This window comes from Mauremys reevesii, linkage group 17, assembly GCF_016161935.1.
Source record: "Mauremys reevesii isolate NIE-2019 linkage group 17, ASM1616193v1, whole genome shotgun sequence".
NCBI classification, from domain to species: Eukaryota; Metazoa; Chordata; order Testudines; family Geoemydidae; genus Mauremys; species Mauremys reevesii.
In genome coordinates this window covers 12,177,211-12,247,645 of record NC_052639.1, presented here as the reverse complement: position 1 = coordinate 12,247,645, position 70,435 = coordinate 12,177,211, and the positions used below count along the sequence as shown (strand labels likewise).

Here is a 70,435-nt window from a genome sequence, read left to right as displayed (position 1 = left end):
TTTACTCACCAAGTTGGCCTGCAGCAGTTTGCTGCAGCTCCCAGAGGCCTTTCTTAAACCAGACTGAGAGGCCAGTGGGCATGTGAGGAAGTTGCCCCTTCAGTCCCAGGCAGTACATGGCCCTTCCTAGGAAAGAACAAGTCCTGGGGGAAAAGGTGATGTCAAATAACAACTTGGAGAGATGCCTTCTTTCCTTCTGTGGGGAACTGTTCCCTTTTTACCTGACCAGGAACTTGAACCCTGGACTCTCAGATTAAAAGTCTGATGCTCTGCCAGCTGAGCTAGCCAGGCTTACACATAAATGAAGCAAATTTCATGAAGAAGAGAAACTAGTCATGAAAATGAAGGCAGGAAACAATACAGAAAACCTGCTACTCTCACTCTCTTAGCAGTCATCGCCCCAGCCTGCTCCTCCATCCGGCGCCCTGAGGTCTTATTCTTTTTTCAGTTAAATATCAAATCCAGGAGAAAACACAGTTATACAAAGCAAAATGAAATCACAAACAGAAATGTCATTGGAAATACAGAAATAAAAAAGGAAAATGCAATCCCCATCACTTTATCGTGTCAGGGCCATTCCTGTATCGAGAGCACCCGCGAAGGTCCCTGTAAGAAGGCTTACAAGAAACCTGGAGGAACTCATACCACAGCCTGAACATGAAACTCAACTGCTCCCAGGTGCTGCAGTAAAACCCTTTCCCTGCTGTGACGTTGCACTCCATAGGATTTTATGAAAATATGCTAATGAGTGTGAATATAATGTAACTGGAACATTCTTCATGCAAAAGTTCTCTTGTAAGGTATCATTACACAGCTTATAATCTACTGTGTGTGTTCATCCTATTTGTATGAACCGATCATTCCTGTATCTGAAACTAGAAATATGAACTATAACTCTGAGGTCCTGTTGTAATGATGCAAAGTGTGGGCCATTAATAGTGGTTTGGACTCTTGATGGCTCCGATCAACCAGGACAATTGACTGGAGATGGCTCTGTCCTGCACCATCTGTGAGTCAGGCCAGGAAGAATGAAGGCTTGGGGGTCTCACAGGACATGTGACCATGTCACCTGGTACAGGAATCCATCTTAAACCTGGGGCTCTTCCCCAAGAGAGAGACAAGAATTCCTGCCTTGTACCAAAGCTGTATAAGGGGGTGGAACTGAACAAACATGGCTGCAGTCATGAGACATCCCCTAGCTACCACCTGAGCTGGAACACGGACTATACGAGGTGAAAAGATTGGGCCCAGACATAAAATAAGTCTAGTCTGCAAAAGAAGCTTATTGGAAGATCTCTGAGGGTGAGATTTGATCTGTATTGAGTTTCATACTGTATTAGGCTTGGGCTTGCATGTTTTTGTTTTATTTTGCTCTGTGAAAATACAAGGTCCATAGAGAAGGAAAAGAAAATGCCCTAGAAAAGTCTGTGTGTGTGTGTGTGTGTGTGAGATGGGTGGGAGGGTGTCTAGAAACCACTTTCCTCTAGTTTCTTTTCTCTGATTTCCTGTAGAAAATCTGAAGCAGGAGCAAAGCCATTGCCTTCTCTGAGGCTTGAACTCAGGACCTTCAGATTATGAGACTGACACGCTGCCAACTGCGCTAAGAAGGCTTGGAAAAGTTTTAGGCTCAGTGTTTATAGGACCCTCCTACAGCAGTGACTGGGGCAGGGAAGGAGCCAGAGATGTGCTGGAAGAAGCAGGGAGCTCTGGTGACCAGAGACTTTTCATGGCAGCTTTCACAGCAGCAAAGAAATCAATTCAGGCTGCCAGTGAACAATCTACTGGAACTAATGGCAGCACAGGGGGGATGTTTCAAGCTATGCACCTACTGCCACATTTTAGAACTTACTCTCCTTTTCCTAGTAGGGCACTTTCCATGCAAATTAAGCAAAGCAAGTTGGGGAAACTACACAGGTAATAAAACCAGTGCTCTAAATAAGGCTTGAATTCATAATCCCAGCAGTAGCCCCTCTGCGCTCACCAGTTGCACCACTGCAGGTGCCTCTTAGGCAAAGCTGGGAAGCAGGCAGTTATCAGTCTCTGTGATTCAGACCTTTGCCTGGTAATTGAAAGGTTGATGCATCAAACCTAACTCAAGATGCGGCTTTTCAGCCATGAGACTCCAGGACATTTTGACAGAAAGAAAATCTCCTCTGTTTTGGTTTAGCCCCATTTGACTCCTTCTGCTCGTCTTCTCCCCTCCTCCAGTCTCTTTCCTTCCCATTGGGGCCATGCAGAGAGGAGCCCCAGTCCGTCTCTGTCACAGAGTCTGGTTCCCATAGAGGGAGGGAGGGAGGGGTTGCTCCAAATCACTGAGCATGGTGTGGGGAGGTGGGCATGGTTAGGGGAGAAAGGATGGAGAATTAACAGTGGGGCCCAGAGAGATTCCCCAGATTGGGAGATCCTGCTGCCCCCCATCAGCCAGCTCTGGGAAGAACAACTTGGGATTGCTTGGGGAAGCCACCTTTAAAAACACAAGTGTAACATTCTAGTTACATTTTAATAACACCAAAGCCTCCTCAATCCCAGGGTCACGATCACTGGAATGATTTTGCCTTGATATTTTACCAGCCGCAGACACAAAGCGAGTCAAATTACAGTTTCCGGTCGGAGTCAGTGCACACACAAGAATCCGGAGGCTTTTAATTCCTTAGGTTCTGCTGCCATTTCATTTCTGTCCTGTTCCAAGATTTATCATTGTGCAAAGCAACGTTAGGCCCTTGGGAGTGTCCCCCTCAGTGCTGCCTGCCACCCCTGGGCAATTTAAAAGGGCCCAGGGACCCCCGCCACCACCGCCAGCAGCACAAGGGGACTAAGGCGGTTTCTTGCCCGCCCTCACTCCATGTGGCTCACCACTCCCGGGAGTGGCTGGCACGTCCCTGGTGTGGGGGAGGTCTCCGTACGCTGCCCCGCCCTGAGTGCCAACTCTGCCAGCTGTGGCAATGGGAGCTGCGGGGGTGAAGTCTGCGGGCAGCCATGCACAGAGACACCCCTGGCCCTCCCGCTTAGGGGCTGCTGCCAGAGGAGGGTGCAGGTTGCTTTTGGGAGATGCCCGAGGTAAATGCTGCACCCCTCACCCTCTCCTGCACCCCCAACCCCAACGCAGACCCCACACCTGCACCCAAACTCCCTCCAAGAGCTTGCCCCCTGCACACCCTCCTGCAGCACAACCCCTTGACTGAGCCCAGACCCTGCACCCAAACTCTCCCAGAGCCCAGCCCCTCTCCCTCCCTCACCCAAACTCCCTCCCAGAGCCTTAGGCAGGTGTGTGTGGGGGGGGTGGGGCAGGACTTGGTCCCATTCTGGGCACCACCAAAAATTGTACAAACCTGCCGCCCCTGTCCAGCCCAACCTTCTGCTGATGCACCTCAGCCCACACCCCTGCAGGGTTTGAAGCTTCCATTGCTTAAATTCCAGGACACTGAGGGATTTCAGCTCCCCTTTGCCCAGAGGGAACTTCACCCCACTCCCAGCCAGGTTCTTGTCCATGGGATCACTGTAGGGGGGCTGGGTCCCGCTGGGTCTTTTCTCTCTCTGTGACAGGCCAGGGTGCAATAACTGGGGCATCTGAGCACCCAGGACCTTCTGTGGGGCTGCCATTCCCCTTCCCCTTCTGTGGTCTCATCAGTCATTGACTCCAGCCTTTTTTCTATCCATCATCAGCACCATCCCAAGCAAACTGCACTCGCCTCAAAAAGACAGTGTCCCCTGGTGGGTGTAAATCACTGACCTCTCTCCTCTCTGAGCACTGACTGCCCCTGTGTTTCCTTGCCTCTCAGTCTGTGCAGATGGGACCTTTCCCTCCAGTGCTGGAGGATCTGCCCTTCTCATCTACCCTTGTCCCAAGCAGCACAGCAGGTGGGAATCTTAAATGTACCAAGGTGACTTAGGAGCAGAAACCACCCCCCAGACCTTCCATGCAATTGGCACTTGCCCCTTACTGAGCAGGATTGAAACTGGTGCAGGGAGACTGCTGGGCCACATCCTCTGGGCATGAGCAAAGCAGCAGGGTGAAAACTGAACTTGGAGATGCTGGGGATTGAACCCAGGGCCTCATACATGCAAAGCATGTGCTCTACCACTGAGCTACATCCCCAGATGGTTTAGGTGGGCTATGGGTTACACTCAGAGCCCTCCTGTTTCCACTGCATCCAGTGACCTATAAGCCTCATGAGAAGCCCATTCCCCTCTCTGAGGGCCAATCCTGCTCTCCTGGAGGTTAATTGTTCATAGGGGTCACTTTGCAGCAGGGCCAGATTCTATGTGTGGGGCAGAGAGAGTTTGTGCCCTGGACTCAGGGTGCAGAGATACGCTCAGCCCTCTCCCCTGCATTGGGTGGGGGGGTGCTGCCACCCCGTGCTGCAAGGTCATGGTGGGGGACGCTGTGAGCAGCTCAACACCTACCCTGGCGGCAGAAGCGGGGTGGGGAGCTCCAGATGTTTCCACCTGCCTGTGAAGTCCAGCTTTCCCCAGCACATTCACTGTGGTGCAATTGGGTCACTGTTTCCATGGCTGAACAGCAAAGAATCATTCCCAGTTTCCTTCTATCGACAGCAGGATTAGCCTGTGTCAGTGGTTAATGAGGTGGATCTTGTGGTAGATTGTTATTCATTCCCACCTTGACAATTCACACCGTCCCTTTCCTACTCAAATCCCCAGCACCTCGGTGATCCTGGTAGCAGGGGTTGGGTCCTGAGATTTTCAGGGTCCTTTTTCCTCCACCTGGAGTGAACTCAGCTTTTCCCCATCCCAGACAATCCATGAAATAACAACAGGGGCATAAAGAAAGAGGAGGGAACATCTCACAGCCAGGGCTGGATGTGCCCAGGGCCCCCTGCTTGTCCATTGTTTCCATGGAATTTGGCCCCCTGCTTTGCACAAGGGACAGAGAAAGATCTTGCTGTTCCTGTGTCTGTGCAAGGAAAATTGTGCTTCCCTAGGAAAGAGAGGCGGGAAATGGCCCCATGGTGGGACAATATCCTCAGGATTAAGACCTAAGGACTCAGGCTGAGACCTGATAGAACTGCACGCATCTGGGATTTAACAAATTGTCTTCCCTGGAGCAGGGCCAGATCCAGCGTTTTTGCCGCCCCAAGCAGAGGGGGGAAAAAGCTGCAATCAGCAGCAAGTCCTTCCTCCAAGAGGGCCAAACTGCTGCTGAAGCCTCCTTTCCTTTGGTCGCCCCAGGCACCTGCTTGCTGCTGTGGTGCCTGAAGTCAGCCCTGCCATGGAGACAGTGGGAAGATGGGGGCATCAGGAAAATACCATGGATTCGTTTACATTGCAAGTGAAGAATAACTGAAGCATTTCTGGTTTAAAGTCACTTTTCCCTGACTGGGAATTGAACCCAGGCCTTGGCAGTGAGAGTGCCAAATCCTAACCACTAGACCACCAGGAGCTGATGTTATTTTTTTGCTCTCTTATGCTACACTTTCTTAGGCTACTTTCTATCCACTTTCTGAAACTGCTCCATTGTCCATTCCCTGAGGGGCTGGGAGCAGAAAGTGCAGGAATCCCTGTACTCAGGGTCACAACCTGAGCCCAACCCAAGCCACTGAAACAAACTCAAATCATGCTTCCTCCAGCAGGATCACAGAGCCACACAAAAACCCCATGAGGAACAATCCTCCTCTGTCTTCATTTACCCCATCACAACCCTCTCAGCAGCCCGCTCTTGCAGGAAGGACACTGATTTGATAGGAGCTCTGGCATAGAGACCAAGGGAGGGGTGTTGCTCCCCCTGGGTGTGAGCTGATCACATTCTGATTCCATGTAACGGGCCTCTGAGCTTTGCCATCTTGTGAGTTCTGAGTGCTGAGACCCCTGGACCCTTCTGCTGGGAGCATGGTGATTGCACAACAGCTGCAAGCCCTTTTCCCGTCTCCTTGTCCTCCTCGGCTTCCCAGATCTTCCCCACAAATGGTTCTATCAGGCGCTGGAGGAGCTAAGGACCTGCAGGTTTCCTCACCTACCTCTTAAGGCAAACAGTGATTCCCTTCTCTGACACTCCTGGGTCAGGCTTCTTTGAGTTTTTCCTCAGGGACCTGATTCCTGTGAAAATGTGTGTGTGGGGAACTGGCTTGTCTACCCTCTCTGGGAGCTGAGAAGCTTTTTCAGACTCTCCCCCACTAGATGAGTCCAACAGCACCTCCCACTGGTGGGAGAATCCTAAATGCCACCCTCCCCTCTGGTTACTCTGACCAGATGATGGCGACAGCATGTTAAATCAACCCCAGCTCTCTGGGCTAGAGAGCAGCATCTAACCAGCCTTGTGACAGCTCCGGTTTGCTCGCTGGAGCCATAATGAACCAGGAAAGAAGGCAAATGTCAGACAGGGAACCTCAGCTCCGCAAATAAATGCCCTCAGGGCTCCTTCTACACTGCGACTGGGCACTTGACTGACTTCAAATCCGGCCAGCCCAGTTGATAGAGCATGAGACTCTTAATCCTGCCAGCATGAGTTTAAGCCCCATATTGGGCAGCAGCAACAGCTCTTAGGTGTCACTCTTATGCTTATAGTCACAGCCCAAAATGAAATAAATTCTCTGTCCGCTCTACAATCTAAGGCAGATCAGGTTCCTTCCTCTCTGAGCTTCAGTAAAACATGAAGAGAGAACAAATAGAATTTCCTCCTCTTCCATTCTACCCCAGGCAAGAAGAGGGGATAATAACCATTTAACAGATGACTGCAGAGAGAAAAGTTTGGTCTTTATAAATAGGATGATGATCAATTGGTCTCCATGTCCACTGACGGTAGGACAAGAAGTAATGGGCTTAATCTGCAGCCAGGGAGATTTACGTTAGATGCTGGGAACAGCTTTCTAACTCTGAGGGTACGTCTACACTACGGGACTATTCCGAATTTGCATAAACCGGTTTTGTAAAACAGATTTTATAAAATCGAGTGCGCGCGGCCACACTAAACACATTAAATCGGTGTTGTGCGTCCATGGTCCGAGGCTAGCGTCGATTTCTGGAGCGTTGCACTGTGGGTAGCTATCCCGTAGCTATCCCATAGTTCCCGCAGCCTCCCCCGCCCCTTGGCATTTCCGGGTTGAGATCCCAGTGCCTGATGGGGCAAAAATCATTGTCGCGGGTGGTTCTGGGTACAGCCTCACCCCTCCCTCCCTGAAAGCAGCAGACAACCGTTTCGCGCCTTTTTTGCTTGGTGAACTGTGCAGATGCCATAGCACAGCAAGCATGGACCCTGCTCAGCTCCATACCGCAATCGTGAATGTTTTAAACACCTCGCGCACTCTCGTGCAGTATATGCTGAACCAGGACCTTCGAACCGAGGCGAGTAAGAGGCGGATACGGCAGCGGCGATGACAGTGATGAGGATGTAGACACAGAATTCTCTCAAACTGCAGGCCCCTGCGCTTTGGAGATCCTGATGGTAATGGGGCAGATTCTATCCATTGAACGCCGATTTTGGGCCCGGGAAACAAGCACTGACTGGTGGGACCGCATTGTGTTGCAGGTGTGGGACGATTCCCAGTGGCTGCAAAACTTTCGCATGCGTAAGGGCACTTTCATGGAACTTTGTGACTTGCTTGCCCCTGCCCTGAAACGCCATAATACCAAGATGAGAGCAGCCCTCACAGTAGAGAAGCGAGTGGCGATAGCCCTGTGGAAGCTTGCAACGCCAGACAGCTACCGGTCAGTCGGGAATCAATTTGGAGTTGGAAAATCTACTGTGGGGCTGCTGTGATGCAAGTAGCCAAAGCAATCACTAAGCTGCTGCTACGAAAGGTTGTGACTTGGGAAACGTGCAGGCCATAGTGGATGGCTTTGCTGCAATGGGATTCCCTAACTGTGGGGGGGCGATAGATGGAACCCATATCCCTATCTTGGCACCGCAGCACCAGGGCACCCAGTACGTAAACCGGAAGGGGTACTTTTCAATGGTGCTGCAAGCACTGGTGGATCACAAGGACGTTTCACAAACATCCACGTGGGATGGCCAGTGAGGGTTCATGACGCTCGCTTATTCAGAAGCACTACTCTGTTTAAACGTCTGCAGCAAGGGATTTACTTCCCAGACCAGAAAATAACGGTTGGGGATGTTGTAATGCCTTTCGTTATCCTGGGGACCCAGCCTACCCCTTTGATGCCATGGCTCATGAAGCCATACACAGGCAGCCTGGACAGTGGTCAGGATCTGTTCAATTACAGGCTGAGCAAGTGCAGAATGGTGGTGGAATGTGCATTTGGCCGTTTAAAGGCTCGCTGGCGCACATTACTGACTCGCTCAGACCTCAGCCAAACCAATGTCCCCTATGTTATTGCTGCTTGCTGTATTCTCCACAATCTCTGTGAGAGTAATGGGGAGACCTTTATGGCGGGGTGGGAGGCTGAGGCAAATCACCTGGCCGCTGATTACGCGCAGCCAGACACCAGGGAGATTAGAAGAGCACACCAGGAAGCGGTGCGCATCAGAGAAGCTTTGAAAACGAGCTTCATCAATGGCCAGGGTACAGTGTGACTGCTGTGTTTGTTGATGAACACCCAACCCCCTTGATTGACTCAGTCCCTGTAAGCAACTCCCCCTCCCCCTTCGAGTACAGCTTACTTATGCAAATAAAGTCACTCTCATTTAAAAAGCATGAATTATTTATTGATTCATTATAAAAAGAGGGAGAGAAGTAAGGGTGTGCTTTGGGAGGAGGAAAGGAGGGATGGAGAAGGCCATTAAAAAAAAATTCAGAGTAACGACATCCTTCTGGTTGGGCTGTCCACGGGGGTGGAGTGGGCGGGTGCACGGAGCCTCCCCCCACGCGTTCTTACACGTCTGGGTGAGGAGGCTAAGGAACATGGTGAGGGGGGAGGGTGGTTATACAGGGGCTGCAGCGGCACTCTGTGATCCTGCAGCCGTTCCTGAAGCTCCACAAGACGCCGGAGCATGTCAGTTTGATCACGCAGCAGCCCCAGAGTTGCATCCCGCCACCGCTGATCTTCCTGCCGCAACCGCTGATTTTCCTGCCGGTCTTCCTGCCGCCACCTCTCATCTCGGTTGTCCCTCCTGTCCTCACGTTCACTGGCCTCTTTCCTGTAATTTGAAACCACGTCCTTCCACTCATTCAGATGAGCTCTTTCATTGCGTGTAACTTCCATAATATCCGAGAACATCTCATCTCGCGTCTTCTTTTTCTCCGCCTTATCTGTGCTAGCCTGTGGGATGGAGGAGGGATGGTTGAAAACTTGCAGCTGCATGAGGGAGATAAATATTTAGAAAGATACATTTTACAGAACAATGGTTATACTGTTTCACAGTGAACATCACTATTCACCTAGCACATGTGATTTCCCTACAAGGTCGCATTTTTCATCTTAATAGTGACTGCTTGCAGCTCTGGGGTTACAGATCTCACAGACACATCAGGTCCAGGCATCAGAATTCAGCTTGCATGCGGCCATGGTAAGCCACTGTCTCAGTGATTTACCCTCCCCCAACGCATGGCTAATACCACGCTAGCTCCTGCTAATCAACAACCTTCCTCCCCACCCACTGCTTGTCCGGTAGCTTGGGGAAGATCGCCTCGCCGGTGACCAAACAGAAAAGATCATTGGCATTTCACTCCTCCCCCCGCTTCGCTACGTGCAGGAAAGTGTTTTTTTTAAGCTGCTGCATTCCACGAACCCAGTAGAGAAATGGCCAACCCCCTTACTTAAATTCCTGATTTTTAACCAGGTTATCCTGAATGATATCACTTTGCTGAGGATAACACAACAAGATAAAGAGCGGATGCTTCTTGAATGCCAGCAGTCACCGGGACCATACGCTGCGATGCTTTGCCACGCAATGATCCCTGATTACTTGCTACATGCATGGCATGGTAAAGTGTCCTACCATGGTGGGCGGAACAAGGCTGCCTTGCCCAGAAACCTTCTGCAAAGGCTTCTGGAGTACCTACAGGAGCGCTTCATCGAGATGTCCCTGGAGGATTTCCTCTCAATCCCCGGACATGTTAACAAACTTTTCTAAGTAACTATACTGTCTGCGAATGCATCCCAAGTCCTCAGGGCAAATCAATCATTAAAAAAGGCTTGCTTAAAAAACACTGTTTGCTATTTGCAAAGGTACACTCACCAGAGCTCCCTTCCATGGCGTCATTCTCTGGAATAGTTGCTTGTGAGGGCTGGGAGCAGGGTAATTCCGTCAGGGTGATAAAAAGCTCCTGGCTGCTGGGGGTCACGGAGTGCTGTGTGCTCTCTGCTAGGTCTTCCTCTTCTTCTTCCTCTTCATCTTCCCCGTCTGCATAATCCTCAGACATGGCAGAGATTACAACCCCCACCTCGGAATCCACGGTCAGGGGTGGGGTACTTGTGGCGCAGCCCCCTAAAATTGCATGCAGCTCAGCATAGAAGCGGCATGTTTTCGACCTGCCCGGACCTTCCGGTTGCTTCTTTGGTTTTCTAGTAGGCTTGTCTGAGCTCCTTAACTTTCACTCTGCACTGCACTGAGTCCCTGCTGTGGCCTTTATCCGTCATAGCCTTAGAAATTCTTTCAAATACTTTTTCATTTCGTCTTTTGGAACGCAGTTCTGTTAGCACTGAATCCTCTCCCCATATAGCGATCAGATCCAGTACCTCCCGAGCGGTCCATGCTGGGGCTCTTTTTCGATTCTCAGGAGACTGCATTGTTAACTGTGCTGATGAGCTCTCCACGCTGGGGAAGCAGGAAATGAATTTCAAAAGTTCGCGGGGCTTTTCCTGTATACCTGGCCAGTGCATCCGAGTTGAGAATGCTGTCCAGAGCGGTCAGTGGTGCACTGTGATACCGCCGGAGGCCAATACCGTCGATTGCGCCACACTAACCCTATTCCGATATGTTAATACCGATATTAGCGCTACTCCTCTCGTCGGGCAGGAGTACAGAAACCGATTTAAAGAGCCATTAAAATCGATATAAGGTGCCTCCTAGTGTGGACGGTTGTGGCGTTAAATTGGTTTTACGCTCCTAAAACCGATTTAAACGCCTAGTGTAGACCAGGCCTCAGCCTCCTACTTCACCAATGTCAGACTCTGAGTGCAGTTAAGCTCTGGAATAGGCTCCCAAAGGCGTCGGTGGTGTCTCTCTCCTCAGAGGTTTTTAAGAACAGGTTGAACAAACCTCTGTCGAGGAGACTCTGCATATACTTGGTCCCATAGACAACCTGCTCTGGCTCTATCTGCTACCTTCATCGTGTTTGGATGTAAAGGTGGGAAATGATGGGGAAATTGGCCCCTCTTTCCAGTTTAAATGTTGTAACTTCTACATCTAGACCGGGGTGGCCAACCTGAGCCAACGTAACTGCCAAACGTGCACCTTTGTATGCAACTGCTGAGTCAGTTGTGAACCTTGCTACCATTATCATTATCCCTTTGAAATGATGATGGTGATGGACACTTGGCTGTATATCCCAGCGTGCCCTGGACGTCTACAGGCTGCATTAGCCAATCCAACCATTCGGCACTTGCAGATGGGCACCTCTGTATTGTGCCTGAGTCTTGTACAGCTATGAATGGCTGGTAGATACCGACACTTTCCCGTCTTTTTAACCAGCACTAATACCCAGCCAGGCCAGGGCTGGGAAGAGAGAGAGCAGCAGGTTTCCTATTGTTTCCCCTCATTTTTTCTTGACTAGCTTCACCTCTGCACCAACTTGAAGTTTTTTTATGTGAGCCTGGCTAGCTCAGTTGGTAGAGCATCAGACTTTTAATCTGAGGGTCCAGGGTTCAAGTCCCTGGTCAGGTAATAAACTTCTCACTATTTTTGTAAAAATCTGATTTTCTGGAATCTTCTTCGGGTGTTACTCTTTCTCTTCAGGATTTTGCAAATCCTAAGAAGGGCCTTTGTGTGGGGGGGATTGAAGGGGCAACTTCCTGACAGCCCCTCTGACCTTGCAGCCTGGAGGAATAAAGGCCTCTGGGCATAGAGCATGTTCCTTCCCTGCACACGCAAACACACAGAATATCCCTAAGGAATTAGAATCACCTGCTGCCTTCCCCTGTCCTGCTGGATCCCCAAATGAGGACGCTCTTCAGCCCGAACCCATGTCCCCTCTATTCCCAGTGCCCCTCAATCCCAACCCACAGGCCCCCCTCCTCACGCTGCTCCTCAATCCCAACCGCAGCTCCCTCCTTCCCTCCAGCAGCAGGTGCTTCAGACCCCTCATGTAGTTTTTCTTGCATGGTTTCGTGTATGAGTCTGCATGTGGATTTCACAGTATGTTGGAAATAGGTTGGGTTGCTTGCCGAAATGATCACTGGTGGCTGGTGTTGGATTCCCAGTCTCCATGTTACAGGGGCAGGAGAAACAAAGGGTTGTTATCCTTGTTGTGTGAATCAAGGACTCAACCCTCGGTGCAAACTAAATGAGCTGCCCACAGATTCTGGCAGCCACAATGAGCATTTGGTGCAAGAGCCCAGACCTGCCCCTGTCCCAGAGGGAGGGGATCATCCACGAGGGGCTTGGACCACTGACCTATCAGCTCTTAACTCCCAAACTTTGAGTAACTCTATTATCAGTGCCAGTGAGTGTAATTTAAACCATAAGAAAAACCACACTGGGCTGGACCAAAGGTCCACCTAGCTCTGTATTTTGTCTTCTGACAGTAGCCAATACCAGGTGCTCTAAAAGCATCTCAACAAGGCACCACTAGGAGTTGAACCCAGCATCTCCTGTTTACAAAACAGGTACTTTAACCAGCTAAGCCAGGTCTGCACTACACAGTTATTTGAGCCCAATTATATTGCTCAGGTGTTTGAAAAACACACAACGCTCCCTCGGTCGGCAGCTTGTGGCTGGTGCACACACTGCAATGCCTCGTCTGGTGACAAAACTGCCCTGTTTTGCTGACAAAATAAAACCACTTCGATGAGAGGTCTAGAGCTTTTTCCAGCAAACTTGAAGTGACAGAGTGTCAGTGTAGATGCTGCTGTTCATTATATCACCATAACTGGCCTGTGCCAGTATCCCACAATGCCCTCTGTGAACTCGCCTGCCCTGCATTCCTGCTACAGAGCCATGGGGCCCTCCCCTTTCATCGCTCCAGGAAGTTCTGACAGCTGAGCCTGCTGCTCTGCTCCGGCAGCCAGGAGCAAATCACTGCCGTGGATGCTGCTCTCTCCCGCCCTGCGAACACAGAGCAGGTGGTGGGAACTTCCTTACATGGGGGGGGCACCGGCATCCGAACTGTGACACCCCCAGGACACCCCTTCCCTCGAGGAGGCTCTTACCTTCTAAACAGGGACGGCGGGTCTCTAGTAAAATCATTAAAGGGAAGGAGAAAACTCGAAAGAGGTTCCTCCTGGCGCTCACGTCCGTGAACCCGAATACTGTCTCAGTCCTCAAAGAGAGACCTGGAGAAGGAGACTTGCTGAAGCAAAGCCACAGGGGTCTCTGAGGTTTCCCTGGCCCCTCGCCCCTGTCCTGCCTGGCTGATGTCAGCATCTCTCTGTGAGGTCACCACCTCCCCACCACCTTTGACCAATAGTCTGAGGTCCTGCAAAAGGCCTTTGTGATGTCACTGCCTGTCACGGACTCACAGATCGTGCCCACTCTTGGCCCCGTGCGGTCTGTGGGGGGTGCCCCTTTCAGTGCGACAGCCCTTCACGGGGGTCCACTCTCTCTCGGGGTCAGGCCCCCCACCTCCTGGAGCCGCACCTCTCTGAGCCTTAGCACGTCTGTCTCTTGCCGTGGGCCCTCAGGAGTCCACGCGCCTGGACCCCTGGGCCTCCTCACCCCCGAAGGGGATGATGCCCCCTGTTCGCTAAACCGGAGTGACTCTCAGCCAGCATAAAACAGGAGGGTTTATTGAGAGTTGAACACAGCACAGGAAACTCTCAGGGCCTCAGGCCTGGCCTCTCACAATAACAGCACATCCCAGTCCCCTTGCAGCCAGGTGGGCTCTGCCGGCTTCCCCTCGCCAGCCCCGAGCCCCGCTGCTTCCCAGCTGGGCCTCTGATATCCCCAGCCCCAGGGCCGGCTCCAGACCCCAGCACGCCAAGCACGCGCGTGGGGCGGCCCTATCCCGGGGGGGCGGCAGGCTGGGCCGGCGGATCTGCCGCAGTCATGCCTGCGGAGGTCCACCGAGCCCGGGACGACCGGACCTGCTGCAGGCATGACTGCGGAGGGGCGCTCGTCCTGCGGCTCAGTGGACCTCCGCAGCTGCGGACATTCGCTGGTCCCGTGGCTCGGCTGGACCTCCCGCAGGCATGCCTGCGGAAACTCGCCGGAGCCGCGGACCTGCGAACCGTCCGCAGCTGCGGGAGGTCCAGCCGAGCCGCGCGACCAGCGGACCCTCCGCAGTCATGCCTGCGGGAGGTCCGCTGCTCCCGGGTCTCCGGGGCACCTCCCGCGCATGACTGCTTGGGGTGGCCAAATAGGTAGAGCCGCCCCTGCCCGGCCCCAAGCTCCACCTATGTGCATTGTCTTTTCTCCAAGTAAACAGGGTTGCCTGGGCCTCCTCTCCTCTCCGGGGTCCTCTCTCTGCAGCCCATTTTATTCCCACTGGCCAGAACCGGCTGTGACTCCTGAGCTGGGTCTCCGGATGACCAGGTCACCAGTCGCTGGGGTCTCCATCCTCCAGGCCATCAGCCGGGGTCCCAAGTCCCTCTCCGATCCTCTGTAACAACAAACTCCCTCTCCCTTCACCTCGTTAAACCAGTAACACCTGGGGACACTGAGTCCCACTCCCTGTGCATGTGAACTACTGGAAAACACAGAAAACCCCAAGAAAATCCTCCACTTCGTCACAGAGCCCAGCACCTCTCCTCCTCTGGGCACCTAGAGCAGAGGCAGCTGGTGCTGACGGCTCCAAGGGAAGGCTTAAAAGCCACAGAGCAGCCGAGGGCAGGGCAAGAGGAGGGCAGGCCCATGCCTATGTGTGGCCTTCAGACAGGCACAAAAACACCCAGCCAGGCTGCTCCCTGCCGCGCCAAATACCAGGGGCGGCTCTAGCAATTTCGCCGCCCCAAGCACGGCAGCACGCCGCAGGGTGCGCTCTGGCGGTCGCGGTCCCGCGGCCCGGTGGACCTGCTGCAGACGTGCCTGCGGAGGTTCCGTTGGTCCCATGCCTCCGGAGGAGCATCCGCAGGGACGCCTGTGGAAGGTCCACCGGTGCCACCTGCCACCCTCCCAGCGACAGGCAGAGTGCCCCCCGTGGCATGCCGCCCCAAGCACGTGCTTGGCGTGCTGGGGTCTGGAGCCGGCCCTGCCAAACCCCCACTGAAGGCCACCCACAGACCAGCATGCAGGGCAGCTGCTGATGCTCTGTGGCCATTATCGAAGACGGTAGGAAAGCAGGGCCAGCCCCCTTGGTGGCGCCTCTTACTGTTCCCACTCCAGGTGCTCACTTTGGCAGTGGGGCAGGAGATTTTACCCCAAGAGGCTTTTCCCCAGCTGGCGAGAAGCAGAGAAACACCCAGGCTCCCAAGGTGCTATGTAGCAACCCCCGTCCAGCACAGGGACAGGCGCACACTTGGAAGAGGGAAACTGCTCCACACGCTAGCCCGGGCAGCCGCCCATTTTCTTTGGCAAGTCAGGAAGGGCAAAGGTGAGACTGGAAGCACCTGGGGCTCATGCCCCAGCCTTTGTGACACCCAACCCCCAACTCCTTCCCGGGGCTCTAGCTGAAGCCAGAGCATTGGCCTGAGCGGCCAAGAAGAGGTTCCAGCCCTGAAGGGAGCAGGACTTTCAGCCCAAAGGTAAAACTGCACAAGCACAACCACGAAGGGACTCGAACCCTCAATCGCCTGATCCGAAGTCAGGTGCCTTATCCATTAGGCCACGTGGTCACACAGAAAAAAGCCCTCCAGGCACTTCTTTGGAAAAGGCAGACACTGATGCATCCAATGAAGTGGGGATTCACCCACGAAAGCTCATGCTCCAATACGTCTGTTAGTCTATAAGGTGCCACACGACTCTTTGCTGCTTTTGCAGACACTGTGTTTCTCAGGTCAGCTACTGAGGGGGACCAAGACTCTCTGGGCACAAAAGTCCAGTTCCCAGTGAGATGTGAGACTTAATTCTCTGGAGCCAGGTGCAGGGCTTTGGCAGGGAGGCTCAGGCATGGGGGATTGAGGTGCAGCGGACGGACCGGCTGTCTAGGTGCAGAGATTTAGTCTCCCTGAGGAGGAGGAGGGGGAATCCTGCTGACAGGCAGTGGCCAGGGCCGGTGCAACCACTAGGCGAACTAGTCGGCCGCCCAGGGTGCCAAGTGGTTGGGGGCACCAAAAAGCACACTCAGGGGGGGCAGTGGAGTGGAGATGAGCTGGGGCAGGGGGCTGGGAGGTGCGGGGGGAGGGCTGCCCGCAGCAAGTAACGGGGGAGGGGGCGTGCAGGGGAACCGCTCCCTGTCCCAGCTCACTTCTGCCCCGTCTTCTCCCCTGAGCACGCCGCCCCCACTCTAATTCTCCTCCCCTCCCAGGCTTGCCGCACTAAACAGCTGATTGGCACCGCAAGTCTGGGAGGCGGGAGAAGTGGAGCGGAGGTGAGCTGGGGAGGGGAGCTGCTGCAGGGGGCTGCCCGGCTCTTCCCCATGGCCCCTGCCCCTGCACTCACTGCATGGTAAGTGGAGTGACCCAGCCCCAGCCTGGTCCACTCCCCTGGCTCCCAGCCACGCCGCCGGCGAGTGCTGTGGGGCAGTTCCCCCTCCCCCAAGCTTGGGAGCCAGGGGAGCAGAGCAGGCTGGGGCCCCAGGCCTCCATGGGGGGAAGCAGAAGGGGGCTGGCCCCAGGCCATCGTGGGACATGGGGGGCTGGCTAATTCCTGCGGGAAGTGGAGTGACCCAGCCCCAGCCTGCTCTGCTCCCCTGGTCCCAGGCTTGTGTTGGTGTTGGCTGGATTTGTGCGGGTGTTTGTGTGTGTGTGGCTGGATTCATGCATGTGTTCATGTATGTTTGCAATTGTGTGTGTGTGTGTGTGCTCTGCTGCCTTCTGCCGGCACGACAACCGTTTCTCCGTTTGTCACAGCCCCCATACCGTCGACCCCGGTGGTGATTTCCCCATCTTACAAGGGCTGGCTGGCCTGACCTTTCTCCCCTCTGTGGAGTGTGGCGGGGGCTGCAGCTCACCCCCTATGGGGCAGGAGTGCCAAGGTGCGGTGTGCTGGGCTCCAATGCACCTGGAGAGCAGCTCAGGTGAGGAAGGGCAGGGCCTGTGGTGTTCGTTGTGCGTTGCCTGGTGCTGGGCCATTGCACAATCCCCAGCCACGCCGCACAGTGCACCCCGAGAGGGAGTGGGGGGCCAAGCAGATGATCCAACACGAGGGGATCATTCTCATGGGTAGCTGTCCAGTGGCAGTGAGTTCCACAGGCCTCGGCACATGCTGTGTGGGGCAGGAGGTCCTTGTATTTGGAGCAGTGGGAGTGAACTGTGTGCAGTTGTGTCTCTGAGCACGATTGTGAATATTGTGGTGTGGGGGGAGTGATTGTGAGTGTGGCTGGGGGTGTGATTGTTTCTCTCTTTGGGGTTGGGCTAGCATGTCCCTCTGGGTGTGTTGTGTGTGAGTGTTCTTGGGATTGTGTGAGTCCCTTTGTGTGTGTGTGTGTGTGTGTGTCACTTGCTGCAGGATACAAAATCCTGCAAAGCCACCACACACACAGAGTGGGGCTCAGCCCCACCAGCAGGAGGCAGCAGGGACACACACGTCTCTCCTGGGCCAGCGTGGACAATTTCCCATCACGACCCGGCACAGTGCTGGTGCCCCCACACGGGGGTGGGCAGTGACCGAGGGGGGCGGGGCCAGGGCTTTGGGTGTATGGGGCGGGGTAAGGCTTTGGGGAAGGGACGGAGCAGGGCTTTAGGGGCAGGCACAACGGCGGGGCGGGGCTTTGGGGCGGGCACAGCGGGGCTGGGGAAGGAGCAGGCCGGGGCGGGTCTGTCCGGGTGTCGCTGTCCCTGCAGCGGGTGTTTAGAGCCGGGCTCCCCGGGGCAGGGGCGGGGCAGTGGGGGTGCAGGGGCGGGGCTTTGGGGGCGGGCACAGCGAGGGGCGGGGCTTTGGGGGCAGGCACAGCGGGGGTGCAGGGGCGGGGCTTTGGGGCGGGCACAGCGGGGGCGGGGCTTTGGGGCGGGCACAGCGGGGGTGCAGGGGCGGGGCTTTGGGGGCGGGCAGCGGGGGGCAGGCAGCGGGGCTTTGGGGCGGCACAGCGGGGGCAGGGCGGGGCTTTGGGGGCGGGCACAGCGGGGCAGGGGCGGGGCTTTGGGGCGGGCACAGCGAGGGGCGGGGCTTTGGGGCGGGCACAGCGAGGGGCGGGGCTTTGGGGGCGGGCACAGCGGGGCGGGGCTTGGGGGCGGGCACAGCGGGGGCTGGGGAAGGACTCATTCGGCCGGGGCGGGACTGTCCGGGGTGACACTGTCCCTGCAGCGGGTGTTTGGAGCCGGGCTCCCCGGGCAGGGGCGGGGGCAGCGGGGGTGCAGGGGCGGGGCTTTGGGGGCGGGCACAGCGGGGCGGGGCTTTGGGGCGGGCACAGCGGGGGCGGGGCTTTGGGGCGGGCACAGCGGGGGTGCAGGGGCGGGGCTTTGGGGCGGGCACAGCGAGGGGCGGGGCTTTGGGGACGGGCACAGCGGGGGTGCAGGGGCGGGGCTTTGGGGGCGGGCACAGCGGGGCGGGGCTTTGGGGCGGGCACAGCGGGGCGGGGCTTTGGGGGCAGGCACAGCGGGGCTGGAGGGGCTGGGGAAGGACTCATTCCGGCCGGGGCGGGTCTGTCCGGGGTGACACTGTCCCTGCAGCGGGTGTTTGAGCCGGGCTCCCCGGGCAGGGGCCGGGCAGCGGGGGTGCAGGGGCGGGGCTTTGGGGGCGGGCACAGCGGGGGCGGGGCTTTGGGGGCGGACACAGCGAGGGGCGGGGCTTTGGGGCGGGCACAGCGAGGGGCGGGGCTTTGGGGCGGGCACAGCGGGGCGGGGCTTTGGGGCGGACACAGCGGGGTGCTGGGGAAGGACTCATTCCCGGCCGGGGCGGGTCTGTCCGGGTGTCGCTGTCCCTGCAGCGGGTGTTTGGAGCCGGGCTCCCCGGGCAGGGGCGGGGCGGGGCAGCGGAGTCGGGGGTGACACGCGGCGGTGCCTGGGCCCGGCGGACCCACCCGGACCCGCTCACACCCAGCCGGGGCGGGTTACAAGGGGCGCCGGGAACATCCCGCGGGCGGACACGGGGATCCAGCCCCGGGCAGAGCCAGACCTGGCCCGCCCCACCCGCCGCTTTGTGCGGGGAAGGCGGCGGCGCAGCACGTTCCTGCGCGGGGCAGCGTCACACCCTGCACCGGGGCGGGGCTCTCTGGGGCGGGGCGGGGATGAGGAGTTGCGCTGGGGGGAGGTGTCAGGTTGACCCAGGGACCCGCCCTCACCTGGGCGGGAGAGGACGGAGGCGCATGAACCCCTCATCTCCCCGCACCCTGATCCTCAGCCCCAGCCAGAGCCCTCACCCCTGCACCCTAATCCTCAGCCCCAGCCCGAGCCCTCATCCCCCTGCACGCTAATCCTCTGCCCCATCCCTGAGCCCCCTGCAGGATGAACCCCTCATCCCCCTGCACCCTAATCCTCTGCCCCAGCCCTGAGGCCCCGCCTGCATCATGAATCCCTCATCCTCAGCCCCACAGCCCTCACCCCTGTACTCCCTCCTATCCCCAAACTCCCGCCCCACAAGGTGCACCCGTCCCCCTTCCCCCACACCCCTTCCCAACCCCAAACTTCGTCCCAAAGCCTGCACCCTTCACCCCTTCCTGCACACCCACCCCTGCCCCAGCCCAGAGCCTGCACCCAGCATCCAAACTCCATCCCAAAGCCTGCACCCCTCCTGCACCCTAATCCCCAGCCCAGGATCTGCACCCCAGACCTCCCCTCCCGAGCCCCTCCCAGAGCATTAGGCAGGTGGGAGCAGAGTTGGGGGGGGCAGAGTTGGGGGGCGGGTTCTGGGCACCACCAAAATGTTTACAAACTTGCCACCCATGTCCGCAGGAGGTCTCCCCAGGCAGGGTTAGCTGCCGTGGCAGGGGGTGGGGTGGGGAGGAAGTCTCCCAGGCAGGATTAGCTGCCACGGGGATGGGGAGTAGTTGCTGCAGGGGGGCTCCCCGGGTGGGGGGCTGAGTTAGCTGCGGGGCGGGGCAGGGGGGAAACGGACAGACGCGGTTAGCTGGGTGGGAGGGTGCAAGGTGGAAGTTTCACCTAGGGCCCAAAACTTCTTTGCACCCGTCCCGGGGCTTTCCGCACCCCTGACAGGAGGATTAGACACCTGCAGCCAATCAAGACAGAGCTACTCAGGGCACTTGGATTTAAAAAGGAGTTTGTGGTGTGCGTGTGAGGAGCTGGGAGACAGAGGCGCAAGGAGCTGAGAGGGAGAGGGTGAGGGTGTAGCTGCTGGAGGACTGAGGAGTACAAGTGTTATCAGACACCAGGAGGAAGGTCCTGTGGTGAGGATAAAGAAGGTGTTTGGAGGAGGCCAGGGGGAAGTAGCCCAGGGAGGTGTAGCTGTCATGCAGCTGGTACAGGAGGCACTATAGACAGCTGCAATCCACAGGGCCCTGGGGCTGGAACCCGGAGTAGAGGGTGGGCCTGGGTTCCCCCCAAACCTCCCAACTCCTGATCAGACACAGGAGGAGGTGACTCAGACTGTGGGTTCCACCAGAGGGGAAGATCACTGAGGTGAGCAAATCTGCTAATAAGCGCAGGACACACCAAGGTAGAGGAGGAACTTTGTCACAGCCTCTAATTGCAGTGTTTTTAAACGGTCTGCATGTTGCTTGCAGGCTCCTAACACTTGCCACAGCAGCTCCTTTTAACTTCCATCCAACCATCTGTACTTATGCCGATAGGTCGACTTTAGGTCTTTAACTTTGATTGGTAGCTGAGAAGATGGTAAATTGGACAGAAACCCGTTCGACAAACCTCTTCATTTCCTTGTTATTTCCTGACTTCTTTATTCATCACCTTTTCCTTATTTTCCAGCAGATTGACTAGATCTGGGTGCTAGCAGGGGGACCTGATGGGCTCCTTATTTTCCGGTTTCTTTCGGAAGCATTGAACTTGCCAGGGCACAGTCAGATTCTGGATGCTCATGGAAATGTAACACCTCGTGCTCAGCTTTAGTTCTGTTTCTCAGCTCTTTTGGAAAATCGATCTTTAGTCTGACATGCAGCATCCTTGCATTAGGAGATGGCTAATTAATAAGACCACAAACCTTGGCAATCAAATGGAACCTGAAGTCCATAGAAGACCCCGAAAGGCCCTTGGGGAGTGGAGTGCAAGTTGAGGAAGACTTCCCTGCACAGCTTCTCTCTCAATTCTCGTTTTCCTGTATTGAGCACAAAAGTCGGGAATCAGCTCAGGGTAGGGTTATACCATGTGTGTGCAGTGGTTAGACAAGAAACAGCAAGGAACTGGACTGGTATGGAGCAAAACTATCTTATGTGTGCCTGATAACTGTACGTTTGAGAAGGAGCAGAAAAGAGCATTGGGGCTGCGGGATAGCGCTTGCATAGGCTTTCTTTGGCCTGTTTTGCTGTAAGAGTAAAAGTGAGAGATTGTTAGTCACAGGTCAGTGGGTGGGTTTATGCAAATTAGGAGTGTACAGGGAAACCAGCAAGAGGAAGGAGGGTGAAAGACTTCTCTGTCTTTGAACAGAATTGTGTGTTAAGGGCTCTTGCTTTGAATTCTTCCAGTGGAGTCATTTCAGGAAGTGATCATCACTTGAGTTACCTAGTTATCAAAGTTTTGTGAATGGTGTTTGGTGTGTGTCTGGGAGCTCCTCGTGCTGAAGTAGAAAGCAGTGGGGGAAGAGCGGCTGCCTAGCATTTGAGACTCTTAGCCTTGTTTCTCGGCTCCTTGGAGCTAAGATCAAATGTAGGAGCTAAGATCTGGTTCAGAGATATTTACACAGAGTACGTCACGGCCCACCATCAATGCAAAGAGTAAGCCGGCATGATTTCACGCACCCATAAGGCTGAAATGACCTGTAAACTTCCCCTGTTAGACTTTATTTTTTGAGCCTTAAACCAACCACACTGAACTCTGCCCTGTGAGGATCATCCTATCATCATTACCCATTTGGTTCATTTATTTGTGCTCATGACTATCCATAACCTGTTTGTATGAGTGATGTACCCTCACTGCTTGTTGGCTGTACCTTGAACTCACCCACCATATACCCCGCATTGGGGACATGACAGACTGTGTATATGTATGTGCCGTCCAATACCCAAACGCTAATATCCCCCTACAGCCTGTATCCTACCCCCAATGACACAATAACTGACTCTTCAAACATTTTGTATCGTTTATTTTTAAATATGCTCTAATAAACTTTAAATTTGCTTCTTGGCTTTTTGAGCTCAGAGGGGGTGAGTAGTCTCTTGGTCTCTTCAAGGCTGTGATCAAATGTCTTGATGTTTTGGTCTTTTGGCCTCGAGATGAAAACCTTATCTGTGTCTGGGGAACCTTGAGGTAAAAAATATTATCTAAGTTATATCTGTTCTTATCAGTTTAATATCTGATAGGTCCTTTGTTGGAGGACTGTATGTTAAATTTATTTTTGAAACAAGGGGATGGAATAGGAGCTTGCTCTGTCCACCCCATGCATTGACCTGGTATTGCAGTGTCTCCAGGACCAGTCTCTCTTCTTTTGGGGAGAATTGTCTGGTTAGAAAAGCAGAAAAAGTTTCACTCTAAAGATGCTGATTTGAGAAAAAAAATTTAAAGTAGTTGAAAAATCAGGCCTCTTTAGCACTTTGGTTTCTTCATAACAACATATTGTTAAAATTTCTTGGGAGTGTTTTCTGAGTCTACAGATGTGAGTTTCTTTGTCTTGCTGGCAGGGGCGGCTCTAGAAATTACACCGCCCCAAGCAGGGCGGTGCGCCGCGCCGCCCTTCCCCGTCCCGTGGCCGGGGCAGAAGTGTCTGCGGCGGGTGCGCTGGTCCCGGCTCTGGTGGAGCATCCGCAGGCATGCCTGTGGGAGCTCAAGTGGAGCCGCGGGAAGAGGGCACCCGCCGCAGTCTTGCCTGCGGCAGGTCTGCTCGTCCCGGGCTCCGGTGGACCTCCCGCAGGCATGACTGCGGAAGGTCCGCCGGAGCCAAATACCGCCCTGCCCCAACAACGCCGCCCCACGCGCCTGCTTGGCGCGCTGGGGTCTGGAGCCGGCCCTGCTTGCTGGAGGATTGTTTTAAAAGCTGAGGTTCTTCTGTTTGCTGTGAGTCTTTTCAACAATATGAGGGATGAATGCTTTCCAGACTGAGGGTCTGTTTGGGTGTGGGTTGGTTGGGGGCGGGGGGGGGTTCTGTGTGTGTGTGGGGACACACACAGATTGGCAATATTCGAGGTCACATGTATATCAATAACTGGATGGGTTACACAGACTTCTCCCCACCCAGCCTATGTTCCATGTATCTTGACTGGGCCTGTCGCCCACCATCCCAGAGCAGAAGCCTGAAGCCTGAGCCCCACCGCACGTGGGGAGGTGGGGAACTCCCACTGGTTGCCTGCTCCTGCAGTGTTTATGACTCCGGAAGGGGGTAGGGACCAGCCCCTGCAGGCAGCCCGGGGGAAAGAGCCGCTGCTTTGCTGCCCCTGACTCCCCCTCAATTACAGCCCAGGAGCCTGTGGCCACAATAAAAGCCCCTGGTGGCCACACTTGAGAAATGCTGGAGCCTCACAGTAAACAAATCCCAGCAGGTTAGTCACTCCCTGTCCCCCACCCTGGGAATTTCCTGCCCTCTCCCACCCAGACCAACCTTCCTGGAAGTTCCCACCCCCTATGTATTTACTGCCCTTTCTCCCCGCCAAGGGAACCCGCCAGCAACTCCCTGATCATCCCTCCCTCAACTGGCTCCACCGCAGCCATTTCCCTTCCCCGGCCCCTGGGAGGACGGAATGAGCTGGAGCAAAACATGGATGTTGCACTGCAGCCTGTTAGGGCAAAAAAGGCAACTGGGGACATGTCAGAACAGGAAATAATTTCACAGCACAATTCCCCCCAGGCTCTTTCTCTGCACACGGATATTCCAGCTTGTCCTGCATGTGACAGAAACATTCAAATCTAGGGCTGGCAATTAATTGCCGTTAACTTACGCTATTAACTTAAAAAAAATCATGATTAATCTGTTTTAATCGCACCGTTAAACAATAGAATACCAATTTAAAATTACGGGATTATATTTTGTTTTTCTACATTTTCAATATATTGATTTCAGTTACAACACAGAATACGACGTGTGCAGTGCTCACTATATATAGTTTTATTACAAATATTTACACTGTGAAATATAAAGTGCTTTAGGGCAATCTCTGTATCATTAAAGTGCAACTCGCATATGTAGCTACTGCTCCCCCCAATGTTGGGCTGTGCCCCCCTAGGGGGCTGTGAGGGGGGAGCAAGGAGCGACATCGGGGCTCCCTGCCTCCAGGTCACCTTCCCCACCACCTGGGCTGCATAAGGAGAGGACAGAGCTTACCTTCATCGTACCGTCCATAGCTGCGCTGTGGGACACTTACCTTGCAGAATCCTGACATCTCCAGTGCTGTGCCTGTCCTGGGAGCGTGAGTATGCAAGTGTGAGTGTGTCACCCCTGCCGCCCCCCACTTCTTCTTTTGAGCTTAGCTGTCAGTATAATAAACGTGCTGCTTTCTGCCAAACTCTGGTGGGTCATTAGCTTACTAGCTGGCCCAATTTTGGGTAACACCTGTGATAAACTCAACCCCTGCAAGATCGTGGGTGGTGAAATGAGCTGGGAAAAAGCCTTGGCATCAGCAGGGGAAAGCTAGAGGATCTTGGCCAGGCACATTTTGAAGCCTTGTGGCTTGGTCTCCTCTGCCCTGGGAGGTTGGCCTATGGCGGCCGGCTCTTCCTGCTGCCTCCTCTGTGTGACTTGCCAAAGGAGGAAGTGAGGCAGCAATGGGGCAAAAGAGGAAAGTCGAGCTGAGGAAGGCAGGGCAGAAGCTAAGCGCCTCAGTGCGGCTAAGTGGGGTTAGTAGAGCACCACCAGTCGTTCTGCAAAGCCTGGGGAGGTGCGGTTGGCTGCTGGGAGGCAGAATCCTGTGCCTGCCTCTTGGCTTCCCAGGGGTGGCTACTTGCAGCCCAGGAGAAGGACGATGGTTCTGGGTGAAAGGATGACAAGCAAAGCTCTGGGAGGAAATTTGGGTGCGGGGTGCTGGCTCTGCGCTGGGGGAGGGGGTTGGAGTGCAGGAGGGGTGGCGCTAACCCTGGGCACTGCAGCTCCCAAAGTGACTGGTACACACAACCCTCCGGCAGCAGGTCCTAGGTGGGCCATGCCAGGGGGTCTCCGTGTGCCGCTGCCTGCAGGCGCCGCAACCAGAGCTCCCATTGGCTGCAGTTCCTGGCCAATGGGCGCTGCGGAGTTGGTACTCGGGGCAGAGGCAGTGAATGGAGACACTCCCCCCCACCCCCGGGGATGCTGGGACGTGCCAACCACTTCTGGGAGTGGCACGGAGGGACGGAGGCAGAGTGGGCAGGGAGCCACCTCAGTGCTGCTGGCACATCTCTGCACACTGATGGGGGGAGGGGAGCAGAGGGCCTCCATGTGCTGCCTGGGGTAGGGGCAATGAACAGAGCTGCCTCCCCTCCCGGGTCTATTACAGGAGTGGGTGGGTGGGGTCTTTTGGCCTGCAAGGTGCAGCAGGTCGGACTAGATGATCACATTGTTCCCTTCTGACCTTAAAGGCTTTGAGTCTAAAAGGGAGAGGGAAGTAAAGATATTTTTTTTTAAATAAACCAAACATTGTAATACCAGATAACTCCAACAGCTCATTGTACAGTCCCACCCCTTTCTTCCTCCACTGTGTGTTGAATGACCTGCAGGACATTGATTCTCTCATTTCATTGATAAACTGATACAACGTGACTGAAATAAAACCAATTCCCAGTAGAGAAAATGTCACTTCCTTGCATTGGCTGGGAATCGAACCCAGATCAACTGCTTGGAAGGCAGCTATGCTCACCACTATACCACCAATGCATCTGGCAAAAGTGCCACTTATGCTTGCCCAATGAGGCTAGAGCAGCATTGAGGCACTTTTCTGCCTGTTAAAATGTACTGGATTCTCATCACTAAAAAAACACCTCCATCTTCACTTGGGTTTGAACCATCAGCCTTTCAATTAGCCAGCAAAGCCTTTCAATTAGCCAGCAAAGTTGTTAATCACAGGGTATGTCTACACTATGGGATTATTCCAATTTTACAGAAATTGTTTTTTGGAAACAGATTGTATAAAGTCGAGTGCACGCGGCCACACTAAGCACATTAATTAAGTGGTGTGCGTCCATGTACGAGGCTAGTGTCAATTTCCAGAGTGTTGCATTGTGGGTAGCTATCCCATAGCTATCCCATAGTTCCCGCAGTCTCCCCCGCCCATTGGAATTCCGCGTTGAGATCCCAATGCCTGATGGGGCAAAAACAGTGTCATGGGTGATTCTGGGTAAATGTTGTCACTCAATCCTCCCTCCGTGAAAGAAACGGCAGACAATCATTTCGTGCCCTTTTCCCTGGATTGCCCGGGCAGACGCCATAGCACGGCAACCATGGAGCCCGTATGTCTACTGGATGGTGCTGACAGACGCGGTACTGCAGCGCTACACGGCAGCATCCCCTTGCCTTTTGCAAGTTAGCAAAGATAGTTACTAGCCATCCCATCCCATCTGCTGCTTTGCAAGTTGACAATGACAGTGACCAGTCATAATGTACTGTCTGCTGCTGTCATGGGTGCTCCTGGCCGGCCTCGGTGAGGTCGGCCGGGGACGCATGGACAAAAATGGGAATGACTCCCCCGGTCATTCCCTTCTTTACGTTTTGTCTAAAGGGAGAGTCAGTCCTGTCTAGACTATCAGACAAGCCTACTAAAGAACCAGAGAGGCAAACAGCCACTCCGGGTCAGAGCCCCAGACATCCCGCAGAAATGATGAGCTGCATGCCATTCTAGGGGGTGCCCCTGCAACAACCACACCCATTGCTTCCCTCCTCCCCCACCCCTCCTGGGCTACTGTTGCAGTTATCCCCCCATTTGTGTGATGAAGTAATAAAGAATGCAGGAATTTGAAACAACACTGACTTTATTGCCTCTGCAAGTAGAGCTCAAAGGAGGAGGGGGGGCAGCCTCCAGCTGCTATGATATTCCAGGCAGGACTGAATCTCCATTAGACAAAGCTTAAAGAAGAGAATGACCTGGGAGTCATTCACATTTTTGCCCAGGTGCCCCTGGGCGACCTCACCGAGGTCAGCCAGGAGCACTCACGGGATGACGATGACTGATACCAGTCCTACTGTACCGTCTGCCATCTGGAAGGGAAGGGAAGGGAAGGGAAGGGGATGCTGCTGTGTAGTGCTGCAGCACAACATGTGCCAGCAGAATCCGGTAGACATACGGTGACATTGAAAAAAAGCGAGAAATTATTTTTTCCCTTTGCTTTCACGGGGGAGGGGGGGCAATGACATATACCCTGAACCACCCGTGACAATGTTTTTGACCCTTCAGGCTTTGGGAACTCAGCCAAGAATTCAAATGGTTTTTGGAGAGTGCGGGAACTGTGGGATAGCTACAGTCATCAGCCGCCCCTCCCTCCATGAGCGTCCATTTCATTCTTTGGCTTTCTGGTACGCTTGTCTCAGCTCCTTAAGTTTCAGCACTGTGTTGAGTCCCTGATGTGGCCTCTCTCCATCATAGCCTGGGAGATTTTTTTCAAATGTTTTGGCATTTCGTCTTTTGGAACGGAGTTCTGATAGAACAGATTCATCTCCCCATACAAAGATCAGCTTCAGTATCTCCCCTACAGTCAATGCTGGAGCTCTTTTTGGATTCTGGGACTGCATGGTCACCTGTGTTGATCGGCGCTCCACGCTGGGCAAACAGGAAATGAAATTCAAAAGTTCATGGGGCTTTTTCTGTTTACCTGGCCAGTGCATCCGAGTTCAGATTGCTGTCCAGAGCGGTCACAATGGTGCACTGTGGGATAGCACCCGGAGGCCAATACCGTTGAATTGTGGCCACATTAACCCTAATCCGACATGGCAATGCCGATTTCAGCGCTACTCCTCGTCGGAGGAGTACAGATACCGGTATTAAGAGACCTTTATATCGATATAAAGGGCTTCGTTGTGTGGATGGGTGCAGGGTTAATGCGATTTAACGCTGCTAAATTCGATATAAACTCGTAGTGTTGACCAGGCCAGAGAGAGCAGCAGGTTTCCCATATTGTTTCCCGCTCTTGTTTTCTTGACTAGTTTCTCCTCTGCACCAACTTGCTGTTTTTCTTTATGAGCCTGGCTAGCTCAGTGGGCAGAGCATCAAACTTTTAATCTGAGGGTCCAGGGTTCAAGTCCCTGGTCAGGTGATAAACTACTCCCCAAGATCTTACACTGTCTTGCTGGAGTCCTCTTTGATGTTACTTTTTCTCTTCAGGATTTTCCCTTTCCTCAGAAGGGCCTTTTTGTGTGTGGTTTGAAGGGGCAACTTCCTGACAGCCCCTCTGTCCTTGCAGCCTGGAGGAATAAAGGCATCTGGGCATAGAGCATGTTCCTCCCCTGCGCGCGCGCGCACGCACACACACACACACACACACACACACACACACACACACACACACACACACACACACACACACACACACACACACACACACACACAGAATATCCGTAAGGAATTAGAATCACCTGCTGCCTTCCTCTGTCCTGCTGGATCCCCAAATGAAGATGCTCTTCAGCCTAAACCCATGTCGCCTCTTTTCCCAGTGCCCCTCAGACCCAACCCTCAGTCCCTCCTATGCTCACTGCTCCTCACTCCCAACCCGAGCCTGCTCCTCTTCACCCTTCTCCTCTGTCCCAACCCACAGGCCCCTTCTCCTCATGCTGCTCCTCAATCCCAATCCACGGCTCCCTCCTTCCCTCCAGCAGCAGGTGCTTCAGACCCGCTCAGGAAGATTTTATTGCAAGGTTTTGTGTATGAGTCTGCATGTGGATTTTACAGTGTGTTGGAAATAGGTTGGGTTGCTTGCCGAAATGATCACTTGTGGTTGGTGCTGGACTCCCAGTCTCCATGTTATTGGGGGCAGGAGAAATAAAGGGTTGTTATCCTTGTTGTGTGAATCGAGGGCAGCACAACTGTGCTTGGCAGACCCCGATTGAGGGACTCACCCTCAATTCAATAGCACTTGCTAGGCAGGGGACAGGGGTTCCAAAGCTGAGTGGGCTGGGGTCTGGGTCCCAATGCTAAAATTTAGGTGTCAGACCAACTTTAGGACAGGGTGGCTGTAGAGGGATGAGTGAGTCCCTAGACAACATAGTGAGTATGGAGCCTTCTTATATTCCCCCCTTTTCCACCCAGGATGGCAGGTGAACTGTACAGAGGCACCTCTGGGCTTGCTCTGACTAAGGACAACAGCTGTGAGTGGGGTGCAGAGCGGGGATGGCTCATGTTAAAGGACTTTTGGTTGCTGGACTTACGAACCGTAGGGAGAAGGACACTGCCCAGCTTATCTGGGGGGTGGGTCTTTCCCTTGTGGTTTATGTTTATGTGTTGGGGCTGCTGACATGACTTCTACTAACCTTGGGCTTACATTGCAGTGTAGACATACCCTGAGAGGGCATCTAGACTGTGATAAAATCCCGCTGGCCCGGCTGGCCTGGATGATCTGATTTGGGCTCCTGGGGCTCAGGTTGTGGAGCTAAAAACTACAGCGTAGACATCTGGGCTCAGACTGGAGCCCAGGCTCGGAGACCCTCACCCCTCATGGGGTCTTGGAGGCTGGGCTGAAGCCCAAGTGTCTACGCTGAATCAACTGACCCAGGGTTTGAGAATAGTGACTTGGGTGTGTTAATGGCAGTATAGACATAATGCTGGGCTATGTCCACACTGCAATGAAACACCCAGCGCTGTCCCGTGCCAGTGCAGGCTCCCAGGCTAGGGCCATGGGGTGGTAAATTTGCAGCGTAGACCTCTCGTCTCAGGCTCAATACCGGGCTCTGGGAGCCCTCAAGGTTGGGAGGGAGTTTAGCAAGCAAACAAGGTAAAATGGCAGTGGAGTATTAGCCTGGACTCAATGGCATTTCTCCATTGGTCTGTCTGCTTTGGGGCAGAGACAATAACACGTCCTGCTGCATTCGTTATTTCAAAGGGCAGTTTAGGATTTTCATCCTCACACACGGTGCACAAAGCAGGACTCAACCCTCGGTACAAACTAAACAAGCTGCCCACAGGTTCTGCCAGCCACAATGAGCCATTCAGCCTGAGAGCCCAGACCTGCCCCTGTCCCAGAGGAAGCAGGATCATCTGTGACAGGCTGGAACACTGACCTATCAGCTCTTAACTCCCAAATTTTCAGTAAGTCTGTTATCAGTGCCTGTGAGTATAATTTAAACAACTATACTGGGCTGGACCAAAGAGCTCTGTGTTTTGTCTTCCCACAGTAGTCAATACGAGGTTGCCCAAGAGTTAGTCAACAAGGCACCACTGGGAATTGAACCCAGGATTTCCTGTTTACAAGACAGGTGCTTTAGCCAGCTAAGCCATGGTGCCTGCCTGTGGCAACAGCACAGTGTCTGCCCACACCTGACTCCCTGCCATCCCCACTGGGGCCTGACAAGCTTTGCTTGTGTTTGGATTCTGCAAAGCAGAGGAGCAGGTGACGTTTTCCTTGCAAGGTGTGTGTGTGTGTGTGTGTGTGTGTGTGTGTGTGTGAGAGAGAGAGAGAGAGAGAGAGTGTGAATGAATGAATGAATGAGAATCTTTGGCCAGGTCTGCACTACAAGGTTACTTCAGCATCATTATATTGCTCAGATGCGTGAAAAACACACAACGCTCCCTCGGTCAGCAGCTTGTGGCTGGTGCACACACTGCAATACCACGTCTGGCGACAAAATTGCCCTGTTTTGGTGACAAAATAAAACCACCTCGACGAGAGGCCTAGTGCTTTTTGCAGCAAACTTAAAGTGACAAATGTCAGTGTAAATGCTGCTGGTCATTATATCACCATAACTGGCCTCCACCAGTATCCCTCCATGCCTGCCGTGAACTCACCTGCCCTGCATTCCTGCTACAGAGGCTGGGTACCTCCCCTTTCATAGCTCCAGAAAGTTCTGACAGCTGAGCCGCTATCTACACCGGGATTAGCTTGATAGAACTGCATTGCCAGCCTAAGTCATGTAATTACACCAACCTAATTTTGTAGTGTAGACCTGTCCAAAGAATCACACACACACCTTGGGAGCAAAACTTCATCTGCTCCTCTGCTTTATAGAATCCAAACACGAACAACACTTCTCAGGGCCCAGTGGGGATTGGCAGAGAGTCAGGTGTGGGCCATCTTTATCCCAGGAGAGATGGACTCTAAGGGTACGTCTCCATTGCAATGTAAGCCCAGGTGTGGCACGCTGTGCTCAGAGCAGCACCCTGCAAGCCCCATATTCACCACTCTCATATAATGATGAGATGGTTCGTACAAAGTCTGCCTGGTGAGGTGTCATTTCAAAAGTCTTGATCTGTTGAACATTAATATCGTGTTGGATTGTGTGTGCTCGCATTGCTTGGGAAGTTATGAAGTTTTGCTCTGTGTGCGTTACTGAGATATGTTATGAGGTTGGGAAATGCCCCCCACCAGACTTTCAGGTGCGACAAGGGAGGAGCCAGACTCTCTGCTGGCCCATTGAAGGGATCCACACTCCCAAGGACCATCCCAGGAACCGTGTACAATGCAGGCTTCTCCGAGATAGCACAGCGACAATGGACACTGATTGACTCACATCGTAGCAAAGGAGCTTCCTAGCAAGTCAGAGGAAACTATGAAAGAGGGGAAGAGACATCATGACCTGGCCTCTCTCCCCCACAACTCAGCAGCTGGAAATGTTAGCCAAAAGGGCTCGTTTCCCCCTGGAGCTTACCTAATTACACCAAGGAGGCACGGAGACAGGAAGACGAGTACCACACCCTTTATTGATCGGTCAGCTGAGCGGGTGTTCCTCTCGGCTAGTGCCAGAGAAAGAGACACACCTTACATGGCCAGATGGGCTTACCTTTATACCCCGAAACAAACAACTTAGCCTACGTTTGTCTACGTCATTTGGTTGACCTGTAGAACCTGTACATGCATCTGTTAGGGGATAATTGGATATGCAGGATACATATATCATTTTGCGGGGCTACAAGATACATCTGTTGAGGATACATTTGTCATTCTGAAGGGGACACAAGATACATCCGTTGACCCTTTGTACTAGATACTTTGGATGCATACATGTGAACGCAGCTGCATACACTTGGGGAGCCAAACAAAACTGATAAGCGAAATAGCTGACTTAGGTAGATACACGGCCTTCAGTCTAATAAGTTCTGTAAGCTTTCCAACACGGTTTGGGCAAGCATAGCATAACTTTGGTTCACTCAGGCCTAATGCAAAAAGGCTTCATTAGCACTATGATTTTCCAACAACTCCCCCCTTTGAGAATACTCACCAAACCTTTTGGCTGAGTTTTCTCACACTTTGAGGCCAAAAAGCAATGAAGCTCTGCAGAAATATTTACAACTGCTCTTTTTAAGCTTAGTCACCCCCAACCCAGGAATGAATGCATGGACAAAAGAGTGGAACCTTGTTCATTTAACAACTAAGGGATCGGGGCACTGACTATAACTCAGGTAGGCATACTCAATGGTTTAATTTCCCAGATGCCTCGGTGAATAATTTAGTCCCATATGCATCCTCCCCATGGACCCGGCAGGATTCGGTATGTGGGAGCCCACATCCACCCTAACCGGTCCATATGCTTGGAAGGAGCACTGTAAATGTACACACTTTCATCCAGAAAGTGTCCAAATATGTTTCCATGACCACAGATCAGATGGTACTTCAGATGTGTCTGTAAGGGCAGTGGGCCAAGTCTGGTACTCAAGATTACTCCAAATGGCCATCAGCTGGTCATTCAGGAAATCCTGGATTTCTAAACATACTAGATCCCACTGCAATGCCTTCCCAGTCTTAGTGATATTTAACACCATTTCTGTCAGTAACTTCTGGGTCATAGAACTAAGGGTGGAAATGACATGTAACTCACCAGCTCCAGCCTGTACTTAAGATAGCTGAGCTTAAAAAAATAAGGCTAGTGGCCCTTTCTAGTCGGCCCAATTTCTTATTATGTTCTTGGCCTTTAAGAATATTCCAAATGGCTGTTACAATGTTAGCCCCAGCCCACAGGGATCTGCCCAATTTCTTCTTTTTCCAGAGGAAATAACCCAGACTCTTTGTTGTGCTAATCTAATGGCAGCCCCTTGTGAGCAATCTGGGTATGTAAAAGTGATCTGAAAACTGGATAAAGGCAATGTCATTTAAAATCCAATTAGGGAGGGCAATACATACTAAAGGATTTATCCAAAACACAGGGCGCAGCCTGTAGAATAAACCCCAAAATTCAATTAATACCACATTTCCAAACAGGATCCCACAAGTTTCTTCCTGCCAGTGTAGAATTTTTGTTTCTTTACCAGGGTCAGTTCTCAATGTCCTTTTTAGTCAGGAATTCCTGGACTTTGGCAATGTCAGTGGAGTGAGTGTTTTTTTTTTCTTCTTTCCCAAAACAATTGTAGTTTAGCATTCTACAGGGGAGAGATTATCAGCACATCACCCTGTAATGGTTTTTGATTCTTCTAGAAAAGTTCAAAGGCACAGTAGGTCTGTCAGCGGACAAGGGAGAGGTTAGCTAGCACGTCACCTTGTCCTTTTTCCCTGCTGTCCAGAAGGCACAGTGGAGCTAGAAGAAGGAATAGGCTAATCATATAGGAGAGTTCTCCTTATGTGGACGGGTCTTTTTGCAGTGAGAATCATGGGTCCAAGCAGTCAGTCTTTGGCACTTCACAGCGGTGTTGGTAATCAGCAGGACTCAATAAGGGCCTTTCCAGCGTGGAGCCAAAGCAGTCTTTTGTTGGTGGACCTGTACATTGATCCGGTCTCCAGGTTCCATGGAGTGGCAGGGCTGCTAGGGTCTTCGGGTAGTGCGTCTTTACCTGTGTAAAAAGGAAACCTAACACATTGCATTAGTGTCTTTGCAGATTGTACAGCCCCCCTTTTCTGGTTGTTAGCCAAGTGTCCTTGAACGAAGTCAGTGTATTTTTTTTTTTTTTTTTTTGGACTGAGCTTGCTAGTTAAAGTGTTTCTCATTTAACTCGTTCTTTTTCCTTTTCCCGTTTTTGTCTTCATTTTTAACCTACAAAGGAAACTTTTACTTTTTACTTATACACCTTTTGTTAACAATGAACACATACACATTGCTGTTATACAGTACATTAGTCTTATTATTTAATGTATGCCACATATACCCTTCTACTAAAATAACCTTATTAGAGAGCTTTGGAACAACAAGCCAGGACAAGCACACCCACTTTGATGAGTTCATTTAATACAAGCTCTAGTTCAATAGCTTCCCACCATCCCCAGCCCTCTGGCTAGAAATCTGAGGTAGCCAGAAGGATCCCATGTACAATATGGGGAGTGGGTTAACTTTTTATGTCCTTGCTTCCAAAGACTGTTAGTATGCAATTTGGCCAATGCAGTTTTTTCTTTTACTTAAGAAAATACATAAGACTTTAGTATATCACATTTTTCTGATGTATTCAAACACTTTGTATTTTAAGTTGAACAAAACAAATATCTGCATTTCAATTCAAGCCTTCTGCTTTATTTCAAACCAGACCATCCCATGAAAATATTAAACACATTCTGGCCACTTGAGACAGACACCACAAGACAGAACATAGAACACAAAACATAATTTTTACTCTGCCAGTAAATCATGGTATGTTGTATGCTGTTTAGCTGGCATTAGTTTTCTTTGATTATCTGAAAGACAAAACAAAGGTCTACCCCTTCTGGGCAGTCAATTATTGCTTAAAATATACAAATACCCTTGTTGATTTTAGGCAAAACAGGGGAATTACCCCATATTTTCTTGTATATGTTTTATAGGCAGCCCAGGTTTCAGTGGCTTTTACCTTATCAGTTAGATAATTTGCATTAATACAGATGCTTTCTGGCTTGCTTTTTACTTTTAACTCCTGCTTTTAAACACTGAAAGAAAACATCACCACTGATAGTGCCTTAGAGCCTAATAAATTTTCATTTACACAGCACTGTATACATTCTTTAGCTAATTCAACAAAATTGTTCATAGCCAAATGATTGCAATCTAATAATTTCTTTGCCTGAATTTATTTACAAACATTTAAAAAAAAACACCAAGAACTTTTCTCTTTAGCATTTTTACAAAGTTCAACTACTATTCCCTCCAGCAACTACAGAGTTAACTCTTCACTCTCCTTCAAATCACTTGCTCTTTCCTTATATCACTTGCTTTGTCTTTCAACAGCCACTTACCAATTCAAATCACCATTCCAAATATCCTTCTGAGTATTTGAAATCCCCATGCTTATACTCACTTACTTCTTCCTTCCACGAGACCCTCAAAAGTTTCCAACCTGTTCTCCAAGCTCTCTGTCTGTTGCCCGCCCGCCTGGGCCCGATCCTTGTTTTTTTTTTGTTTTTTTTTTGTTTTGCGCTGAACCGTTTCTTTCATGGGCTTCTGCCCCCACCCTTCTGGTTTTTTTTTTTTCCTAAAACATTTTATTCACAAGACGACCCGAGTCCTCCCTCGTGAGGCTTGCCACCTGGGCAAAACGCATGGCCCACTGGCGTTAACTATTTAATTGCCTCTTGTAGCAAACACACTGCTGTTACGGCATATGCTGAGCACGAATGGTTACATTTTAACAAGTCCCTGAAGGACTGGTACTTGCTTAGCCAGGGCTTCCTTTTCTCCAACTACTCTATTGCCCAGTCCTGCTACGACTGGGGGTAGATCCTTTCACCTGCCACCCTTCCTGGTCAACCAGGGTGGAGAGAGGAATGCTAAACCCTTCTCCAGTTCTCAGACTTACTGCAGCTGAGAATGGGCACATCTTTAATTATGCAATCCTCAACATATAACACCAACAGAACCAAATAAAACAAACATAAAACAACAAGGGTAAAACAAATAGATGGTGTAAATTCTACAGGGTTCCCCCATTCTCTATTGCTCACCAAACTGTGACAAATTTCTGTTACCAATTTATGCCTCATGTCAGGTGATCAAACTGACACTGCAGGACGTTGCAGGAGGATAGAGAAAATACACCATATAACCAAATTTTAAAGCTTCATTAAAATGATAAAACAACAATGGAGAGCGTTGGGAACGCTTCCACATCACTCATAAAAAATACGAATGCCCCATACTTACACATATCCAGACTGGCCACGTCTGTATATAACATTCAGAAAAGGGGAATAGGTGGACGGGAGATTATCCTGTATACAGCTTGTTCAGAATTTCCAACATGCTTTCGCTCTTGGGAGAGCTGTTCTTTTACACCCTGGAATTTCCTGCGGTGTCTCTTTCAGAGATTCCAGTCCAGGTCAGCTACCTGTGGCTTCTCCAGTGTCACCAAGCCACACCAACACCGGCATCCGTCACAAAGTCAGACTGTTGGATCTCACCAAACAGTTAAGCTTTGCAAATGTAATCTCAGTTCTGTAACTTGTACTGCCTTTAGTTTGCCTGTCTCTATTTTTCCACAGCCAGCTGAGGCTGAAAGCAGTTGTTTTTTTTTTTTTTTTTTTTTTGTACTTAACATAGTCTGTACTGATTTTTGACCTTGAGCATAAAACAACTTTCTCTTTTTATCTCTGGGCGAAGCTGAGTTTTAAATTAACCCGTTTCTAGACAAATTGCTCACACCGTGTCAGAGGCTTTTCTTTGGTGATTAAAAGCTCCTCTGAGATATATGATCTCATCTAGATTAAAGGTACCTTTTAATGGGCATTGTTTAGATGGATCTTCACACGTATAAAGATTCCAATTCTCTAAATACCTGCAGGTTTTAGAACCATAATGTACGTACATATAATATGCTGGGGTACCCTTAGGGGGTGAGGTGGAATGTTTAGACTGTCCCTTACCCACACGGAAAAGAAGGGGGGGGAGAGAAGATGGGTTCACACGCTCCTAGACCCGGTTACAGTTTTGGCTTCCAGCATACCAATAGAACAAGAAACAAAAGTACCCCTACCAAAAAGAAAAGCCAGCCCTGGGGCTGCTCTAAGTCCCAGTAATTGTTCAGCACGGCCCACGGACTCGTGGAGTTAATGGAATTATTCATTAGCCGTGTCTGAACCTAGGTACCTTAACCAGAAAGCTTTTACCCACACACCTTCCTATTTGTGGGTTCCTTTACCGTTAGGGGCCCAAGGTCCCAACCCGCACTTCGGGGGCGTTAATCCTCAAACCCAGGAGGTAACGCACTTACCACGCCCGGAGTGGCCACGTCCGGCAGGTGGACTCCCCTCTTCTGGTACTGTCTTGCCTCCGTGTCGGTTGGAGTTCTCTATGGAGGGGGCGTAGCCGTCCCGGCCGATTGCGGCGACCCGGAGCTCGAGCAAACCAATAGCTCAAGGTGGCCACTCTCCTGAGCCGTCCTCGGCCGCCAGTCAGCGCCCCCAACAGGGAGAGAAGTCCCTTCGTGGTCACCATTTGTTAGCCAAAAGGGCTCGTTTCCCCCTGGAGCTTACCTAATTACACCAAGGAGGCACGGAGACAGGAAGACGAGTACCACACCCTTTATTGATCGGTCAGCTGAGCGGGTGTTCCTCTCGGCTAGTGCCAGAGAAAGAGACACACCTTACATGGCCAGATGGGCTTACCTTTATACCCCGAAACAAACAACTTAGCCTACGTTTGTCTACGTCATTTGGTTGACCTGTAGAACCTGTACATGCATCTGTTAGGGGATAATTGGATATGCAGGATACATATATCATTTTGTGGGGGCTACAAGATACATCTGTTGAGGATACATTTGTCATTCTGAAGGGGACACAAGATACATCCGTTGACCCTTTGTACTAGATACTTTGGATGCATACATGTGAACGCAGCTGCATACACTTGGGGAGCCAAACAAAACTGATAAGCGAAATAGCTGACTTAGGTAGATACACGGCCTTCAGTCTAATAAGTTCTGTAAGCTTTCCAACACGGTTTGGGCAAGCATAGCATAACTTTGGTTCACTCAGGCCTAATGCAAAAAGGCTTCATTAGCACTATGATTTTCCAACAGAAACACACCTGGAGGAAAAAGACTGAACTGAACTGACTCAGAAATCAGAAGAGAATAATAACAATAATACTTTCAAACCAAAGTCCCCAAACAGACTCGTATTAGTTTTTCAGCAGAAAATTTTCAGTTTGGGGAATTTTGTTTTCTCAGTCAGACTTGGCCAAGGGAAGCAGGGAGAAAATGTTTGAGTTGCCTCCTTCAGAACAGCTTGGCCTAGATACTAGCTCTGGTTCACTGTTGTGGCCTTGCTCGAGTTGAGGGTATTTTAATAATTTGGGCAGGTCCCAGGGTGTTTTGGGGAGAAGATGAGGATGTTACCTCTTGAGATAAAAACTAAGAAATACAGCACTAGAGAATTTCTTTTTAAAAGAAATCTGGGATTTAGACATTTTATTTAAAGCAAGGGAGTTCTGAGTTTCTGAGAAGGTTTTTGTTTGCAAGAAGCAAGATCGTTTGAACTGTCATTGTACCAAAGGGGGAGATGGTTGTCTCCAAAGGAGGGGTGAAAACTAAATGCATCCGATGAGGATGGGATTTGAACCCATGCATGCAGAGCACAATGGATTAGCAGTCCATCACCTTAACCACTCGGCCACCTCATCTGAGCTGTTAAAAAGGGATAGGAGGAGAAATCTAAGGCCAGCAGAGCTAGGGCCAATAAGGAGTTTTTAAATACTACGCAGAAGCAGGGGCTGAATGAGCTCCCCCCTCACATCTAGTGAGGAGCTGGGGGAAAGACTTCAGGAACAGAGCGTGTTTGCACAGACACACCTACTCTGCCTAGGTATGCAGCATGATGGGGCCGCTTTCCCAAAATGACCAGTTTCAGCTGGTGGTGGGTTACAAATCACTTTAGGATTCAATGGAATGAAATGTTATTATCCTTCCTGCATGAGTGAAGGGCAGCAGAACATACCTAGACTGTCCTGATGGAGGGGTGGGTGGGTGAGGAATAGCTTTTATTGGACTTCATAGAAGTGATTGAGAACATCACCCTAAACCAGTGGTCCCCAAACATTTCACTCTGTGCCCTCTTAGCCATGGCTGTGGCCCCTTGGAAGCCGCAGTCAAGAACTGAGGCTGGGAGTGGGGCTGTTGCTTGCTGGGGAGAGGGGTGCAGACAGGGGTAAGGGGGTCGAGGCTCAGCTGGGAGCCAGAGCCCCAGGCTGACGTTGGGGTTGGGGAAGAGCTGGGGCAGAGTGGGACTGAGTGCTGCTCCCTCCATGGGGGCTGGCTCAGGCCCTGAGGTGCCCCCATGCATGTTCCTCTGTGTCCCCCTAGGAGTCATGCCCCACATTTTGGGAACCACTGAACCCTACTCGCTAAGCAGGGGCTAGTGATGCCAAAGCCCAGGGAAAGGGAGAACAAGTGCGGGCCCCCAGCACTGGAGCCATGTGAAGGGGCTGCAGGAGAGGGGCAATGGCTGGTGGCCCAGGAGTTAAGGGCAAAGGGGGCACAGGAGGGGCAGGAGTTAGGGGTGAAGGAGGTGCAAGGCGTGGGAGTGCAGGAGCTAGCGGTAAAGGGGGTGGGGACCGTCCAGGGCAATGGGAAGTGCCAAAGTACAAGCTTTGCCCAGGGCACCATTTTCCCTAATGCTGGTCTGAGCAAACAATTGGAAATGACCCTTCAGTGAGACCAGAACCATCGTGTAGAAAAGCCCCTTTGTTAAGTGTTGGTGGCTGAGGGCTTAGGGAGATGGGTTAGAAAGCAACAGGCGTCTTTCTGTGGAGGTTTGATTCTTGCCTGTTAGGCAAGGCTGGTGTGTGGTGTCTCCATGGCTGTACTTTCCGTGTCTGATCTGCCACAGGGAGCCAAGTCTAGACATATTCAGAGGCTCTATGCCAGCGTTTCTCAAATTTCCTTTCACTGCAACCCCCTTCTGCCCAAAAAAAACTTACTCCATGGCCCTGGAAAGAGGGACCAGGCCCCTCCCCACTGAGCAGAGGCAGGGAAGACAAAGCCTGAGCCCTGCCCCAGTTAGGGGAGGTCAAAACCAGAGCTTGAAGGATTCAGCCCTGGGTGGTGGGGCTCAGAAATTTGGCTTCAGCCCCAGGCCCCAACAAGTCTAACGCCAGCCCTGGCAACCCCATTAAAACACGGTTATGACCCACTTTGGGGTCTTGCCCCACAGCTTGAGAACCACTGCTCTATGCTGAGGGGAGAGAGTTTTCCTGGGGGTGTAGTTAATCCACTTCCCAAGAGGTGGCAGCTATGTCAGTGGGAGAAGCTATATCGGTGGGTGTGCAAGCTGTGGTGTTTGCCACATTTAAGAAGTTTAATCAAACCCCATTTTTAAAACCACCTGTGGTCTGGGAATGGCAAAGGAGCTCGATGAATCAGGGTTTGTCCTTCAAAGTCCTGAAAATCACGATTCCCTACTCAGGTCATTGTGGGGGTATAGCTCAGCGGTAGAGTGCTTGACTGCAGCTCAAGTGATCCTCAAGTGGTCAGATTAGATGCTCTAATCGTCTCTTCTGGCCATAAAGGCGACTAATTTCTGAAAAGCTGAGTGTAGCATTGGGAGCAGCATCTGATGTTTTCCTGTCTAGCCGGCTTGCTGCCTAGAACGAACGCTCCTTGAGTGGGGTGATCCACAGGGAGTAGCTCAAACCTCCAAAGTGCCTGGCCAGGGGCAGGACATTAGCCCAGCAAGGGAGGGGTGTGGCAGTGACATCACAAAGGCCTTTTGCAGGACCTCAGACTATTGGTCAAAGGTGGTGGGGAGGTGGTGACCCCACAGAGAGATGCTGACATCAGCCAGCATCTTTGCTTCAGCAAGTCTCCTTCTCCAGGTCTCTCTTTGAGGACTGAGAGAGTATTCGGGTTCAGGCACGTGAGCACCAGGAGGAACCTCTTTTGAGTTTTCTCCTTCCCTTTTCATGATTTTACTAGAAAACAGCCGTCCCTGTTTAGAAGGTAAGAGCCTCCTTGAGGTTTGAAACCTGTTCGGTCTGATCCATCTGGTGACAGTTGAATTCTAGGCATGGAAAACACAAACTTAAGGAGGCAGAATTTTATTCCGCACCTGGGATTTTGTCCCATAGAATCAGTGGGGACATTAGGGTTTGTCCTTTCTGTTTCACCTTTTCCTCCATCCATCCCTTCCTCCTTTCTCTTTGTCTCTTGCTTCTTTTGTCCTTTCACCTGTTCCCCTCCCAACACCAGGAGCGGTGTGTGTGTGTGTGTGTGTGTGTGTGTTGCGGGGGAGTGCTCTGCAGCTCCCACTGTGGGAGGTCCACCCAAAAATGTGGGGCTGAAATAGTGCTCGGGCAGTGATCCCCACCAGTGACCTGGGCCATCCTTTGGGCTCTCTGGTGAGAACCCTCAGCCTCCCGTCCTCAGTCTCTACCCTGATTGGCTGAGCAGGGGGTTATTGACAGGGAGGAGACTCAGGTCCTTGTTGTTCTCTTTTAAGACCAAGGAAATAAGTCAGAACCTGTTATATGTTGACAAATTTTGCTGCTTTGCTGCATTAATGGTCTCTGAGCAGTTCATGATTCTCTCTAACATTGCAGTTCTCCTCAAATACTTGCTGAATAATTACTGTGCACTGTTGTTGGTCTGGAGCTCATCTGAGAGCACTTTATTCAGGTCATTCAGTGTTTGAAATTCAAGATCTGATGGTTAGTTTGAAAATCAGGGCTCTTGGGTCCTATTCCCAACTCTGCCACTGGCTGGCTGTGTGACCTAAGACAAGTCAATTCTCCTTTCTCAGCCTTAGCTTCTCCCTCTCTCAAGTAGGGATAATGATGATCCGCTCCTACCTAGCTCAAGGTGGGTGGAGGATGGGGATCCATTGGAGAGTGTCACTAGGAGTATCAGAGGGGCCGTGTTAGTCTGGATTTGTAAAAGCAGCAAAGACTCCTGTGGCACCTGGCTAAGCAAACAGAACAAACCCCAAATCCCCCCTGTGCTTTGGGAGCCAGGTTTGCTGTGGGAATCCTGTAGTTCAGATGACTTCACGCCTGGGCATTGTGATTCTTTACCAGTTTCTCTGGCATTGGGGCAGTTTTGTGCTCACAGCTGTGATGGCCGAGTGGTTAAGGCGTTGGACTTGAAATCCAATAGGGTTCCCCTGCGCAGGTTCAAATCCTGCTCACAGCGAGGCCTGTGTTTTAGCCAGTCTCTCACCCGGGCAATACCTCTGTACAACCCCCTGAGACACTCTCAATTCTCTCCCCACCCCAAGTAAATTCTGTTCTGCTCCTTTCATCGAGATGCCTGGGACACTCCCGCACACTGTGTACCTGAGGGTCGGGCAAACTCTCAGCACCTGAAGCCTCTGCCACTCACCTAGTGCCCCATAGATCAGCCATAGCCCTGGTTCTGCTCCTCTCTCTAGCATGTGAGTCAGCGACTCCATGGGAGCTACGGGCTGCAGAACCAACAGAGGGAAAAAATGGTGCTCAGCACCCACTGGCAGCCAGCTCCCCCCCACCCACTACAGGCCTGGCTGACAAGCTCCTCACAAGTGCCAGTGCTCAGCGGTTCAGTGGGGTGCAGGAGGCGCTGGGGAGGAGCAGGAGAGTGGGAGAGGGAGAGGAATGGGGCAGGAAGGTGCAGGGTGGGAAGAGATGGGACCGGGGTGGGGGCTTGGGGGAAGGGGTGGAGTGGGGGGCAGGGCCTGGGGAGGAAAGGGGGGATTTGTCCCATACCCCGGATCCCTCTAGGGCCGGCCCTGAAGGGAAGCACCGACTATCACAGTGACAATACAACTGACCAGCCTTGCGGGGGAGGCTGAGGGAGATCCGCACTCACCAGGTCTCTTGTCTCCCCCACGGTGAGCCAGACACTGCTCTCTCCTGGCTCTCACTCTAGCAGCTGGACACCAAGGAGCCATTTCCCCTCAGGAAGTGCATTGAGTGCCCCTGTGGTGCTGGGGGGCTGGCACTGCTGCTGCCTGTGGGGCTGGCAGGGGGGCTGATGTCTGCACAGACTCTCAGCTGCCAGGCCGGAGGGGGCACTTGGGACCTTACCAGACTGGCTCAGTGAAGACGGGGGGTTGACAGAGCAATACAGACGCTCTCCAGAGCACGGAGCAGCAGCCGCCCATGCAGCCAGGCAATGAGCAATTCCCACAGCCTGGAGCCGAGGGGGAGGCGCCAGCTGCTGTTCCAGCTCCTCGGGGACAGGCCCTGTCAGCCAACAGCCACTTCTTACTCCCCACAGCTAAGGGCGCCTGGTTCCTCCGGTGGGGGTGTGGAGCAGCCGTTCGTTTTCCTGTCCGCACTCCTCTGCGGTGTGAAAATCGGGGAGGGGAGGCAGAAGCCCCACTTCCCTCCCGAAATGACGCCCAGTGGGGGAAGCCAGGACAACAGGGTGGGGCGGCAAGTGGTGGCCAGACTCTCACTGCCAGGGTCTAGTCTAGCTCAGGGTCCAGCTCAACCTCCTCCCCGTGCCACTGGCCCCCAGTCCCCTTCCACCACCAGGTCAACCCGGGCACTAGGGCAGGAACGGGGTGAGGCAGCAAGTCAAGCTGAGCAAGGCAGGCAAAAGCGAGTCTTGTCTTCATGGGCCGCTCCCAATGACGTCCTGTTTGTGTGCAACTGCTGCAAAAACATCCCGGGCAGAGAAGCAACAGGCCAAAATACTGCTCCATGGCTGCCAAAGTAGCTTAGTTGGGAGAGCGTTAGACTGAAGATCTAAAGGTTCCTGGTTCAATCCCAGGCTTTGACAGGTTCTTTTATTCTCTTTGTACAGGGGGGCAGCTTGTTCTCTGGCAGCCCAGTGGTACTTGCACCCAAGGTGAGCAGAGCTGCTGTGGGGCAAAGCAATTTTGGGGGCCCCTTCCATTAAAAAAAGTTGCAACATTGTATTCTCATGGGGCCCCTGTGGGGCCTGGAACAAACTTCCCCACTTGCCTCCCCTGTGGGTGGCACTGATGGTGAGTCTCTGATCTTGGGCTCTGCAGTAGGAAAACATAGAATGGGCTTCTGCCCCTACTTGGCCCACCTGACTTTTAACAAGGAGAGATGGGATCTGTCTTTCCCAACATGGCAGGAAGACAGCAAGGCAGGGTGACCCTCAGGAATGGTGCCAGAGGGCTGCTGGGCAGTGACAGGCAGGGATTGGGGATGGAAGCTCCTCTGTGCAGCTGAGCAAGGGCAGTACCAGGGAAGGGGAATCTGTAAAAGTGGCCCTGTGGAAGGTGGCAGGGATTTGGGGGCCCAGGAGGAGGCGCTTGATGTTCAGTGCCTTGGAGCAGCTGGACTTGGCCATGGTGGGTGTTCAGGAAATGCACATTAACAACTCTAGGGTAGCTCAATAGGCAGAGGGTGATTGGAGGAAGGGCCTCCTGGCCAGGGAAGAACGATGGGGCTGGAGTCTTGTTTTTCACATTCGCGGTGCTAGTACAGAAGGTGGTGGAGCTCCAACCAGGGAGGGCATTACTGGTGGCTTTGTGCTCTGTGGCACTGGTTACTGCTATATTAGTGTGTATGGTCCCCAGTTAAGGCATGAGAGGGAAGATCAAAGGCTCCCTTCCTCTGGGCTGCATGATGTTTGGTGTTGGGGGGGATTTTAATTGTGTCAGCCGGCCTGAGCACCGCTGGTCCCGTTTTCCCAACCGTCAGAGGAAACGTTTTTACAATGAGCACTACCTGGCGCAGGTCGGCTTAGAGGAGCTCACTCCAGCCACAGAGGGGGTTCACCTTTCTGCGGGGACAGGCCAGGACTCACATTGACCGGATTTATGCTTAGCTTTTGTGTCTTTAGCATGTTGCTTCTCAGATTCTTTCTTGGCCCGACTTGTTACACTTTGACACTTAACAGGCCAGAGTTTGTGCACCTTCCTACTATCCTCACTAGGATCTGATTTCCAAATTTTGAGGAATGACTTTTTGCCTCTAACGGCCTCCATTACTCTGCCATGTACCTAGAGTGGCGTTCTGCTGGTCGTCCTATTGTCGTTTCTGATTTAGGGCAAACGTTTCATCTGAGCCTCTAACTGCGGTGGTTTTAAACGCTCTGCATGCTGCTTGCAGGCACCTAACACTTGTGACAGCAGCTCCTTTTAATTCCCATCCAACCATCTGTACTTATGCCGATAGGTCGACTCTAGGTCTTTAACTCTGAGCGGTAGCTGAGAAGATGGTAAATGGGGCAGAAACCCGTTCGACAAACCTCTTCATTTCCTTGTATCAGAGGGGAGCAGCATGAGCTTTCGTGGGTGAATACTCACTTCTTCGGATACCGCTCAGAGTTATTCTTGCATCCGAAGAAGTGGGTATTCACCCACGAAAGCTCATGCTGCAAAACGTCTGTTAGTCTATAAGGTGCCACAGGATTCTTTGTTGCTTCATTTCCTTGTTATTTCCTGACTTCTTCATTCATCCCCTTTTCCTTATTTCCTGGGTGAGGCGGCGGCCTGCCAGGGAGCTCCCCGGCACCTCTGGCTGCCTGGGCTGAAGACAAGAGGCAGGCCTGGGCGTGGCGAGGGCCTCCTGTCCTGGCCTGAGGCTGCAGTGCTTCCTGGTCCCCTTTTCCCACCACCCCGGCAGGCGGCTGCTGCGGGAGAACACGAGGGAGGCTCTGGGGGCGCTAGGCAGCGCTGTGTGTGTGACTGTCAGGGGAAAGAGCCGAGGCTCCGGACTCGACCTGCCATTGACTCGCGTGGCTCTGCGCGCCGTCAGCCGGGGCGGGCCAGGCCGCGGACGTGACTCAGGCTTGGGCCGCATGGCCGCGCTTTCCTGATGAGGTATAACCCTGGGTGTCAGGTCGCTGTGCAGCTTTGATCTAAACTGACCAGCAGCCCACAGCCTCCCCCTGGGTCAGCCCCACCTGGTTACTCCTTACAGGCCGACCTCACCCCCCTTCCAGTCCCGGATTCACCCCCTAATCATCCTACTACCACTCAGAGCCACAGCCGTGGAGGTGCTGAAGGAGGGAGGGGTGACTCCAGGGTGGGGTTCTTCTCTAACGATGGCTGGCAGAAAGGTGGTGCTCAGCTCTGTCAGCGACCTGCCCAGTTGCCTCGCTGCCAGGGGATACAGACATTTCTGTAAGGCGATTAAATGGGGTATTTGGCTTCTGAGTGAATGTGAGAAATGTGCAATTATGAGAGGGAATTTCCATCTACCTTTCTACTGCTCTTCAGTGGCCTAATGGCGAAAACATTAGCTTCCTAAACCAGATATTGTGGGTTCAAGGCCCATCCGGGGTGAAAAACTCCTCTCTTCTTGTATAAAGTACTGGATCTTCAGAACAGTCCTCCAGGAACAGAATCTTCCATTTGACAAATGCTTTCTAAACCCATCAGTAGCAAACAGTTAATACTAGTGTTTGTCTGAGAATAGAGTGAAGGGGAGTGTTTACTCTGACACAGACAGAAAGAGCAAGGCTGTTCTGAAAGAGAATGGATCTGTCTGGAGACAAAGCAGAACCTGAGACTGAGCAACCGTGTGAAAAGAAGAGGTTCAAATATGGTAGGTGTTATGTAGGTTGGCCTGGCAAATTTAGCGCTTGGCTACACTTGCAGATGTAGAGCGCTGGGAGTTAAACCAGCCCTCGGAGACCACAGCAGGGAAAATGCTGCTGTGTGTTTACTCTGACAGCTGCAAGTGCACTGGAATGGCCACACTAGCAGCTCTTGCAAATGCCACAGAGAGCAGTGCACTGTGGTAGCTATCCCAGTGTGCAAGTGGCTGCACTGTGCTTTTCATATGGGGGCGGGGTGGAGTGTGTATGTGGGGGGCGAGACAGTGTGTTGTGGGGGTCTGAGAGTGTGTCAGCATGCTGTCTTGTGTGTTCGGACAGCAGCAGACCACCCCTCCCCCACCTCTCTCTCTCACACACACACCCTGCATCATCGGCAGCAGCATTCCCCAGTAATGGTTGCTTTGTCCCGGAGCAGATAAGCAGCCGGCTGTCGGAAACAGAGCTTTGAAAGGGAATATCCGCATGCCGATTTCAAAACAATGACCACAGTGGGCACTTGACTTCAGGGGATTATGGGACGTTTTCAGAGGCCAGTCACAGTGCAGTAATACAACACGTCGTCACACTCACACCTGGGCATTTCAGCCGAGGCAAAGTGAACTTTATGCTTCTCATGGAGGTGGATTACCAGGAGCGCTCCAGCTGCAGAGCCCAGGTGCTCCATGTGCCTTGCGAGTGTGGACACCTCAGGAGTTAGGGCACCCGGGGCTGCTTTAATGCGCTCAAACTTGCAAGTGTAGCCAAGCCCCTAGACTTGCGACCTGACACCCAGGGTTATAGGGCCGACATAGTGACCCCCTTACTGGCCTTGGGGAACCCCAAACCCTTGTTACTAAGGGCACTGAGGAGTCTCTGTCCCTTAATAACTTCTGGGAGCTCCCCAGCAGGCTGCGGGCGTCAGCCGCCTCCTGCCTCACAGGTTAGACTCTTGGTGCTGTGCCAGCCGCCCCCTCGCTTGCAGGCCCAGTGTGAGAAGCAGGAGGCCTGGTGCTGGCAGAAGAGGGTTTTGATTGATCCACCTCTGTGTGCTGGGCACAGGACGCTTCCACTGTGTCCCTCTGCTGGCTTTTCTTCAGCAGCGCCTAGCGGCCCTGGCTCCAGGCTAGCGCCTGGTGAGCTCTGGCACTGGCAGGAAGCGCTGCAGGGTGCTGGGCAGCGGCCCTGGCAAACCAGCTGCTGGTAGGTGTCTCTGTGGTATCATGGGTCAGTGAGTTCAGCTGTTAATGGAAAGGAGGGGGGGTTATGCTCCCCCAGGGATGCCACTGAAGGCTCCTCATGGGCTCCTCAAGGTCTGCTGGGAGCTGTGATGTCCCCCTTTTGCCGCCTCGAAGGCTCCCTCCTGGACACAGTGGATTCACCTGCTGCCTACAAGAGTGTCGGGGCCGCGCTGCAAAAGCGCATCTCCCAGCAGCCGTGCCGGAGCCTCAGGTTTAATCCTCAAGGCCGAGTGCAAAACCTTCAGCCGGGAACATTTCGCTCCCTTCCCGCCTCCGCCCAAGCGGCAAGGGAGAAGCGGAGGAGACACGCCGGCTCAAAGACGCCTCCTCCCACTTCCCTGTACGCTGTGCAAAGCTCTTGGCCTGCCTCATGCCTCGTCAGGAAAGCGGCCATGCGGCCCAAGCCTGAGTCACGTCCGCAGCCTGGCCCGCCCGGCTGACGGCCGCGCAGAGCCACGCGAGTCAATGGCAGGTCGAGTCCGAGCCTCGGCTCTTTCCCCTGACAGCCACACACACAGCGCTGCCCAGCGCCCCCAGAGCCTCCCTCGTGTTCTCCCGCAGCAGCCGCCTGCCGGGGTGGTGGGAAAAGGGGACCAGGAAGCACTGCAGCCTCAGGCCAGGACAGGAGGCCCTCCCCACGCCTAGGCCTGCCTCTTGCCTTCAGCCCAGGCAGCCAGAGGTGCCAGGAGCTCCTGGCAGGCCGCTTCGCCTCAGCCACCTCTTGCCTCATGGCCTAGGCTCTTGGTGCTCTGCTGGTCACCGCCTGGCTTGAAGGCCCAGAGGGAAAAGAAACAAGCGCTCACCTAGCAGAGGATGGTTTCGATCCAGCGACCTCTGGGTTATGGGCCCAGCACGCTCCCGCTGCACCACTCTGCTGGTTTTTACACCCTCCCCCTGCCACCCAGCTGCCACTATCCAAATTAGTGCCCTACGTGCTCTCGCGCTGGCAGACAGATGTGCAGGCTGCTAGGCTGCTGCCCTGGTCACAGGATTTTACAGCTTCTACAGGGCAAAAAGGATCTATTTGGGGTTTGGACCCCATTGGGAGCTGGGTAGCTGAGTGCCAGAGACGGGAGCACTTCTTAAACTGTTTTCAGTTAAGCCTTCAGCTTGTGGGGGACGAGGTTCAGCCTTGGATCAGTGTCTGCAGCAGGCAAGCGCATCTGGCTATATCCTCCCCCCCTCTCGCTGTATTAGCAGACTATAACCCGGAGCGAACGCACACGCCTTGCAAAGGAACAGGAGCCGGGATCTCAAACAAAAGTCAACATTTTATTAAGATGACGTTCAAAGAAAAAAATGTGTACGGTACAGAGTTTAGACGTAGAAGTTTCTGGTGCTCAGGGAACAACGTACAGCTTATCCAAGGGGTGCGAAGTTCTGTTTAAGATCGGGTGGCGTAAGGAATACATAATCTGCAATAGCCCCAACTGGGGGTAAAAGGTTAACGTACAGACTCTGAATTAGGAGGGTATGTTGTCCATAGGAGGGCTACTGTTCAGGTGTGGAGTATAACAAGCAGATTTGACGATGAGGATGGATTGACCCATGTTTGGTGAGGTTTAATGTTTGGTGTTTTGGAATCTTTGCCACAATCTAGTTGAGGCAGGGTCAGTATGAATTCTACCCTGCCATCTGTTGGTGATGTGTTGTCAAGGCCTTTTGGGGCTGATGTCATTTGCATGGTTACACCCACCTCAGGTTGCATGATGGGAGTGCTTGTCCAAACAGTCATTTCAGGTGTTGTGGGATCCCCAGTCTCTTTCTTATTGGGGCAGGAGTAATCCAGTGTATTTTCCTGTTGATTTCGGATCAAGGACAGAGTAACTGTACCTGGCATTTGAGGCCTGAGAGCGTCACCCTGTCCTGGAAAGTACTCACCATTAAGGGGCATGGGTTCCAAAGGACAAAATGGGGTGGGAGGTAGGAATGGATGTTTGGTGGTCTCTTGCAGGTGCTGGTCCTTTCTGTTGTCCCTGGTGTGGAAAGACAGAGGTGGTTTTGAATCCTTAAAATTGTTGTTTGTGCTCCAGTTGCTTGTTGTAAGCTTGTGCTGTTAGATCTCTTTCACGGTGTCTTTTGGTCCTGAGAGGTAAAGGGCTGCTCTGTGTGTGGTGTTATGGAGTGAAGTAGCAAGCATTAGTTTCAGAGATGGTGCGTGTGCCCCCCCCCCCGCCCCTCCTCCGGTCCATGAGTCTAGTATTTGCATAAACCCACCCACTGACTATTGACTAACAATTCTGCTCTGCTTTTTCTTCCAGCTAAACTATTCTGCCAGGTTTGGCTTTTATGTGAAATAAGAGACAACCCACTAAATTGTATCTAAAATGTACACTTAAGCATCAAAGTTTTTAAATGTTCTCTATCATAAATAATTATATTTTTTAAACTAAAGCAAGAAAAAATCATAAAATCTGCATTTAGAAATTTTAAAAGAAACCTAGTATTAAGTGCAAATATTGATTTTCAATCTCTTTTAATTCACTCTGCTTTGGAACCCATGTCCCTTGTATACTGAGTTTCATGTGGGTTCTGGTGAGTCCAGAAATCAAGAACTGCTAAATTCCGTTCTACTGTCCTTGATTCATATCACCAGGTTCACTACACTTTGTTACTCTTGCCCTAATAAGAAAGAGATTGGGGATCCCACAGCAGCCAAAATCACCATTTGGACAAGCACCCCATCATGCAATGCGGGGTGGGTGTGACCATGCACATCAGCAACTAAATGCCTTTACAACACAACACCAACAGATGGCAGGGTAGAGTTCATTCTGACCCTGCTTACACCTCCCCAGCCAAGAATTGGTGGTCCTGATAAATCACACTCCCTGTTATACCAACTCATTGGTATTGAATGCTGAAGTTATGGCTAGCAAAAGTAGCCACCCATCTCTGCCCTGTAGCATCCAGCTTAGCCCTTGTTAACACATAAGTCAGTGGATTGTTCTCTGTTCATACCTGAAACTGAGCAGCAGACAAGTAGTCTCAAAATTTCTCAGTGATGGCCCATTTCAAGGCCAAGAACTGCAGCTGGTGGATGGGATAGCGAGTTTCGCTGTCTGACAGTTCTCAGCTGGCAAAGGCCACAGATTTACATTTGCCTTCCACTTCCTGGTACGAGAGTGCTCATAGGCCCTCCAAACTGGCATCAGCATGCAGGATAAACGGTTTGTTTGGGTCAGCAAGGACTAGGACTGGCACATGATCAGGGAAATAATGATTTCCCATCAAGCCCTGTCACATCTCTCATCCCGCCATGTCCCCAATGGAGAGGAGAGGAGCCCCTCCCCTGTCCCAGGCCAGACACACCAGATTTGTGGGAATGAGATGTTCATGGTCCATTCCAGACCAAACCAAACTGCTGGCAAGTGGTGATTCTTCCTCAGTCAGCTCCTGTTAGAGTTGTTGGTGCAGCGGGGGAGAGGTATTTCTCATTTAGTTCTTAAATGCTCTGGGGTAGGGGGGTGTTTTTTTCTTACTTGTATCTCAAACTTTTCAACCCCACCATTTTTTGTTCTAGTCTGATCTTTTTCTTTCTCATGTTTAAATTCTCATTTTACTGGCTTTGTTCCAGAGCTTTCACAGCCCAATTCTCTGCCCTAAGCTTGAGCTCTACTGCCCTCTGAACCTATCATTCCAACCCAACCCTAAAGCCTGCACCCCCAGAGCCAGTGCCCTCATCCCCCTGCACTCCAATTCTCTGTCCCATGTAGCCTGATTTAGGGTGTACTAATAATATTAATTTGGAAAATATGATGAAAATTTAATTTATTAGCTTACATTTTATTTAATATAATTGAGTTACAAAGTTACAGTTGCATTACTGCTATTCAAAAGATACATATGGCATTATATGCAACAAAGGTTTGGTTAATATACTCACACCTTTCCTTGATAACCTGGTGGTAAGAGACACAGGACCAGCCTTGCGGTTCAGGTTTCTCAGTTCTTGAGTGAAAGATGCAGTGCTTAGAAAAAGCTAATGTTACTTAGGGTTCACTTGAATAAGTTAAACTTAAAATCAAATCCTAATAAACAAATAAAAACTTAGGGAAACTGAGCTTAGCCGAGTTACTTTGAAACTTAAAGTTTAAGAACAAGTACAGGCACCTACTGATAGTAGATAGAGAGAGAGTGGAGGAAGTAAGTCAGAATGACAGAGCGACGTGCTCTAGCGAGGTGGGTTACCTCTTTCATAGGGCACAAGCGCCGGAAATCCTTCCTCCTATGCCCAAATTTCATTCCCCATCCACAAAACGTTAGGGTACGCTTACTTCATAGGCTAGTATGTTTGTGCGTGTTGATGACATGTACATATGCACATAAGTTCCCTCTTGGTGTACCTGTTAATTCTGTGGGTACAACACTGAAAAACCCCTTATGCCATTCTCCATTGTCGATTGGTCTAGACAGGCGTGGGTACTTCTCTATTTAAGTAACAAGATAAAGGTCAAGTTTCCTTTCTGAGTAAAAGGTCACAATATAGATATGCTCACTTTGCCTTAGCTTAACATACAGGATATGGCCTGTAGGTCATTGTAAGTCATGTGCCCCAGCCCCCTAATCATTTTTATTGCCCTCTGCTGGACTTTCTCCAGTTTGTGCACATCCCTTCTCATGTGGGTCCCAACCCCAAAAGTACTCACATTTCACCCCAATGGCCCCAAAATGTACATAGGGTGCTGCCATGGTCAAGTCACTCCCCAGCTCTCCAGTGGAGCCTGCTGGCAGAGAACAAGGTGAAAATTAGCCAGGACATCACTCAGTCAATTCCTCTGCTCCCAGCAGGGGTATCGGAAAGCTCCAAGATCGCTCACTTCCTTTCTCTCATCAGCTTCAGGCCCCAAGGTTACAAATGCACAAACCAGTTGGGAGTCTCCCTGAGCTCAGGGGATGGGGCTACTCTGAGGATGGACTTGCACACTTGGGATACTAGTGCAAAGATACAATTTCAATTTCTCATAGAGAAAACTGAGGCAAATTATATTTGGTAAAAATCTTATTTAGTGAAAGGAAAGCTGCAGTGACAGCCTGGTTACTGGGATGCAAAACACTTTCCTCCTGGGAGAAACAAGAAGTTAGAATTAGACATTTACATTGTTTGTTCCAGTGTTGGCAAAGGTTTAATTTTGCTTCTGTGTAGGTTTGTTTCAGGCTGTGACCGTTTTGGTTTATTGGGTTGTTTTGTCTTTTTTAGTTGGAATGGAGCTTTTAATTGACATTTGCTGGCTTGAATGGCTGACCTGCAACACCAGTTTTGACATAATTCTACATATTTTATACAGATTTGGCCAGTATTCAAGGATTCAATTCCTTTATAGGAGGCTTTAGTGGTCAGGCTTATTTATTTTATGTTATTTTTCTCATCCTGCAGTAGCACACCTTTTGATAAAATGTTGAAATTATTAATTTATGGCATTTGTTAGTTTTGTTTTTAAAAACAAAGTTTTTCTTAATGTTTGGGTTTTAAATTAAACATTGTTTATTTCAATTTTTCATTTAGGTTTTGGTTATTGATGGGATCTTTAAGAACTTTGGATTTAATACTAAAATTAGGACAGATTTAGATTATTTAAAGTAAACCCTGTTTACTATTTTATTTTAATAAAGGTTGTATTGCTCTAAACCCTGGCCGAGGGGAGGGAGTGGACAGCTGGAGTAGTTCATGGGAGGGCTGGTGGAGTGGAGCAGAGCTGTTCATGGTGACGGCTGCAGCAGATCTCCATGGAGAGGCAGGGCAGTTAGCCTCAGCCCACATAAAATGCCCCTTTACACCCTGTGTGCCCCCCCCCATTTCCACCCAGGCTGGGGGGGGTAAAACTGCAAACGAACTTTTGAACTCTAGGGTGGCACTGACCAGGGACAGAGACTTTTGGGGTTGTTGGACTTTGGGGTGATTTGGACTTAAGACCCTGAGGGGAAAAGGACATTGCCAAATGTACTTGGAGATGGGTCTTTTGCTCATGATTTGTGTTATAATCCTGTTTGTGGTGTTTCCCCCACATGATGCCACATTGTTTCCCTCCTTTTTTAAAAGTATTTTGCTACACTAAGAATCTGTTCTTGCGTGTGGGGTCTTTTTGCCTCCTAGAGGCGCCCGGGGGGGGGTGGTAGATAATTGTCCCAGGTCACTGGGTGGGGGCTCGAGCCGGTTTTGCATTGTTATTGAAACAGAACCCCTGGATAGTGAACCCGGCCCTTATTGCTGCCAACTCGGAGGGGCAGAAGGGTTCCACCAGCAAACCATTAGCAGACATTTAACAGCTATTTTCTTCACCAGTTTAGCCTTTTTTCCTGCTTTGTTTCTACATCAAATACATTACTCACAAAACCCCATGCTTACAATGCTTAGATATCTTGCTGTTCTTTAGCTGTTCTAAACCTCCTCCATGTTCCTGAATGTATTTTCTGGCAAGGTTTTCTAAAGCCATGCTATGGGCAATTCCAACGGACTCTACTCTTGCCCTTACTCCACTCACCTTAACCCAACATAGAACTCATTTGAATTCTAACACTTCACTAGCTTATGTAATAAACTAGAATGAACGTTCTGTTGCTTTATTCTGTAACTGAAGGCATCCTTTCACAGAAGGAGGAAACAATACCCCAAACTGGTTTTCTACCTAGTTCAATAAGTCCCAAGTAAAAGATGGGGGGGGGGCATGTTCCCCTCTCTTCCCTTGATGGCTCATAGCTGATTGAAAGGTCTTTTCCCCTCTGTCGGGACCTGCCAAACAACTGGGGATACTGAGGCAGATGGATCAGAGGTGCACCCTGGGAGAGTTGTGGAGACTGAAGAACTATACAAGTTCTGCGTTATTGCAGCCTCTTGGTGGCAATTAATAAATCCATGTATTAACTGCCCCACCACCACTCAGTGTGGGTCAGCGGGCCCGGTGCTACTGCTTATATTTTTAATCGGTACCATTCGTTACAACTTCAACCTCCAGCAAAGCCCCTTAAACACATTTAACAACATCACTACTACTTTATCTTGCAAGATAAGGTTCAAAACTGATACATCAAAACTAAGTTAAACCACAAAACAATGGAAATACTGGTCTTGCTGCCAAGCTGCAGCCACAGGAAATCAGGTTCCTGTGTTCTTAACAGTGAGTTAGCAAGACACACAACTCTTGCTCTCTAACTCCTTGTAACTTTAACTCTTTACTTATGTCTCAGGTGAGATTTTCAGGGGGTCTAAGGATGCCTGGAATCCCTGTCACACACTCCTTGAGACTCCTGGCTGGCTCACCAGCCTGTAGCCGGATTTAAGGTGTACTAATATATAGTTGGATAATATGGGAATTTAGTTTATTAATGTAATTTTATTTGATCTTAATAATTAAGTATGGGTGTAGGCTCACCAATCTGTTTGATCAGAAGATCAAAGTTTTGTCCTGAATCAGTCTGCACAGAATTTATAAAGGACCCTCAGGGTATGACAGGAAACTCACACTGAGACAGATATAGATTTAAAGACTTAATATTAAAAACAATAATAGTAATAAAAATGTAAAATACTAAAAAGTTACAAAGTTACAATTGCATTACTGCTATTTAAAAGTTACATATGAGAATATAGTATTATATGCAACAAAGTTTTGGTTAATGTACTCACATCCTTCCTTGATAACCTGGTGGTTAGAGACACAGGACCAGCCTTGCAGTTCAGGTTTCTCAATTCTTAAGTGAGGGATGCAGTGCTTAGAAAATGCTAAGAGCTGTTAAAGCTGACTAGGGTTTTACTTGGCTAACTTAAATCAAAACCTAATACACAAAATAAGAATAAAACTTAAGGAAACCAAGTTTAGCCTAATTCCCTTGAAACTTAAAGTTTAAGATTCCATTCCTCACCCACAGAAATATTAGAGTACAGTTAATCCATAGGTGCACGTGTGTGTACACACTGATGACAGGTATGTACGCATATCACTCTCTTGTGGTGTACTTAGTCTGTGGGAAGACCCCTATGCCATTCGTTATTGTGCATCAGGCTACATAAAAGTTCGTAGACATAGGTGTGGGACACACACACACACACACACACACACACACACACACACCCCCTAATAAAGTGCAATCGTGTTCACCTTCCCATCCCTGTGCACATGTTCAAGGATTTAGAATGCCTAAAATGCCCAGAAACAATTTATATAGCAGCTCAAATGGAGTTTTCTTCAACTGCTTCGATGCTAAGAAATAGCTGTTGTCAGCAGGGGCGGCTTTAGACATTTTGCCACCCCAAGCACAGCGGCATGCCTGCGGGAGGTCCACTGAAGCCGCGGGACCCACGGACCCTCTGCCGGCACGCCTGTAGGAGGTCCATGGGAGCTGCGGGACCAGCGGCAGAGTGCCCCCCACACCCGCTTGGTGTGCTGGGGCCTGGAGCCGCCCCTGGGTGTCAGATGCCACCAGTGTGGTACTCTGCTCTGTTCAATGTTCAGATCAGTTGGCTGCATGCATGTTCCCTCTGTGTGCTACCCTGGCTCTGCAGAGAGCTGACAGCAGACCCTGAGAGAACTTCCAAGGACCGCAGATTCTAATAAGGCACCCGGCCAGGTTTATTGTCAAACGAAGCACAGTAATAGTTTCCAGCAGACTCTACAGGACATACTACAAATATGTGCCCCCAACAATGGACCGGCTCAGTCAGTGGCAGGACACTCCACTGCCCCAGGGATGCATTCTTATCCCCAGGTACAAACAAGTTATACATCAGTCCTGACGTATTGAGGTACAACCCTCTGCGTAGCAAGGTGCCGCCTCTCACCTTGTACACATGTTGGTATGAACAAAACAACTCTATCCATCATATTACCCCTTTGCCCATCTTCAGGATGGGTCAGCCTCTTCCTTGTTATCTGTGTGGAATGGGCAAGTATTGGAACGGTCTGATACCTGGTGTCCAGGACCTTTTAGGTCTGTATCTTGCTCTTTCCTTGCCAGCTTCTGTGAGCAGGGCCTGCCTCTGGCTCACAGCTTAACTTTGCTTTACATTAGTAAAGTCTTGACCATTACTTTAGTCCAGGCTTTGGGCTTCATACTGGGCCTCTAATACAAGGCTTTGTTTCAGGGCCTCCTCTTATTACAATAGCCAGCTGTGGAAGGTTGCTTCCTGTGCATTTAATCCACCTCCTCAAGGTCCAGATGAGGCCCCTCCAGATCGGGCAGCTCCAACCACCAGGGAATGCAACAGGCATGCCACCAGGCATCCCTCCTGCACTCTGCTACAGCTTGGTGATGATGGGGTTGCAGACCTTCGCCAGCTCCTTCTGTTGATGTTCAAACTCTTCTCTCTCAGCAGCCTGGAACATATAGAGAACAATTTGTACACTCACTGCAAGTGCGCCCTGGAAAGCCAGCTCAAGAACCAACCTACTGCTTATATTTTCCCATTTACCTTGGGTCAGGGTTAAGATGGCAGCTTAAGCCACAGTGTACTTTATGCAAACCCCATGTGGGGTGGGGGAGGCTTGCACTATTAGTCAATTTCCGCTTGCCTGGGTGACAAGAATAGGTGGGGGAGAGTAGTATGCCAAGCTAGGCATTTGACAAGCTACATAGAGGAATTCAGAATCTAGAACAAAGTGTAAATATGGACAAAAAATTAAGCAGAAGGAAAGCTACAGATTAACAGTAACCACTGCTAAAGAGCTTGGAACCTATGTAATCTACAGCGTTAACATCTTATAGGCCAGTCAAAGAGACAGTCAGAGCAGTTTTGGCAAGGAATTGCTTTTTAATTCAATTCATGAGTGCAAGATGTCCACTCAGGAAAGGAAATATTCAGGAATCCCTTTCTTTTAGCTGAGTTGGTAACTAGAATCTGATCTGACATTGTATCTTGTACCACCAGGAGAAATCCATTTATTAAGGCAAGTCTTTTAGAAAGATTTTATGGTCACTCAGACATCCAAGAAAGGTACTTTAAGCCAACACAAGTCTTTCGACTGCTGGTGGAAACTACGAATGGCTTTGGTGTCACTCTCGTCATAGCGACCATTAGCTATCTCCTGTCACTCAATCTAGGCCAATAGCTACAGCCTGCCCATAGAAACTAGGATCCCACCTTGGATTTTGGTACTGCTGCCTTCTGTAAGCCATTACAATACAAAAGACACTAGTTAAGATTACAATGGCAGGAGACTTGCCCATCTGTTGCTGCACACTTCGATAAGTGTGTTCCTTGTCAGGTTAAAATGAGTCAGGAAGCTTTGTTGGAGCTTTTAATTCCAGTTTTTGGATGATGAAAATTCTTCTCATGGAGCTATAATTTTCACATACCTGATTGTTATCCACCCAGTTGATAATTTCATTGCATTTGTCCAGGATTTTCTGTTTGTCCTCATCACTGATCTTGCCCTGGAGCTTCTCATCTTCAACAGTGGCCTTCATATTGAAAGCATAGGATTCTAGAGAATTCTTGGAAGACACCTTATCAAGCTGCGTCTTATCTTCTGCTTTGTATTTCTCTGCTTCCTGGACCATGCGTTCAATGTCTTTCTTGCTTAAGCGACCTGTAAGATACGGTAAGTCAGTTGGATTAAGTTTGTAGGCCACATTACTATAAGAAATATTGTACTCATGGAATGAGATTTTTAGGCTTCAAACTATCTACATCAACCCATACTTCCTTTTTGGAGTGTACAGTATGCAGAACCACTGTATCCCTGAAGATGAGAGGAACAAATACAAAACAAAAAACAAGCCAATGTTAAGGTTTTATCAGAATGTAATGCCTGTGTAATTTGCAACATGGTTTTAACATTCCTCATCAGCATGAATGGGTGACCAGGCAGCTGCTTTAGCTTGGGGTACACCCCAGCAAGGTGGTGGTTGTTCTGGGAAAGGAGCTGGAGTTGGTGGTTCCAGTACCCCTAGAGCAATAAGATTGGCCTTCCATTCTACGAATCACTGGTATATGCACTCACCCACCCACTTCAGGTGACATTATGCAGTCCTACAAACTACTGCAGCCCTCTTGCATCTCCTCCCCCACCCCACCTGGACTATGCACTGCCTACCTTTGTCATTGGTAATTGTGATCTTGTTCTCCTTGCCAGTACTCTTGTCCACAGCAGACACATTAAGGAGGCCATTGGCATCAATATCAAATGTTACTTCAAGTTGAGGTACACCCCTTGGAGTTGGACGGATGCCAGTCAGCTCAAGCTTGCCCAGCAAGTTGTTGTCTTTTGTCATGGTTCTCTCCCCTTCATAGACCTGGCCGGGGGTGGGGGCAGGGCGGAGAAGAAACAAGGGCCAACAAGATGAGTGTAAGTATTTTGCTATATGAAGTTTAATCTGTGTTACTTGCAAACTAGTATTTTCCTGAGGATCAGGAAGTCAAGTGAAGTATGTGTTATGGTCGCTCAGACATCCAAGGAAGGTACTTTGAGCCAACATGGGTTTTCAACCTCTAGTAGAAGCTACAAATGATTTTGGAATGTTATCATAGCAGCCGTAAGTTACTCCTTCACAAATCAACTCTCAAACAGGAAGGGATTCTTCAAAACCTACCATGCCTTAAGAGAGTCTACTCACCGAGATTGACCTGCGCACTCATCAGCAGATAACTTCCATTACAAGTACAGTACTTCCTTACAAGAGGAGTTTGAAGTTTAAACTGGAGGTTCTCAGTACCTGAGACCAGATTATGCTAGTTTTGTTGCAGTACAGAGACTGAAGGGAATTGAGTAGCAGCCCCTTAACCATTTGAAGAATATTACTCCAGCCCAGATACATACTTGAATCAGAAAACTAGGCTGGTTGTCAGAGTAAGTGGAGAATGTCTGAGTCTGCTCGATGGGGATTCTAGTGTTTCGCTTGATCAGGACCGTCATGACACGTCCAGCTGTTTCGATACCAAGAGACAGAGGAGTGACATCCACCAGCAGCAGGTCTGCTACATTCTCAGACTTGTCGCCACACAAGATGGCAGCCTGAACAGCTGGGAAAAAAAAAAAAGAAGCTGTGTGAAGACACTACAAAGTAAAATACTGTCACTGGAAAGACAGGTTTCTTTTAACTCGCTTGGACATTCACGGAAGATTTTAACTATCAGTCCACTTCTGGTGGAAAGTATGGATGAATTTGGAACCAAATTCATCAACGCAAGTGAACTGGAAAGATGCTATCCAATAGGATTTAAGAAATATGCACAGTATTCAACTAAGTGTAAGTGATTTCTCATTGATGCCATTGTGATCCACAGGTCACCAACATTTAAGTGTAAACCTGGGAGACGATCGCTTACTAGCCATGGCTTGAGTGCTGTGTTAGTCTTTTGCAGACTTTACATACATCTATACCCATGATCAAACCTGGCATTACAAGCCAAAAAAGTTATTGGGGGAATGAGTTACCTGCACCGTAAGCCACAGCTTCATCAGGATTGATGCTCTTGTTCAACTCTTTGCCACTGAAGAAATCCTGGAGCAGTTGCTGAATCTTGGGGACTTGGGTGGACCCACCAACCAGTACAATATCATGGATCTGTGATTTGTCTAGTCTGGCATCCTGCAGGGCCTTCTCCACAGGATCCAGAGTGCCACGGAACAGATCAGCATTTAACTCTTCAAAACGAGCTCTGGTAATCGAGGTGTAAAATCAATGTCCTCATAGAGAGTGTCAATCTCAATACTAGCCCGAGTGCTAGAGGAGAGGGTACGCTTTGCATGTTCACAAGCTGTGCGGAGACGGCGAACTGCTCTCTTGTTCTCGGTAATATCCTTCTTGTGCTTGTGCTTGAATTCAGCAATGAAATGATTGACCATGCGGTTATCAAAGTCCTCCCCACCCAAGTGGTTATTACCTGCAGTTGACTTTACTTCAAAGAGGCCATCCTCAATAGTGAGGATTGAAACATTAAAAGTGCCACCACCAAGATCAAAGATCAGGACATTCCTTTCAGCTCCAACCTGTAAGGAATAGAGAGTTTTGTTACTGATGTTACATCTCACCAATATTGAACTGATTAACAACAATCTACTATGCTGTTTAGCTGTGTTATAGTACAGCTTGTTCACCTTCTTGTCCAAAGCATAAGCAATAGCAGCAGCTGTCGGTTCATTGATGATCCGGAGCACAATGAGACCTGCAATGGTTCCAGCATCTTTTGTGGCCTGGCGCTGGGAGTCATTAAAGCTGGCTGGTACTGTGACCACAGCATTGGTAACAGTCTATGGGCAGGAGAAAGAAGTCAGAATCATCTGAGACTTTCATCTACATGGTAGATGAAATCAAGCTCAAGCTAGGTTTGAAACTATTAACCCTTAAATTCTAGGAGAGTTAGCTGAGTAAACTCAGCTCTTAATCTCACCTTCCCAAGGTATGCTTCTGCAATCTCCTTCATCTTAGTCAATACCATGGAAGATATTTCCTCTGGGTAGAAGCTTTTGGTCTTCCCTTTGTAGTTGACCTGGACTTTTGGCCTGCCAGCATCATTCACAACAGTGAAAGGCCAATGTTTCATGTCAGACTGGACAACAGCATCATCAAATCTACGACCAATCAGCCGCTTTGCACCTGAAAAGGGTTAACTATTATCAGTAACAACTCCAATTCATCATTCTACAAACACATGCTGTCATTAGCATTTCAGTTATGTCCTGTGTCTAAGTTAACATGAGGCAACTCCCACAATAACTCCGCTCCCCAAATATCTAGCTATTTTGGTCACTGGAATTATGGAGACTTAACTCCTGCCATGGTATGAGCACATTTAAGCCATCCTATCTACTAGTATCAGGACAACAGCAAAAATCTCCACTTTATAGGGTAAATGGAGGTTGCATGATTTAGAGCAGTAGTTTTCAACCTTGGATGTGCAGACTGCTCTGGATATCTTAGGCAGTCTGCAGATTACAGGTTGAAAACCACTGATTTAAAGTCCAACTGTATACTAATTAAAATGGAACAGCTGAACTCAATGAAAGCTGAAAATAATAATTAACTAGGATCATTTTAGCTTAAGGACTATGAATCAAACTTGGAGTCTAAATAACTTATGCCTCATGCCAATTTGAGCACCAACCTGCACAACAGGATGTGCTGTAAAAAAGATGGCATTTGTTCCTCCATTCCCAGAATGTGTTCATCGAAAGCAAATACACTGCTACCTAAACTGATGCCAAAATGGAAACAATGGAGAAGCGAGGCCTCTAACTTCCATCTACATCCAAATTAGAGAGCCCAATTCTGCATGATGCTATACCCCCTAACAAGCTGAAGAGCTATACACTTTATGCTAGCTAAGCAATGATACAGCAACTTTATTCAGTTTAATGGTTACACGATTGAAGTACTCTGATCTCAGTTTTAAAGTCTCATTTCATTTTTCTTACCAAAGACTGTGTTAGTAGGATTCCTTGAAGCTTGGTTTTTTGCAGCATCGCCAATCAGCCTCTCTGTATCTGTGAAGGCAACATAACTTGGCGTGGTCCTGTTACCCTGATCATTGGTAAGGATTTCCACCTTGCCATGTTGGAAGACATGTTAGGCCTGAATAAAGATGTAGCACAAAAACCAGTTATGTCAATCTGACTGAAGTCAGCATGTTTCATAAAGCCCTGGGAAAAAGTGAGATACAAAAGGGAGGTGCATTCCTCAAGTTACCAGCTGCGTTAACTCCTGTCTTCCAGTGTCTGGTGCTTGGCAACTATGCTGATAAGAAAGTTGCTGGGGCATCACAACTTGCTTACATTATAAAGAAAGACAGATGTGCTTTGTTATTAGGGTTTGTTACTAACCAAAAGGGGGTGGGATATGGGTTGTGTGAAGTGAATAATTTATGACGTAATAAAACTGTCTATATAAGCTAATACTAAGCTGTTGGGGGGGGCTGGTTCTTTTCGGATACGAGCTGTTCTTTACTGATACGTGCACTTATCAATAAAGAACTTTTGTTTTGGACCTTGCTGGTGTTGTCTGTAACTCTGCGGTCAGACAACGAACTTCGCTGTTGGGGTTCGAGTCCCCGACATCTTTGGCGACTCCGGTCGGGACTTTGTCTGACTCTCCGGCGGGGGATCAGACTCTGAGGCAACGCAGTGCGCATCCTCTGATTTAGAGGAGCCTTGCCTGGTAATCTGATCTCTGCGTCGGCGATAAGGCGAGTTCTGTGAACCAGCTGAAGCTCGTAGAAATCCAGCAACATCCACCTACCCGTTGAGTAGGGTTAAGGTTGCCTGGGTTAGAGTCCCAGTGCAGATTGTCGGGGTTCGAGTCCCTGACAACTTAGGTCTGGGTTAGAGTCCCAGTCCAGGTCTGGGTTAGAGTCCCAGTCCAGGTTTGCACAGGATCCAAGTAGTCTGGGTTAGAGTCCCAGCCTGGGTTTGAGTCCCAGTCCAGGTGTTCGAGTCCCCTGGAGAGGTAAGTGAGCGCTCGACGCGGGAGGTGGGGGTTAGAGTCCCTTTACCTTGACGCGGGGAAGAGGGGTTAGAGTCCCCTTACAAAATGGAACAAGTTGGCAGTAAGTGCCTGGGGGACGCCCCATTGTCTCTAATACTTAAAGATTGAAAGAAGATTTCTGGAACCAGGTAGCTTTTGGAGCTGTATGTTTAAAGCTGTATGGAGAGCTCTTGTAAAAATCCCCCAGCATATGCCCCAGAGCCACACTGGGAGGAAGACTGTCCGTGGGGACGTCTGTCTCTCTTGGGCTCACGCCATCTGAATTTTATTGACTGTGCAGCAACATATGATGCATCGTGGTAATAGGAAATAATGGCCTTGGTGGGTGGGTGGGTGGGTGGGTGTGTGTGTGTGGAAAATGGGGGAGGGATAGTCTAAATATTCCACCTCACCCCCTAAGGGTACCCAGCATGTTACATGTACGTACATTATGGTCTTAAAACCTGCAGGTATTTAAAGAATTGGAATCTTTACACGCGTGAAAATCTATCTAAACAATGTCCATTAGAAGGTACCTTCAATCTAGATAAGATCATATATCTCAAAGGAGCTTTTAATCACCAAAGTAAAGCCTCTGACACAGTGTGAGCAATTTGTCTAGGAACGGGTTAATTTGAAATTCAGCTTGCCTTGGTGAAACTGGAGAAGCCACGGGCTGGAATCTGAACTGGACTCTCTAAACGAGACACTGCAGGAGATTCCAGGGTGTAAAAAACAGCTCTCCCAAGAGCAGAAGCATGTTGGAAATTCTGGACAAGCTGTATACAGGATAATCTCCCGTCTGCCTATTCCCTTTCTCTGAACGTTATACAGACGTGGCCAGTTTGGACATGTGTGAGTATTAAAGTGGCTTAAGGGTTAAAGTATTCATGTTCTTCCTGAGTAATGTGGGCGCGTTCCCAACACTCTTCATTGTTGTTTTATTATTTTTAATTAAGCTTTAAAATTTGATTATATGGTGTGTTCCCCCAAAGTCCTGCAGTAGATAAATTGGTAACAAATTTGTCACAGTTTGGTGAGCAATTGAGAATAGGGGAGCCCTATAGAATTTACACCATCTATCTGTTTTACCTTTGTTTTGTGTTTCTTTTGTTTGGTACTGTTGGTGTTATATATTGAGGATTGCATGATTAAAGGTGAGCCTACTCTCAGCTGCAGTAATTCTCAGAACTGGAGAGGGGTTTAGCATTTTTCTCTCCACCCTGGTTGACCGGAAGGGTGGCAGGTGGATCTGCCCCCAGTCGTAGCAGGACTGGGCAATAGAGTGGTTGGAGAAAAGGGCCGAGATGTGTACTTGATAACTAGAATTGAGCAATTAAGAGCATGGATCATGAACCAGGCGGCAACTCAAACCTGCGCCAGGGCAAGTTGCAGGCCTTGAGACAGGATTTCCAGTTAGAAAAGGAAGCCCTGGCTAAGCAAGTACCAGTCCTTCAGGGACTTGTTAAAATTTAACCATTTGTGCTCAGCATATGTCGTAACAGCAGTGTGTTTGCTACAAGAGGAAATTGAATAGTTCAACGCCAGTGGGCCATGTGTTTTGCCCAGGTGGCAAGTCTCACAGGGGAGGACTCGAGTAGTTTTGTGAGTAGAAATGTTTTAGGGAAAGGACCAGAAGGGTGGGGGCTACTTAAAAAAGCCCACCCTCCTAGCTAACTGGTAGTGCAATACGTTGGTACCCATGGAAAGAGACGGTTCAAAAAAAAAAAAAAAAAAGGATCGGGCCCAGGCGGCCAGGCAACAGACAGAGAGCTTGGAGAACAGGTTGGAAACTTTTAGAGTGTAGTGAAAAAACAAGAACAGGGTAAGTAAGTATACGCATAGGGGTTCATATACTCAGAAGAATATTTGGAATGGTGATCTGAGTTGGTAAGTGGTTGTTGAAAGGACAAGCAAGTGATTTAAGGCACAGTGAAAAGTTAACTCTATAGTTGCTGGAGGGAACAGCAGTTGAACTTTGTAAACGTACTAAAGTAAAAAGTTCTTGGTGTCTTTGAAATGTTTGTAAATAAATTCAGGCAAAGAAATTATTAGATTGCAATCATTTGGCTATGAACAATTTTGTTAAATTAGCTGAAGAATGTATCCAGTGCTATGTAATTAAAACTGTATTAGGCTCTAAGAGCACTGTGAGTGATGATGTTTTCTTTCAGTGTTTACCAGCAGGAGTTACAAGTAAAAAGTGAGCCAGCAAGCATCTGTATTAATGCAAATTATCTAATTAATATGGGGTAATTCCCTTGTTTTGCCTAAAATCAACAAAAGTCTTTGTATATTTTTAGTAATGATTGCCTGCCCAGAAGGGGTAGACTTCTGTTTCTGTCTTTCAGATAATCAGAGAACACTGATGCCGGCTGAACAGCATTCACCGTACCATGATTTGCTGGCACAGTACAAATTCTGTTTTGTGGTCTATGTTCTGTCTTGTGGTGTTCGTCCTGTGGCCAAAATTGATGTGTTTAATATTTTAAGGGATGGTCTGATTTAAAATCAAGCAGCAGTGTTGGATTAAAATGCAGATATTTGTTTTGTTCAACTTAGAATACAAAGTGTTTGGATGCATCAGAAAAATGTGATATACTAAAGTCTTATACATTTTCTTAAGTAAGAGAAAGATACTACATTGGCCAAAACTTTTAATTGACAATTGTTATTGAAATTTGCATATTAACAGTCTTTGAAAGCAAGGGCATGGAAAGTTAACCCACTCCCCATATTGTACATGGGATCCTTCTGGCTACCTCAGACTTCTAGCCAGAGGGCTGGGGATGGTGGAAAGCTATTGGACTACAGTTTGTATTAAATGAACTCATCGAAGTGGGTGTGCTTGTCTTGGTTTGTTGTTCTCAAGTTCTGTAATAACATTATTTTAGTGAAATGGTATATGTAGCATATATTAGATAAGACTAATGTACTGTATAACAGCAATGTGTATGTGTTCATTGTTAACACCAGGTGTCTACGTAAAACATGAAAGTTTTTTTTTGTAGGTTAAAAAAAAAAAGCTGAGAAGGGAAGTGAAAAAAAAAAAAACAAGTTGACTGAAAAAAAAAATAGATAACATGCTCAGTTTAAAGCTGAGACACTGACTTTGTTCAAGGACACTCCTCACAGCTAAGACTTGGCTAACCCTCAAAAGGAACAAGGGGGGGACTTAAATTTGCCCATGCAGCTATAAAATTTGTAAACTCTGCAAAGACACTAATGCAATGTGTTAGGTTTCTTTTCTCACAGGTAAAGAAGAAACAACCCAAAGATCCTAGCAGCCCTCCCACCCCTTGGAACCAGGAGACTGGGTCTACATAAAGATCCATCAACGAAAGACTGCCTTGGCTCCATGCTGGAAAGGCCCGTATTGAGTCCTGCTGACTACCAACACCGCTGTGAAGTGCCAAAGACTGACTGTTTGGACCCAGGATTCTCTCTGCAAAAAGACCCCTCCACCTCAGAAGAATTCTCCTACTGATGATAAGCCTATTCTTTTTTCTAGTTCTATTGTGCTTCTGAACAGCATGGCAAAAGGACAAGGTAACGTGCTGGTTGAACCTCTCCCTTGTCCACGGACAAATCTATTGTGCCTTTGAATTTTTCTAAAAGAAGCAAAACCATTACAGGGTGATGTACTCATCATCTCTTCCCTGTAGAATGCTAAACTACATCTGTTTTGGGAAAGAAGAAAAAAACACTCACTCCACTGACATTGCCAAAGTCCAGGAATTCCTGACCAAAAAGAACATTAAGAACTGACCCTGGTGAAGAAACAAACAATTACACACTGGCAGGAAGAAATTTGTGGGACTTATATTTGGAACTGTGGTATTAATTGGATTTTGGGGTTTATTCTACAGGCTGCGCCCTGTGTTTTGGATAAATCCTTCAGCATGTATTGCCCTCCCTCATTGCATTTTCAATAGCATTGTCCTTATCCAGTTTTCAGATCGCTTTTACATACCCAGATTGCTCACGAGGGGCTGCCATTAGATTAGCACAACAGAGGGCCTGGGTTATTTCCTCTGGAAAGAAAGAGAATTGACCAAATCACTGTGGTCTAGGGGCCAATGGTACACTGCCATTTGGAATATTCTTAAAGGCCACGAAAATGATGAGAAATTGGGCCAACTAGAAAAGGCCACTAGACTTATTTTTGATGCTCAGCTATCTTAAGTACAGGCTGGAGTTGTTGAGTTACATGTCATTTCCACCCTTAGTTCTATGACCCAGAAGTTACTGACAGAGATGGTATTGAATATCACTGAGGCTGGGAAGGCATTGCAGTGGGATCTCGTATGTTTAAATTGATCCTGAGCACTGGACTTGGCCCACTGCCCTTACAGACACACAGGAGTACCATCTGATCTGTGGTCATGAAGACATACTTGGACACTTTCTGGATGGAAGTGTGGACATTCACAGTGCTCCTTCCAAGCATTTGGACCGGTTAGGGTAGGTGTGGGCTCCCACATACCAGATCCTGCCGGGTCCATGGGGAGGAGGCGTGTGGGACTGAATTATTTACCGAGACATCTGGGACATTAGACCCCTTGGTATACCTAACTGATTTATAGTCAGTGCCCCAGACCAATGAACTGTTACCCCTGAAGGCGATTTGAAGCTTCGTCTGCAACTGAAGAAACCGTAACCCGATTGTGCCCTGCCAAGCAGTAATTTGTCGTCCCAAGAGTCCCGTTGGTCCTCTAGGGACAAAGGGGGGATTGTTAGGCCTGAATAAAGATGTAGCACAAAAACCAGTTATGTCAATCTGACTGAAGTCAGCATGTTTCATAAAGCCCTGGGAAAAAGTGAGATACGAAAGGGAGGTGCATTCCTCAAGTTACCAGCTGCGTTAACTCCTGTCTTCCAGTGTCTGGTGCTTGGCAACTATGCTGATAAGAAAGTTGCTGGGGCATCACAACTTGCTTACATTATAAAGAAAGACAGATGTGCTTTGTTATTAGGGTTTGTTACTAACCAAAAGGGGGTGGGATATGGGTTGTGTGAAGTGAATAATTTATGACGTAATAAAACTGTCTATATAAGCTAATACTAAGCTGTTGGGGGGGGCTGGTTCTTTTCGGATACGAGCTGTTCTTTACTGATACGTGCACTTATCAATAAAGAACTTTTGTTTTGGACCTTGCTGGTGTTGTCTGTAACTCTGCGGTCAGACAACGAACTTCGCTGTTGGGGTTCGAGTCCCCGACAGACACCAACACAGGAATACGTGGTGCCAAGATCAATTCCAACTGCTGGCCCCTTAGACATTTTGCCTGTAATAAGAAGCTTGTTTACTACACATGCAAACACTTCAGTTTGTTAGCCCATGTTTAAAAATGACCTACATCAGGTACAAGATAGAAGTTAGTGGAACTAATGTTTTCCTTTTTAAAAAAAACTAAAAACATTAGCAACAGTAGCAAGATTTAAACTTCATGAGTTTAGTAGCTCATGTTTCTATTTGCTTACGTGCAAAGTATCAATAATTAACGTGGAGTTGAGTTGCAGAGTAGCTACTAGAACAAAGGCACACAACATGCACAGGATACCATGTGGCCTCAGAGTGAACCAAAAAAGCTTATCTGATAGGACAAAGTCCCTTACAAGTTAGTAGCTAAATGACTCATGAAGTCTACATTTACAGCTCAACCTTAAGGTCACATGGCCTTTTAGTCCGGTAGACAAGCCACAGTCCATGCCTAGGGTACAGAATCCTGTATTACATGTTGTAATTTGAGCCATTTGGCCAACAAAAGATGACGGGATGGAAAAAACGTAGCTGCAATTGAATCCTGCTCTGCAGAGCGAACCTCCCGGCATGCAGCAGCAGGTCATTCCAGCCCCATGGGATAAGGGGGCACAGTGCATGCTGGGAAGCGAAGTCTCCATACTGCCCCAAAGCAGCAGCCAGGAAGCAAAGCGGGGGTGTGAAGACCCCAGCATGCATCACTTCACACAGACCACAGGTGGGCCAGGCCCTTGGACTACATGTCCCAGCATCCCCCACCGCATCACAGGGCAGGGAAGCCCGGCGCTCTAGCGCTTGCGCTCTCGCCACCCCCTGCGTCGGGCCCCGCTCCCGCCCCAGGTGGGGCCCCCCCCCCCGGGCAGCACTGACCCGCGACCGCCCCCCCCCGAGCCCGGCCGGGCCGCGGCCGCTCGCGGGTACCCGCCAGACAAGGCCCCGCTCCTACCCGGCCAGCGCCAGCGGCTCCGGCAGGCGGAGAAAGCGAAAGCGAAGCTGCAGCCTAGAGAGCGGCCCCCGGCCCCGCCTCACTGTCTATACCACGCCCTTCCCGCCCGCCGGCCAATCCTGCCGCGCCTCCCGGCAGGAGCCAATCGCGGCGAGCGGAGCACGCCCCCTCAGTGACGCACACAGGAAGGAGGCGGGCCGGCCGGCCGCGTTCCCCAACCTTCATGCCGGGGCCCGGCGGCCGGACGGGGTGGAGCGGAGGGAGGGCGGGCTCCAATCAGAGCTCCAGGATGCCGCTGTATTTGCATAAAGGGAACTTGACGCCGGCGGGTGGGCCGGTAATTTAACCAATCGTATCACAGCGTGGCTGTATTTGCATATTCCGAACCGGGGAGGGAGGGAGGGAGGCGAGAGTCCGACCCGATCGCGGAGCTGGCCGCGCTCGTTGCCTAGGCGGGAGCCGCGGCCGCGGGGGGAGCGCGGGGCAGGGAAACAAAACGGCGGCTTAGCTGTGGGCGGGGCCGGGAGTCCAAGGGGCCCAATGAGAGACGCGCGGCCCAGGCCGGGGGCTTCAGGGGACCCCCCCCCCAGTGGCGCTACAGCCACGCCCCGGAGCCCTCCGCCCGTCCCGTGGTGCCCCTCTCCCTGCCCCCTCCCCGCTGCCTGGGGCTGATGCCAAGGCCCTGCTCCCCCTCACCCCCCAGTCCCTGCAGCGTGTCGCTGGGCGCCGGTGGTGTAGACGCTGCGGCGGCCAGAGGGGTCCTTCAGTCGCTGTAGTCAGCCATCCTCACCCATAGGTGCTGGAACTGCGGGGGGGGGGCTGCAGCACCCCCTGACTTGCAGTGGTTCCATTATAGACGGGATTTACAGTTTGGTTCAGTGGCTCTCAGCACCCCCACCATAAACATTGTTCCGCACCCCATAACCCCACCCCAGGCAGGCAGCTGGGAAGAATTCTTCAATCACAGAGCCCTGTCTACACCAGGGCCTAGGTTGGCATAGCCACGGCATGGGGGGAAGAGGGACCAAACGTCTCACTTCCCTGAGTGATGTAGCTAGGTCGGCCT

The 70,435-nt window shown here is 50.3% G+C and overlaps 10 non-coding genes and 2 pseudogenes across 10 annotated transcripts; 4 read left to right on the top strand and 8 right to left on the bottom strand.

Moving 5' to 3' along the window:
• Window positions 1–1,537: 1,537 nt before the first annotated feature.
• TRNAM-CAU lies at window positions 1,538–1,610 on the bottom strand. The gene has a single exon. It is a non-coding gene; the product is annotated as a tRNA-Met (tRNA).
• A 2,414-nt stretch (window positions 1,611–4,024) lies between these two features.
• Window positions 4,025–4,096, bottom strand: TRNAA-UGC. Its single transcript has one exon. It is a non-coding gene; the product is annotated as a tRNA-Ala (tRNA).
• Window positions 4,097–5,326: 1,230 nt separating this feature from the next.
• On the bottom strand, window positions 5,327–5,398 carry TRNAE-CUC. Its single transcript has one exon. It is a non-coding gene; the product is annotated as a tRNA-Glu (tRNA).
• Window positions 5,399–11,664: 6,266 nt separating this feature from the next.
• On the top strand, window positions 11,665–11,737 carry TRNAK-UUU. Its single transcript has one exon. It is a non-coding gene; the product is annotated as a tRNA-Lys (tRNA).
• A 3,970-nt stretch (window positions 11,738–15,707) lies between these two features.
• TRNAR-UCG lies at window positions 15,708–15,780 on the bottom strand. Its single transcript has one exon. It is a non-coding gene; the product is annotated as a tRNA-Arg (tRNA).
• A 6,606-nt stretch (window positions 15,781–22,386) lies between these two features.
• Window positions 22,387–22,593, top strand: LOC120385230 (annotated as a pseudogene).
• Window positions 22,594–25,870: 3,277 nt separating this feature from the next.
• On the bottom strand, window positions 25,871–25,942 carry TRNAG-UCC. Its single transcript has one exon. It is a non-coding gene; the product is annotated as a tRNA-Gly (tRNA).
• Window positions 25,943–30,417: 4,475 nt separating this feature from the next.
• On the bottom strand, window positions 30,418–30,491 carry TRNAT-UGU. Its single transcript has one exon. It is a non-coding gene; the product is annotated as a tRNA-Thr (tRNA).
• Window positions 30,492–38,631: 8,140 nt separating this feature from the next.
• TRNAS-GCU lies at window positions 38,632–38,713 on the bottom strand. The gene has a single exon. It is a non-coding gene; the product is annotated as a tRNA-Ser (tRNA).
• Window positions 38,714–42,133: 3,420 nt separating this feature from the next.
• Window positions 42,134–42,215, top strand: TRNAS-UGA. The gene has a single exon. It is a non-coding gene; the product is annotated as a tRNA-Ser (tRNA).
• A 1,499-nt stretch (window positions 42,216–43,714) lies between these two features.
• On the top strand, window positions 43,715–43,787 carry TRNAF-GAA. Its single transcript has one exon. It is a non-coding gene; the product is annotated as a tRNA-Phe (tRNA).
• A 12,730-nt stretch (window positions 43,788–56,517) lies between these two features.
• Window positions 56,518–69,440, bottom strand: LOC120385128 (annotated as a pseudogene).
• Window positions 69,441–70,435: the final 995 nt, after the last annotated feature.